The 72,089-nt window shown below is 46.6% G+C and overlaps 1 protein-coding gene across 1 annotated transcript; it reads left to right on the forward strand.

Annotated features, from left to right (window-relative positions):
• The first annotated feature begins 18,282 nt into the window (after nucleotides 1–18,282).
• Nucleotides 18,283–51,726, forward strand: DYRK2 (dual specificity tyrosine phosphorylation regulated kinase 2). Its single transcript, XM_085653463.1, has 3 exons — nucleotides 18,283–18,724; nucleotides 20,018–20,181; nucleotides 42,757–51,726. Exon 3 carries the CDS (start codon nucleotides 42,778–42,780, stop codon nucleotides 44,356–44,358), a length of 1,581 nt encoding a protein of 526 aa, XP_085509589.1. The 5' UTR covers nucleotides 18,283–18,724; nucleotides 20,018–20,181; nucleotides 42,757–42,777; the 3' UTR covers nucleotides 44,359–51,726.
• Nucleotides 51,727–72,089: the final 20,363 nt, after the last annotated feature.

Genomic DNA, 72,089 nt, shown 5'->3' on the forward strand with positions numbered 1-72,089 from the left:
AGGACTCTGGACACTTTACTAGAAATGTTTTACACCTGTTTGGCATATTTGATTTACTTGTAAGTCCCTTGTAAAGTGGTATACCATATACCCAGGGCCTGTAAATTAAATGCTACTAGTGGGCCTGCAAAAAGAACAATTGATGGACAGAATGCAGAACAATGTCATACATGCACTCCAGTACAGAGATCCTGGCCTAAATCCATTGTTTGTTTGCTCCCCATGCCATTCCAGTTTGAACCCAGCCATATGGAAATCAGTCTTGACCCTGTGCCCAATGGGAACAGTCCAGACCAAACTGCCAGGCCAGGTCCTCCTTGGACTGGAAACAAGCATCCTAGGACCTGTTTCGGGGTTTTTACCCCTCATCATGCAGAATAGCTTGACTCCAGTGGCATGGAGAGCACAGGACCCACGTCTGGGCATAACCGTCCCACTCAGGGTAACAAATGCAAACAGAACAATTAATGGACAGAATGCAAAACAATGTCATACATTCACCCCAGTACAGAGATCTGGGCCTAAATCCGTCATTTTTTGCTTGCTCTCTTTGAACCCAGCCATATGCAAACATCAGTCTTGACCCTGTACCCAATGAGAACAGTCCAGCCCAAACTGCCAGGCCAGGTCCTCCCTGGACTGGAAACAAGCATCCTAGGACTGGTTTCTGGGTTTCACCCCTCATCAGCCAGGATAGCTTGAGTCCAGTGGCATGGATAGCAGGGAACCCACGTCTGGGCATACCTGTCCTACTCAGGGTGACAAATGCAAAAAGAACAATTGATGGACAGAATGCAGAATAATGTCATACATTCATCCCAGTACAGAGATCTGGGCCTAAATCGATAGTTTTTTTTACTCACCATGCCATTCCAGTTTGAACCCGGCCATATTCAATTCAGTCTTGACCCTGTGCCCAATGGGAACAGCCCAGCTCAAACTGCCAGGCCAGGGCCTACCTGGACTGTAAACAAGCATCCTAGGACCGGTTTCGGGGTTTCACCCCATATCAGCCAGGATAGCTTGACTTCAGTGCCTGGAGCACAGATTGTGCCACCCACAGAAGAAGCCTTTCAAAACTGTCTCTGGGTTGCCACTGCTGTGCCTGAGTTGGCAGTTTCACTGCCACTTCGAATTGGCATTTAAAACTACTTGACAAGCCTTAAACTCTCCTTTTATCGCATATAAGTCACCCCTAAGGGCAGGGGGCTATGCAAGTAAAAGTTGGGACATGTACCTGCTTGTTTTAAATGTCATAGTAGTGACAAACACCCAAATTCGTTTTTCACAACTGTCATGCCTGCTCCTCTCATAGATTAACCATGGAGATTTCTTAAAATACCTTTAAGTTGTCATTCCTCAATGCAGAGGAGTAGCTGCTTTATGTTTTATATCTTTACTGGTAAAGTTGGATTCAAGAATACGTTTTGGAGTGCCACTTTTAGAAAGTGGACATTTCTCTGTACTCACTGCTCTGTGCCTTACAGCCTGTCTCCAATACACGTCTGGGGTAGGGTGACAGCTACACTTTTTACGTTCCTTCTAGACATTCACAAACACAGGATACTGCATACTGATGCGTCTTCCTGGGCAAGAGGGAAGGGAGGAGCTGACGCCTACACTTTAATAGGTAGCATCCTGTTCTCACACAAAGCATTGATCAACCTCCCACAGGTAGGCTGACAGAAAGGACTGAGCTGAAAGTGGACCTGTGCACTTTGAAGGCTTCGCTTTGAAGTCACATCCATTTCAAAGGCACTTTTGGTTATAAGTACTGGGTCTATGACCCCCTAAAATTAGACACTACTGGACTCGTAACTAAGCTCTGCCAGAGTAAATGATGTGCTGTCTAAAGGACTCAACAGAACTGCTTTCTGAAAGGACTGCTTTTCTGTTTGTTGCCCTGCTGCCTGCTGCTACGTGACTCTGTTCAAGGAGATCTGGACTCTAACTTCTGCAAATGTGATCTCCAGGGGCTTGCTGGCTTGCCTCCTGTTCCCAAAGAATCAGAGCTATCAAAGACTTCATCGTCCTACTACTGCCAGGAGACTCTGCAACCTCTGAGTCCGGCAGCTGAACTTTGACAAAGAGAGGAGCTGACCTGATTGCTATCCTTGTGTTGTGAAACGAAAAGCCCCTTGCCTGGTTACAGATTGGGCGCTTTTGCTAGGTTCAGGATCAGCATCTAACCTTAAGCTTGCGCTGCAACCTTCTGACACAGTGTGGGCTGATCACTGCTTTTATCGCCTGTTTCCATGGCAGCTGGTTTAAGTTACCTCCACCTGCCACATACGTACTCCTTAACCTGTAGTCTAATCATGAACCTGTTCTAGCATAAAAATCGCTTGGAGTATTATTTTTTTTATTTGGACAGATTTAGATCATAGACCTATGTTGAAAACCTAAAATTCGAAAGCTAGAGCAAAGTCCGTGGAGATGATTGGCCACTATATTTGGTTTATCACACCAGTCAATGTTACTAGCCTAATTAACTCTAAACCTTCATATAAATTAAATATGGCTGAGAAGAACATTATAGAAAAACTGAATGAAAGGACAGAGACAGAGAAAAAAGGAGAAAGGGTCATTGGGAGAAATAGGAAGAAACAATGAAAGAATCAGGAATACATCCGTAACTTCGGGCCTAATTTAAAAATTGTCGAGTAGCCCATTTCTCCGCGTAGGAGATGGAGTAAATTACTCTGTCGCACTGACGAAGGTGCCGCCCGCCACACAGAGAAATGACAACCAAACAGGCGGTCAATGATATGTGAACATGACGGCATTACTCCAAACAGTTTTCTTGTGTATTTTCAAAGAGAAAATCCTGAAGCAGGAATTTCTTTTAGGAAGAACAAAAGAAAATGCTCCCTTCGCCATGGGAGCTCTTTCCCAAGGCAAAGGGAGCATGGCTCCTACTGCCAGGGATTTTCTGGCAATGACGGGCAGTGAAAACTGAAGTCTAATTCCGCCCATCTAAATCAGGTGGGCGGAATTACAGGTCTGCCTCCAAAAGCCCTTACTCTGCAGGGCCATCAGAGGGGTTTAATCACAGGAGAGATGGAGTAGTCTCTGCTGTTTTTAAACCTTGGTGGTAAGGATACTCTGTCCCCAAGAATTTAATCCGGCTCTTAGTCAGAATTTATAGAAACTGGGAAGATTGGGTGTGGTAAGACAGAAAGGTCAGCTTCAAAGGCAAGAATTAGTGGGTTGGAGTGATTGTGTACTAAGCTTTGAAGTGATAGGATATCAAGTTTTTTCAGAGAAAGAAACTGTTATTAAAGGAGCTCACTATGTGTGGGGACAACAAACGGAGCAGGTAGCTGTTAGTTCGCATTAGTGTTTCCTACAGTGTAATATGTAGATGACATAGATGATAAGAGAATAGTGGCTCATGCAAAGGCTAAGTGTAGTGCTTCACAAGTAGTAGGTGATATATTTGGTGCTAGGATTTCTTCTTTGATGTAGTTTTAAGCATTTAAACTGACTCCAAGTGTTAAGGTAAGAGAGCACCGGGGAGCAGGGGATGGTCCAGGGTTGAGGACCAAGTTTGCTCAGCAGGCAATGCCGTAATTTGGTGTAGCACCATTGTTGAGTATGCAGCAGGCCAAATACATTCTTTAGCATCTCAAAGGACGTGAGTTCGCCACCAGAAATCCAGTGCATGAGAATAAGAACCCGAGCTCTACGCCAGGGGGCCCAGTCAAGCACGGCTCCCCCTATGCCAATATCAGTAGTGTTCCAGAGGAGAGTCTTGTCATAGAGATGTGCATCAACCGAAAAGAGCTTGTGAGCCCGTATCCAGGTGGCATACATGGCTTTCAGTGTAGGGTTGGGGAATCCGGGGGCTGGGCCACAATGGTAGAAGACCATGTAGTCCCAAAGAGGCCTTTTGGAGTTGGCGTTCGATCATAACCAATAACAAGGGGTCTTGGACGTGAGGGTGCATGTATGCCATTTGTGCCAAGGGTAAGGCTAGACTATAATGCTCCACAGAGGGCAGGCCCAGTCCTCCTGCTGATCTATGGGTGATAAGCTTCTGGATTTCCAGGCGAGGTCCCTCTGAGCCCCAGATGAAGGCCTTAATGGTCTTGTCTATCTAACGGAGGGTCGAGAGAGGTATTAGTTGGGGAAGCATACCCAACACATACGTGATTTGGGGGAGGGTAACCATTTGCACTTCTTGAGTCCATCACCAGAGAGAGAGATTCAGGTGGGACCACTTCACGAAGTCCAATCACATTCGCTCCATAAATGTGTCCAGGTTATCCGCTACCATGCGCTCCAGGCCTTTGTTAACCCAGACATCCAAGTACCTAAGGCTGGATTTCTTCCAATGGAATGGATAACTGGTGATGACTGCACATGTGGTGATTCACGACAGCGGCAAAGCCTCGCTCTTTCCCCACTTCACCTTGTAGTCGTATATTGCGGCAAAAGCGGCAATGATCTCTAGAACCGCAGGAATGGGGAGGGTAAAGCTGATGTGGTAAATAAAATGTCATCTGCATATAAATACAGTGTTAAGGGACCTCCGGGGGATGGGGATACCTAAGAGATTGTCTGATTTACGTTGGGACGCCCCTAAAGGCTCCATCACAAGCAGAAATAGCAGGGGGGAGAGTGGGCAACCCTGACGGGTACCCCTGCAGACTGGGAAGGGATCAGAAAAAAAGGCCCCACAATTGACCTGTGGTGAGGGGGAATCGTAGAGTCACCTCACTCTGGAGATGAAGTTGTCACCAAGGCTAAATTTCCAGAGTGCAGCACACAGGTAGTCCCATTCTCATATCAAAGGCTTCTCAGCATCCAACGACACGCCAAGGCCTCATCCAGAAGATCCGTTGCCCATCAGACTGCGTGAGCTAACGTGCAAAGATGATTATGAAATGAGCAGCCTGGGACAAAGCCTACTAGCGAATGGTGAATAAGACAGAGGAGGACCCACTTGAGGCTGGCAGCTAGAATACTGGCCAGTATCTTGACATCTCCATTGAGCAGGGATATGTGGCGATAACTGCTGCAAAGAGGAGGGTCTTTTCCTGCTTTGGAAAAGACCTAAATCAGCGCCACGTCGGAAACTAAACCCAAGGAACTCGTGCGATCAGCCTCAGCGAAGGCCTCATGGAGAAGATCCACCCCCTCGGATTTGGTCCATTTGTAAAACTCTGCCGGAAAGCCGTCTTTGCCCAGAGCTTTATGATAGGATAGGAATGGCCTGCTCAATCTCCTCTTTAGTGGTCGTGCCCTGAAAGGCATTTATCTGCACCGGTGCCTGGACAATTTCCGGGGAGCAGTGCGCCCTATTGCTTACCTCCTCATGAGTCAGTGATGATAGCAGGAATGGCAATGCCCAATTCCCTCTGCCTGAGCTGCACTGCCAGTAGCTATCCCACCTTCTCTCCCTTTTCGTAGTGCTGGTATTGTAACCTGTATAGCGCATATTCAGCTTTGGAGGTAGAAAGAGTATTGAGGTCCATACATGCCTTTTCAAGGTTGTGCCTGGCAATAATAGAAGGGTGCACCATGTAAACATGCATGAGGCTGACTATATCTGCCTCCATTGCCTTCTGACGCAACTCCCTCTGCCTATTGGACAGGGTTGTGCCTATTGGACAGGGTTGCGTCCCTCATCAGCTGCCCCCCGATGGTCACCTTCACTACCGCTTATAATGTCAAAGCAGAGTCAACCGAACCATAATTGTTCTACCGGTAAATATGCACGTGGGTCCGAGAGTGTGAACTCTAGTATTCAAGTCTCGCATGAAAGGGAAGCATGGTTATGACATCAAGAAAAAATCCAGCACTGATTGTGTGCCATGAACCAGGGACAAGTATGTGTAATCCCAGTCTTTCGGATGTGAGAGATGCCATGTGTCACAAAGGTCATGATCAGCCCCAAGATCTCCTAAGAGTGCTTTGTTCGCATTATTGGATACAAAAATCAGACCAGTGCGGTCTAAGACCGCATCCCAAGCCGGAAGCCAATCCCTGCCTTTCAGGATGTTCACTGTATCTATTTCCATCAATAGATGGGTGAGCTGAAGAGGGAAGGCGCACTTCAGACCCATGGGCGCATTCACTGAACCTATGCATAATACCTTCCTTTTGATTTGTAGATTGGAAAATACAAAGCGACCATCCGGATCAATCCAGGTTTTAGGCGCAACAGGGGGCAGCGTTTTCTGAATCAAAATGGCTACACCACGTTTCTGGGGCACCAATGGATCATCTGTTGCTCGCAGAGGACAGCAACAGTGTCTTTGCCCACCCAATCACGCAGCAGCCTCTCAGCCTCTGCCTCGGTGAGATGTGTCCCCTTTAGGAGAGCTGTATGAGCTTGTTTGGAAATGAGATAGGAGAGCACTTTTTTGCGTTTGATATAATGCGTTAGACCATTGACGTTCAGCAAAAAATATGCAAGGGCATGTGCACGGACCTTACGTTTGGGAGAACCAAGAGGTGTGTCTAAAGGTCAAGAATGATACTGGGCGGGCAGGGAGGTTAGTCGGGTCCCTCTATTAGTCTACAGTTGGGGAAGGGGGTTGGGGGAGATAGGAAAAACAGAAGATAGGAAGAAGAGAAAAGAAAATAAGAACTCAAGAAACAAGTAGGCAGAAAAAAATAAGATGGAAGAAAAGAAAAATGCACAAATTAACACAATGCTATGTGAACCAAACAAACATCCATACAAACAAGCAGACTGCACTGAGAGTCCTATCAACTGTATTTGGTGGGTCTCCACCTGAGGGACCATCACGTCTGGGGGGACCCGGCGCCCAGTGTTCGAGAAGAAATGAGGTTGTTGAGAAGCAGATCCTACAAAGGGTGCAATGTATTAGCAGTGTCGAAGGTCTGTGGATGAGTGAGAGATAACGTGTAAGTGAAAGGTGGGCCTTGTTCGATACCTACATTTGAGTGGAAGGTCAATTGATGTGAAGACAGGAACCACTGTGTCTTTGCACTAGACAAGACAGTGTTCAAGTGGGGGAGGGAATGCAACCTCAAGAACCATTACCTCATAAAGTGTATACTCAGGGATGAGGAGGAGAGGTATCTGTGCATTAACCTACAAGTATCAAATGGAGAGTAGCGGTCTCCGAAGAACCTTGCGAAGAGAATATGGACTTCGTTTGGCAGACCACCACTGTGATGAGCAGCTGCCTCGTTTATTTCCCAGATGCCATTCTGGTCCGGCAACAGTCAATATCCAGGGAGAGAGCAATGCTGGAGCAGCCTCAAGTGCGGACAATCTGTATCTCCTCGATATCACTGGGGATCATACATATGACAATGAACTACATTAATAATCAACTATGCCAAACAGATGTGCCAAAGTCAATGAGGACGAAAATGCAGCCCCATCAATAACAAATAGGGAGTCTACTATACTTAGTCTGCAGGCTGGCAGAATTCTGAAGGATCAATTTTTACGTCCGGTACATTAGCCATCAAACTGCAGGCAGGCGCAGGTTAAGTGGCGAGTGGGATTTGTCGTCCCCCCTGTCCTGTGTGTGTTCCACCGCTGCTTTTAGTATCTTCTTCTTGTCATGTTGCATGCGTGGATTTTTGTTCTTTGTCATGAGGTCCTTGAGTACGTGTTGCAGGGTACATCGCCACAGCAGGAAGATCAAGAGAGCATTGGGAAGTGTCCATGTCCCTGTCACCTAATCCTATCAAAGTATCTCTTGTATTTGCCGTCCATGATGATGCCCATATGTGCCAGTTGAAAGAGGCCAAATTTGATGTCCCATTTGCAGAGGAGTGGCCAAAGAGAGAGAAAAGCCTTCCTCCGATCACTCAACTCTTTAGAGAATTCTGCTGCAATCTGTATCTTGTGACCATCAAAGTCGTAGGGTCCATGAGCACTTGCCACTGTAAGGATCTGACACACCTGCTCATGTTGAAGGAAGCAGGCAATAATAGGTCTCGGACCAGATGAGGCAGAGGATCACAGTGGTCTTAATCTATGTGCTCTTTTCATCTCAAGTGGAGCTGAGAACGTGATTCCATGAGGGGGGAGCAGAAAATCGTGAAGAAAGCCTCTAACATCCACACCCTCTGCCTTTTCAGGGATCCCAAAGAAACGTACATTATCCCCACGGCTTTAATCCTCAAGGTCCACAATTTAGTTGCACAAGGTGCAAAGTTCCACGTCTCTGTCAGGCAGGAGCTCAACCCTGGATTCAAGAGAGGATAAATGGTGGTTTAGTGCCTCCACCTTGTCTTGGAAAACAGAGATCTCAGCACAAATCGACTTTGCTTGGGTGGTGAGGTCCTTTATTTTCACATCCATTGCCTTCAGTTCATGACCCACCGAAGTTACCTCTATGAGGATCGGACCCATTAAGGTCTCGGAAGGATCTTGCGAAGAAGTTACTGACATTGTTTGGGAGACCACCTCTGCGATGAGCAGCTGCCTCGTAAATTTCCCGGTTGCCATTCTGGACCGGCAACAGTCTATATCCAGAGATAGAGCAATGCTCATGCAGCCTGTGACCTCAAGTGCGGACAATCTGTATCTCCTCCTCATCACCGGAGGTCACCAGGATTATCAATTCATTGCAGATCTCTTTGACGGTGCCAACCAAGACTCAGATCGGTGGTGGCTCAAGGGTCCAGGGTTTATCATCAGTATCCCCCTCTTGAAAGGAGCAGATCATGCGCTAATGTATACTAGCCAGCATTTGCCTAAAAGCAAGAAATCCATGCCCACCTCTAGGGAGGTATCCAATGTCATGGACGGAAGACAGGCTCTGGTTGCAAGAACCCAATTCCAGTGCTTCTACTCAGATTTCAGGGAAGGCCAATTGTTGCGGTGGCACTATACCACAATTGGTGATTTGCTGTCATGTACGTTTTGCTTTTGTAGCCGCTGTGATATATTTATTTTAATATTGCGCTGTATTTCAGTTCAGAGGTGATGTGAAGGATTGAAATACACTCTTTATTTGGCATCAGGCATACTTTGTTTCTTAGGTACATTGGGCAGAAATCAAAAGAAAAGAGACAAGGAAACAGTTGGAGACCCTACTGGGAAATCCAAAGATTTTGCATTAAATGCCTCACCCACTAAATAGTGGCATGCTTCATCATCGGCACCTATCCACACCCTGATAGGTTAATACCATCAAGAAAGACTCAACCATGAATCGGAGTTCCAATATAAAGTGTCTATCTGGACCAGGCAGGGATCCAGTTGAGGAATAAAGAAATGTTTAAAATAACCTCAAGGTATACCCTTACAGAGCTACTTTTATTAGTAGGGTACCGTGGGTTAATTAAAAGATTAGTACAGAGTTCTGATTGAGCGTTAACCTCTCAATCACCCCATATGTATTGCCAACATGTTTTGGCCCTCACAAAGAACCCAATTCGGTCTGGGGCCTTCCTCCGGGCTAAGTATATATGTCCCTGTCTGTTTCAGCATACGTTCCATGCAATTTTAATGAGGTATAAAACTCTCACCTGATGGGCTAGGATCCTTCAGTATTTCAGGGTTAGCCTGTCTTGTCCTATTTCAGGGATCAAGCATGTCTGGAAGAGGGACCATCCTATTGTCACACAAAATCACCTATATGAGCTGCTGAGACCGCCGCTGACCTGATACAGCTAGCTTCGGGTCCCCTGACCTCCTAGGACATCCACGCTTCAGAGTTAATAAGGACAGTCTGAAGCGATCATCTCAAAGTATTCATGTGTTGTCGGTTCCCAAAATGTCCCGAGTGCAAACACAACATATCATTTCATAACTGCATACCATTAGAGTTAGTTCTTATATTAAAGTATCACATTCTCATTAAATGTTCCCTGTGCCTTTAGTTCACTGACTGGCAAAATGACAAGGTTCCCAGAGGAATTGCACTGGGCTACATATAGGCTGTTATACTGTATTTTCAATGCTACTTTAAGCGGCCAGGAGATACGACGATAAACAGTAAAAACACCAGCAACTCTAGCCCAGAAATATTAATGTGAAGCAGAGAGAAAATTGATAAGATCAATTCAGTAGGAATATAATCAGGTCTTTAAGGCTTTTCTAAATTGTATCAGGACCGACGTCCTACACAACTAAAGAAGCATAGAATTCTGCCCCTAGTAATACAAAGAAGGGAAGAATTCTGAAAAGATGTTGAGCGGGAACATAAAACTTACATTTGACCCTGTTCCAGGCAGTTCGCTCCTCACAACGCACAGCACCACCTGTTGTGCCTGTGTTCGCTGCTGCCGCTACTGCCGTGAGTTCGAGGCTCTCCTCCACCCGCAGGCTACCACCTACGCCTCATCCCTGGTGGCCCAGTGGTGAGCCATAGGTTTGTGTGTACCCGCTCTGCCCTGTTTTCCTGTCTGCCGTCTGTAGTGATTTCTGCTTTGTATTTTCTACTGTAGTCTGTGTTATTCCTTTAATTCCCTTATTGTACTGTTTTGTGCCCTTCAGTCTGTATACTCCGCCATTCTGCTCTCCCGTTTTCCTGCCGCTGCGTCCCCGCCCCCAGCTCGCCCATTCGTCCCGCCTCCCAGCTGCTCCTCCCTCCTACCTCCTCTTCTTATGGCGGCTGCTGCGCAGTGAGGAGAGCGACCCTTGACCCTGTTTCAGGTAGGTCGCTCCCGACGCCGCACAGCACCACCTGTTGTGCCCGTGTTCGCTGCTGCCGTGAGTTCGAGGCCCTCCTCCACCCGCAGGCTACCACCTGCGCCTCATCCGTAGTGGCCCAGTGGTGAGCCATATGTTTCTGTGTACCCGCTCTGCCCTCTTTTCCTGTCTGCCTTCTGTAGTGATTTCTGCTTTGTTTTTCTACTGTAGTCTGTGTTATTCCTTGAATTCCCTTATTGTACTGTTTTGTGCCCTTCTGCCTGTATACTCCGCCGTTCTGCTCTCCTGTTTTCCCGCCGCTGCGTCCCCTGCGGCCCCGCCCCCCCGCTCGCCCATTCGTCCCGCTCCGGCCTCCCAGCTGCTCCTCCCTCCCACCTCCCCTTCTTATGGCGGCCGCTGCGCGGTGAGGAGAGCGACCCGTGACCCTGTTTCAGGCAGGTCGCTCCCCACGCCGCACAGCACCACCTGTTGTGCCTGTGTTCGCTGCTGCCGCTACTGCCGTGAGTTTGAGGCCCTCCTCCACCCGCAGGCTACCACCTGCACCTCATCCCTGGTGGCCCAGTGGTGAGCCATAGGTTTCTGTGTACCCGCTCTGCCCTCTTTTCCTGTCTGCCTTCTGTACCGATTTCTGCTTTGTATTTTCTACTGTAGTCTGTGTTATTCCTTTATTTCCCTTATTGTACTGTTTTGTGCCCTTCTGACTGTATACTCCGCCGTTCTGCTCTCCCGTTTTCCTGCCGCTGCGTCCCCGCCCCCCCGTTCGTCCCGCTCCCACCTCCCCTTCTTATGGCGGCCACACAGCAGGCACGCCGCTGGCACGCCAAAGGCGCGCCTAAGGCAAGCTTGTCTGCGCCCGTCCGCGCCTAGCGCCAGACCCCCTGGCCCCCGCGAACACCACGACGCCCGACACCGCTACGATGCCAGCACCCTCCACTCACTCAACGCCGGCCGATCACACACCTGCTTCCGGAACACCCCAAAGCGCACCCAAGGACCCTTCTCCTGCCAGAACTGCAGCTACCCAGACTCCAAACCACCACCACGTCCACCGGGGTAGGACGCAACAACCTACGATGCATTCTACTCAACACCCGCTCTGCCCGCAAACACTCCATCGAACTCTGAGACCTATCGACTCCTCCGCCCCAGACGTCGCCTTCCTGACGGAGACCTGGATGAACCCCTCCTCGGCACCCGACTTCGCCACAGCCATCCCTGACTGCTACAAGATCACCCGTAGGGACCGCACCAACGGATAAGGAGGAGAAATCGCCATCGTCCACAGAAACACCCTCAAAATCTCGACCAGCACTGTCGACACCCTCAGCGCCTCCGAACACCTGCACTTCCAGATCCACACCGACCCAAACACCACCCTCAGAGGAAACCTCATCTACAGACCCCCCGGTCCCCGGCCACAGTTCAGCGACTCCATCGCCGACTTTGTCAGCATGCACGCCCTTGCATCAACGGACTACATCCTCCTCGGAGACCTGAACTTCCACCTCGAGAACACCAACAACAGCAACTCCACCACCCTGCTCGACAACCTCGCCAACCTCAGACTCAAACAGCTCGTCACTACTCCCACCCACTCCGCCGGACACACACTCGACAATATCTTCTCCACCAGCAACCACGTCACCTTCAGCCACACCACCGAACTCCACTGGACCGACCATCGCTGTGTACACTTCACCTTCGAGAAGCCTACCACGCACCACCGCACACAACGGGCCCCCCGCCACAGCTGGAGCAAAGTCACCGAAGACCAGCTAGTCACCACCCTCGCCCGAAACCCACCAACGGACACTACCGACACCGACTCCGCCGCCCGCAACCTCAGGCAATGGATCGATGACTGCGCCAACACTCTCGCCCCGACCAAGAAACCCTCGAACAGACGCACCGACAGAAAAGCCATCTGGTTCACCGCCAACCTCCAGGTATCCAAGCAGGCCTGCCGTAAGGCTCGAGAAGAAGTGGCACCACGAACTGACACCGGACAGCAACACAGCCTACAAGAGTGCCATCCGCAGACACCACCAACTCATCCATACCGCCAAAAGGACCTCCTTCAAAGAGCGCATCGACAACAACGCACACAACAGCAAAGAGCTCTTCAACATCGTGAAGGAACTCTCCAACCCCAGCTCCAACTCCAACGACATCCCGCCATCACAAGACCTCTGCGACTCCCTAGCCACCTTCTTCCAACGCAAGATCGCAGACATTCATGACAGCTTCAACAACCAGGCCCCCCCGACAGACACGACACCTCAGACTCACCACCCCTCAGCCACATCGACCCCCTGCTTTCCTGGACCCACGTCAACGATGACGACACCATCAAAATCATGAACACCATCCACTCCGGCTCACCATCCGACCCCTGCCCGCACCACATCTTCAACAAAGCAAGCTCCACCATCGCACCCCATCTCCGCAAGATCATCAACAGCTCCTTCGAGACCGCCACCTTCCCGGAGAGCTGGAAGCACGCCGAGATCAACGCCCTACTCAAGAAACCCAAAGCAGACCCCAGGGACCTCAAGAACTTCCGGCCCATCTCCCTACTCCTGTTCCCGGCAAAAGTCATCGAGAAGATTGTCAACAGCCAACTGACCTCCTTCCTCGAAGAGAACAACATCCTGGACCCGTCCCAATCTGGAATCCACAGTAACCACAGCACTGAAACAGCCCTCATCGCCGTCACCGACGACATCAGGGCCATGCTGGACCACGGAGAAACTGCGGCCCTCATCCTCCTGGACCTTTCGGCTGCCTTCGACACCGTCTGCCACCACACCCTCCGCACACGCCTCCACAATGCAGGGATCCGCGACAAAGCCCTGGACTGGACCACCTTCTTCCTCACCGGCAGAACCCAGACTGTCCGCTTCCCCCCATTCCGTTCTAAAGACACCAAGATCATCTGTGGCGTACCCCAAAGATCGTCCCTCAGCCCGACACTCTTCAATGTCTACATGGCACTGCTCGCCAACATCGTCCGAGCGCACGACCTCAACATCATCTCATACGCCGATGACACCCAGCTGATCCTCTTCCTCACAGAGGCCCCCACCACCGCCAAATCCAACCCCCACGAAGGAATGAAGGCGATCGCCGAATGGATGATGAACAGCCGCCTGAAACTGAACTCGGACAAGACAGAGGTCCTCATCATCGGATCCACCCCCTCCGCCTGGGACGACTCATGGTGGCCGGTTGCACTGGGAGCTGCACTGACGCCCACTGACCACGCATGCAACCTGGGGGTCATCCTGGACTCAGTGTTGTCAATGACCCAGCAAGTAAACGCCGTCTCCTCCTCCTGCTTCAACACCCACCGCAAGATCTACAGATGGATCCCCACAAGAACCAGAAGGACGGTCACCCAGGCCCTCGTCAGCAGCAGGCTGGACTACGGCAAAGCTCTCTACGCAGGAACCTCAGCCAAACTCCAGAAACGACTACAACGCGTACAGAACGCCTCTGCACGCCTCATCTTCGACTTCCCCACCACAGCCACATCACAGTCCACCTGAAAGACCTGCACTGGCTCCCCGTCAACAAGAGGATCACCTTCAAGCTCCTCACCCACGCTCACAAAGCACTCCACAACACTGGACCAGCATACCTCAACGAACGACTCACCTCCTACACCCCAAATCGCCAGCTTCGCTCCGCTGACCTCGCCCTCTCCACCGTCCCCCGCATCCGACGAGCGACCGCCGGCGGCAGATCATTCTCCCACCTCGCCGCAAAAACCTGGAACACCCTCACCATCCACCTGCGACAGACGCAGGACCTGCTGGCCTTCAGGAGACTCCTCAAGACCTGCCTGTTCGAGCAGTAGCAGCACCCCCCCCCGCCTCCCCCTGCAGGGCCTTGAGACCCTCACGGGTGAGTAGTGCGCTCTACAAATTAACTGATTGATTGATTTTTAAATAAATTGGGCCAGATTGGTGAAGAGCCTTGAGGACTATGCACAGTTTTCTTTTAAACCTCTTAATCATAGGCAACCTGAGCAAGAATCAAGGGCACAGGAAGCAGAGGAAGAAGGGTGTGGTAAACCAAGAGCTATACTAGCCACCATATTTTGGATTTGCTGGAGCTTCTTCAGAACTCTCTTAGAGGTTTCAATAGTCAAGGCGACGGAGGACAGTAGCCTGCACCACAATACGGCAAGCCTGTGGAGGGGAGCCATGGAAATATTTTTCTGAGCACCCTTAACAGGAGAAACCAAGAAGAGGTGAGGTGGTTTTCCTGTTTCTCCAAAAATAAATTGTGCTCCAAGAAGCCCAAATTTTTCACGGGTTTGACAGGTGGTGCAGGCTCAGCCCAGGCAGGAGGCCTGCTGGGTGCTTAGCTGGGGGGCAGTGAGAAAGCCAGAGTACCTCAGTCTTTTTGGAATTGAACTTTAAAGCATTACATCTCAGCCATGAAGCGACAGAGAACATACACTGATAGAAGTTGTCCAAGAGGGCATAGTTCATGCATGTGACAACCAAAAGAATTAACCAAAAGGGACAAAGGGCAGCAGATGTGAATATTGAACAGGGCTGGATTAAGAGAAGACCACTGAGGAACACCCTGTTCTGTCGGCTTATGACCCGACACATATGGAGGTAGATACATGACTTGTCTGTAATGTTGGGCCCTAGGCCCTCATGCTGGATAAAGGACTGACACAGGACACATGGCTAGTGTAGTGGGAATGGCCACGAGCACGTGCGCTCGGCCCATTTATTCTCCGCGTCACCTGACACAGTGACGTCGGTGGTGGGTGGGTGTACAGTGTGATACATTAGGTTGGAACACTAGAACGTGTCCATGCAGGGACACTACAGCCCTCCCAATTTTTAATGACAAAAACCCCAAAGTCAAAGTTCAACCTGTGGGAGAAAGAAAACCCATACATAAGTAAGACAGTGACCAAAACTTCTGTAGAGTCTCTTACGCCTCCGCTGCTTGGGGTCCCAGACGATGTTCTTCTTGTCGCGGAGACCACCAGTTTACTGTGGCACCAGCCATGGGTGCTCGATGGATCCAGTCTGTTGACGACTCTACCTTGAAGTTGTACTCACAGTCTTTTCTTCACTTTACTTCCATGGCGACAAACGCAGATAAAGTTCTTGTGGTTCACCGCTAGCTGTTGCCATTCATCTTTCCGTCCTGTCCTCTTCTTCATCTGTGGCGTGTATTCTGTTTTGGCAGAAGACGGATTGGTTGCAAGACACCCCTCTCACCATGATGCCTCTCTCGCAGGTGTTCCCCTGCCACGGGATATCCCTGAGGCCCTCTTCATCAGATCTGTCCTGGGGTGAGTGTCCTGTATCGTGTTACTCCCATGCCGATAAGTGCGGGTGCGGATGAGACGACAAGTCTCACCTCAGATTCCGCAGTCAGACCTGGAGGGTAGCTGTTGGCTCCTGTCTTTGCGCACGATGTCTTCATCCTCCTGGGACCTTTGCTGAAGGGCGGCTGATGACCATCTCTCGTCGCGGGGATGCTCTCTCTCACTGGCATCCCTGAGGCCTTTGCCCCTGAGTCACCACGGCTGGTGTTGTCCAGTGTCCGCGTGACCCCAAAGGTGGATGTTCCGAGCGGTCCGGCCTGCTCACCTCTGCAGATCCCAGGTGTGCTGAAAGCATCGTCAAACAGATGGTGTTCTCTCCGTGCCACGGGTGTTCCAGGACTTGCTCTCCATGTTCTGGCACTTGTCGCCTTCCTTATCTTCGGGGTGTGAGTAGTCTTGCCACACTCCTCTCTCTTTTTTCCTCGATTCTTTTCTCCGTGAGGGTGTCGAGTCACTCTGACTTCTTCTCCTTCTTCTTGCAGTGGCAACCGTGCCACTCAGATCTCTTTCTTTCCCCTTTTCCTTGTAGTGGCAGACGTGCCACTCCGATGTCATCTTCCTTCTTTTCTTGTAGTGGCAAACGTGCCACTCCGATATCTTCTTCCTTCTTTTCTTGTAGTGGCGACCGTGCCACTCTGATATCTTCATCTCTTCGCTTCACGACCTACTCTGGACCATTTCTGTTCTCCTCTTGGTCTGGCCAGGCTTCTCCATGCAGCGCGCGCACTCTGCACGTGTTCCCCCTGGTCTTGTCCTCGTCCGAGGACACTCTCTCCATCTTCCTCAGCATTCCGAGTTAGGGTCGTGACCACCTCTTCGTCTTCTCCTTCTCACCAGTTACCTTGGTTGTTGAAGTTCGGGGGCCATACTCTTGGTCCTCTTTGTTCTTCTGCAGGGACACTACATTGTCTATCCTCTAGATAAGCACTACACCACTACAATGCAGATCCTCCAACAAATCGAGAGGAACTAAGACAGCTGGATTCGTGTTTTGCGCTAGCATTCTTAAATCACCCAGAACTGAAACCAGAGGGGTGACTCTGGAGTGGAGCGGGGGCTTATTCTTCAATCCGAGATCGGAGGCTGTTAAGTACAGGATGCACTGCAGTGCCATGGGGAGCCATCATAGGGGCGGGCAGTCAGTGGACTAAGTGTAAGGATGAGTGGGGTTCTACTATGCCTTACCAGAGGGGGTGGCTGTTTCCCAGTCGTGTGCCACCCTCATACTATGTAGTGTGTTTGTATTGTGAGCTGGATTGTGCCCAGAAACGGCAGAATTTTCAGTTCTCGTTGGTGTCTGAGATTAGTTTGTTATTTTATTTGTGGGCAGGGGAACTGTGGCTCGAATGTGCGCTCTGGTAGAGCAGTGTTTCTGAAAGTCACGATAGGAAGGTGTCTGGCTTGTCGCCGTGCGCGAGGGGGTGCGGGTGTGTGTGTCGCGCGAGGGGGTGCGTGTCCCGGGTGTGTTCGTCGTGGATCTTCTAGGACGGGTGTATGTTGGACCTGTAGTGTGTGTATGTGTGTTTTTCAGGAATGCTGAATGTAGGGGACGATCTGGGGTTCGGTTCCTGTTTTTTCTAGACTGAGTGATTGTTTATTCAGGCTAAGGCAACCTCTAGTTTCGTCTATGAGCACCCCTGAAGGAGCGCCTCCCACACCTCCGTCAGCTATTGTCTCGACTCCCCAGTGAACCCAGATGGTTTTCAGTTCTCTGCGTCTGCCCTGCCCTGCCAGCAGGAGTGGAGGCTGGATATATGGGTTCCCCAGACTGGGAGGTGTCATTCTGCTGTAAAAGGCCGGGTATGCGGCTGTCACCTAAAGTCCCACCTCCTGGACGCAGGACCCTACGGGCAGGAAGGCGGCCTCTCACCGAACTACCCACCCCCTCCATGCTAGCCTGAGGACATGGGTGGGCTCTCGTGAACTCTACTCCCCCTTTAACCCCCTCCTAGCCTGGTATGAGAAACACGGGCAGAGGGAGGCGGGGTCTCACTGTACCCTGCGCGTACCTCATCCCTGGCAGACATGCGGGCCCTCTCTCAGCACCACAGCCCTCACAACTCACTTCCCAGGCCCTGGGAGTGGTTTCTCTGCTCGGCAGGGGAGGGGCGGATTTCTATCCGCCTGTGCAGACGGGCGTGCCTCAGAGGCTGTCTCGCTACACCCACCTCCCACCGAGCTGTCTTTATTTACAGTCATTTTTTCAGCGCCCCATCTGAACTGCCAATGACGTATCGGGATTGTCATGGGGGGCGGCGGCGGCGGGAGGGGAGGGCGGGACATGGCGCTCTCTCCAGCCTGTGATGGGGCAGTGGGCGCGGCCACCATAGGAGGAGGAGGCCGCGAGGGGGGTAGCGGCAGCCCCTTCCCAAAGTGCGGTCACTCCCTCTCACCCCTCCCCTGCAGCAGCCATGTTCACCAGGAAACGACAGGCTGTTCCTGTCTAAGCCAGCTGGAGGACGGGGGTCGGGGGGAGAGGGATCCCCGGGTACAGCAGCAAGGATGTCCGATCTCCTTCCTTGCTCCCCCACGAGATCGAGGAGCCTGCACGCCCTGCCCCCGTCACTGCACACGCACAGCCGAGCTGGCACGGGCTGTGTGTAAGGACGGCTGGCTGTACAGCAGGAAATCGCCTTCATTTTCCACACCCCACCGTCGCCCACACAGGACATGAAAACAGGATCTCGGAGCTTTGGGGGAGTCGTTGTCACTGCTTTTCTTTTTTCCTCATTTTTTCTGCACATGGCGTGCTGTTTGCTCGGTGGGAGGTGAGTTTACTGTATTTACAGAAGGGGAGGGGGCATCTCTTTCTAATGCTGTGTAGAGAGACGGGTGTTATTTACACTATACAAAAATTCGAATAATCGAGTGCGATAGGTCTTGAGATGATAGACGTTTTTATAAATTGTCTCAAACCATCCCATGCATTGCCTGCCTTCCTTCCTTCTTGAATGCCGTTCCCGAATGTCCGCAAATACCCTGCTAAAATAGCTTATTGGGGTAGGTACCGCTTTCTATAATCTTCCAACCATTATTTCGGCAGCCTTGATGACATAACCCCTATGTGTAAAGCGCACGCTCACCCAAGGGTATCTTGGCGTTGAATAACAGATGTTTATTATTACCCAACTCAATGGTACTTATTTTATCGACCTCGGAAGGCTGTGGACCCGCTGGGATTTTAACCGGTGACCATAAGGTCAAACACAGGTACCTCCAGTTGGATGCATTAGGCCACTATGCATCCAGGCCCTGCTGTCCCCGCTGAAATGAGTACTGTTGAGCGGAGTGATAATAACATCTAATAGCACCTTTTATCTAAATATCAGGCGAACATTCAGCATACATGCTGTCAATAAAATGCCGAGAGGTTACAAAATAGACAATTTGCTCAATGGACAGGCCTTAGCATTTGATCCTTTCTGTTAAGGTAGGTTAGTTGGTTAACTGCTAGGTGCAGCGATCTGTGTGCAGCCTTCTGGTGAAAGGTTGCAATCCCGGCATGGGTGACTGACAGTCTTCTGTCCATCGGAACACCCTTAAAGAGCACATTGGACATGGAGAGAAACGTTACTGCTTAAGCCTCACCAGAGATCTGTGTTTGTGGGGCGCGTTCTTCATTTACTGTCATAGCCGCTCCTAGTCCTGACATGCAGTCGAGACGGTGGGAATCTGTCTGGGTGGGCAGAAAGTGGGCCTGTGGAATGACAGATGAGTACCCCCTCTTCTAGGAGGGCGAGGCATTGGCCGTGAATGCCCTTTTCTGCATGGGTGTAATGGATTGATAATTCCAGATCATGGGTTTAACTGTAAATGTCAATCACCACTTATATGCTATTAGCAGATTTGGCCGTCTGGCTAAGCTGTTATTAGAGATGTTGGTGCCATTCTTGTTTGCCTTCCTGTGCAATGTGTGTTGCCACAGTGATGGCCGGACGAGTCTCACTAGTGTGTATAAGATGGGTTATGCTATTGTCTAAGTGTGATAGACAGGAATGATCCTTGTTTTGAGATTGCGTAGGTTCACTACTAATGCGCCTCTTGTTTCTCCTTTGCGTCAGGACCGGCAGGTGAAGGCGCTGCAAGACAGCGGGAGATTTTTCCAGATATCGCTTCTGCGGTGCCCAGGTCTGCGAGAGCAGGCCAAGGGTGCCCACTGTCACCCATCACACTGCCTCCGCTCAATACCACCACCGCGACCGCTGCCACCACTGCCACCTACAAGGTAAGTCTAGTGCATGGGCCTATGTGGGGTGCAAAGAGGCAGGGGAAAATATAGAGGCCGCAGTTGTTCATTGTTGCCCAGAAGGAAACCTTGGAAAACCTGAGGTCCAGCACTCTGGTGCTTCCAGCATGCGAAGTGCACATTAGTCCCAGGCCAGGATATCCGGTACCCTTGGGTTGTACTCCAGAGAGGCGCACCAATCCGGAGACCAAGGTTTCCAAACTCTGGTATTTAAGATGCACAGAGGCAACATCCGGTTGGTATGGTGATGAATAGAGAGGGCTACACAGGCCTACACCAATGAGGGGCTGATGTTCAGAGCTTGTGGTGGAGGTAGCATTTGCAAGACCCAGCTGTCTAGCAATATAGGGACAAGCATGGGTGTCCATTATTCAGTAATCTAATGGCGGTTGGGTGGGGACATGCGAAGAAGTAACAGGGCAACTATAGCATGTACCTGAGACCCGCCCAGTGTGCAAAACAAACAACTCAGCCTTCCCAACATGTAAGAATTAGGACTGGAAGACCCTGAAGTTATCTGCTGTTAATTCATTGACATGGGCATTTTCCCAGCTGCCATTTTTTGGCCAGATGGAGTTCAAAAATAGAAACATAAGAATGTTTTGGGATCCACAACCCTCAAACGTTTCACGAGATATTGCCCACCACTCCCAGATGCTGCCAGTTGCATCCCCAAAAAGTCCCCAAGAATGCTTCTGAGAATCCCCCCTCCTCTGTGCCACCTGCCTCTCAGTATTAATAGACGGAAGTCCGTGTGCAAGTTTCAGACAGGCTGCCAGCTGGGCAGTCGGTCTCGGTTCTGTCAGTGAGGCAGAGGGCGTGGATGCGGCACCTGCCAGCAGGTACTGATCCACCCAGAGATTGCATGCTTAAAAGACTGTTTCCTGCAAAGTGTTCGTGGCGCAGTCTGGCCTTCCTACCTGCTCGGCAAACCGTGCTGCCATTTTCCATTGTTTGCATAAAATATGCAGCACAGCTCTGAGGTTAACGCCGCTGTCATTCGTTGTTTCAGCCCCTGGCTTTTGTGATAGTGGGTTACCTATGGTTGCTTGGGTCGGCCCTGAAGGTGGATGTGTGTTTTGCCAGCTTGCCATGGTTTTTTATAGTGTGTGCGGCGCATTGTTCTCGCAGCAAGAGTGTCACTTGTGACGGGCGCAGAGACTGCGATTGCAAATTGCCCTTTGTTGCACGACGGATGCAGGGGGCTGTTTCATGTGTATTGACGCTTGTATTGTAGTCTCGACCAGCCGCCGTGCCGGGGAGTTGGATGCACGAGCGATATAGGGCTGATCTCAGACAGACACGTGACAGACACCCTGAGTAGTGTGGGAATAGGTGCTTATCTGTAAGAGCTGAGATACGGGGGTTACCCTGCAGGAATGGTTTTTCCATGCCGGTTCACAAGTGTTGGGGCTATTTATGGACTCGACAGCCCCTTCCCCTTGCTCAGGAGCGATGGGACGGACAGCTCCATATGTCATGGTATATGTCAGCGGCAAAATACCTGAGCGACTTGTTTTCAGCAACCGAGACTTGCCACATTCTCGTCCCGACGTATGGCTTCTTCCAGCCACCCTCCTGTAGATTGGCACAAACTCGCGACAGATTGGTCTGGGAACATGCCTTGCTGCTGGAGGCATGTTGAGCCACCCGTTCATGTGTGCGCTTCCACTGTGAACAACCACATTGTTGCCTTGGTGAACAGCCGTCCTTGGACTGCACTTGGGAGTCAGCACAGCTGCGGGATTCGGGTCACATTTTAAGGGAAGTACCGTAGAAACGTGATGCTTATAACGAACCTAAAGCAGGTAATGCACAGCAGAATGTTGTTTTCATTTGTAAAAAAAAAAATGTGTTTCGTGGGCATTTTACTGTCCCCGAAAAATTGCACCCCACATTACGGACTCTCAGCCCTATTTTTGTGTGTTGACTTGTTTAGATCACAGTGCTAACACTAAACTACAAAGAGGGAAGGTGTCGAGGAAAAATACTAATTTGTTAAAGTAAGAGTTTGGCTGTTTGTCTCTGCAACAAATAAATTCCCCCGAGTTTCTAAACGTTGTCCACGCCCAGAGACCTGTCTGTCCATGACCTTTCATATCCACTTCCTGTGGACTGACGTGCTCACGGGGCCTCCGCTCCAGGCCATTTCCTTTCACTCCCAGCCTAAGCCCCCTGAGTGAATCTTGCACTTTCCTCCCCCACCTACAACGCCAAGAATCAATTCAAACGAGTGTTTTCCCAAACAGGTGCAGACTTTAGCTGTCCTCCCTATTGTCATGACCGGCTGCAAACTTCCTAGGCCTCCCCCATCAACATACATATGTTGTGGCGGGCTTTCTCAAAATATTGTCCTCTAGTCATTGCTGAGTGTCTCAATAATCTCTCATGTGCCCGAGCTGATATTCAGCCATTAATGCAAATATTAATGTCTGTCCCATGGTATTTCTTCGGTTGCCTTTTATTGCTTATCCTCTGCATAATTACGTTTTTAGATTTCAGTGGCCGGAGATCTTCTCGCACAGCAACCCATTAAGTAAATGTGTAATTGTAAGTTTTGCAGCCTTGGATTCGCTTTCATACACAGTTTAGCTGTCTGGTGTAACAACCGCCGGCTTCTGCCCACACCTACTAGGAAGCCCCAGGCCATCCGTGTCCCGCTCAGCCGGGCCTAGTGGCCTTCCACGTTTGCCATTTTCCTTTCCTAAGAATTAACTTGTACGCAGGGCCTGTGGGTTGCCCAGCACATCATTTTTTTGATTAACGCAGACCTCCTCTGTACTCTCCAAAACCAGGTAGATTGCATAAACACATAGAGTGTCGCTTCAGCACAAAAGAACCCTTCATGTACACACCTCTTGTAATAAAAGACATGCCACATTTATTTATTCTTGGCTTGCAAGTTTGCTGTTTGGAGTGCGTCTTGTGATCAGATTATAAAAACCCTGGAAGCATCGGATCCAGTGTAGAAACAGAGCCCCCCCCCCCTCCCCCCCCCCCAGCAGGACAGTCACTTTCATGTTTAGTATGCACACCTCTCACTAACAGTCTTTACTGTTATAGAAAAAGACGCAAATGTCCATGATTCTTCTCGAGTGTGAGTGCCTCTGCAGTAATTGCTACTTTGAGGGTAGTGTTCAGTGACACAAACGTGTATTTTCATGAATTGTTAAAAACAATATTTTCATGACAGAGAGCGAAACAGTCTTTCCACCTTATTTCAATTTTCCCAAAAACGTAACACCTCACCCAGCCCGTTAAGTTCGAATGTTGACACCGTCGCGGCAAAGTGTCACCTCTCTAAGTACCGCATTAAAGCAATCAACAGCAGGCCAGTGAGCTTATGTAAAGTGTCTGGCCTGGTCTCCAACTCCCCCCACCCCCGTCTAGCGATTGTAGCTGCTTTTGATCTGTTTGGGCTGGAAACATTCAAGAAAGGCGCAGCCTTCCAATCCTGGTTTTCCAGGGCATGTTTGGAAGTGTCAAAATGCAAAGTGCAGCTGGCTAAAAAAAGCCACATCTGATGGTAAGCTGCCCCAAGAGAAATGCACAGCATAGCATTGGCATCTATGTGCAGAGGCCACCCCTTTGAGGGCTAGAAGAATATTGCTCTCTGCCCTAGGAAAGGTGTGTCCAAAGTAGGGCCAACCGAAGAGGACCTGTAGTAGATTCTTAGGATAATCTGTGACTAGGCAAATAAGTTACATTTACTGTATGTAAACATATTTTATGTGGATGTCATAAAAACGAGTATGGACACGCAGCTAATATGGACATTCATGGCTTAGCTGTTTCTTGAACTTCATGAAAAGTTCAATCCACCATCGATTTTCTTGAATCCTGGTGAGTTTTTATTGTAACCACAGACACATGTCTAGCTGCAGTAGAAACAAGTATAGATCGCCATGTTAACCTCTTGAGTGCCCATGACGAGCTGGTCTCGTCATGGGCCGCGGTTGCGCTGTGCCCATGACGAGACCAGCTCGTCATAAACCCCGCCCGCTAATGCAACGGCCGGCACAGGGCGGGGAAAGGGGCGGGCACTCAAGGGGTTAAGGTTGAATGCAAAAAGGCCCAATCATGAAATCTGGTTTAAGACACTCCACCAGCTCCACATCGGATTTCAAATGCAAATTCTTGGTCCTCGGCACAATCTAAGCCTCTTCCATTAGGCATTGGCCTAGGACACTTGCAGACAAAGTTCCTGTACGTATGATTAGCAAAGACGTCTCTAATCAAGACATACCTAACTAACGTCCACAGAAATCCATATTGGCAAAATCATGAGAGCAGGTCTTTCAGAGTTCGGTGTCCCTGACCCTAGAACACTCTCAATCCATTCTTGAAAGCAGGAACCTCAGTTAGAGAACTACTGATTCAAGTCACAAGCTGGGGTTGGAGAAGCTAAGACCCAATAATGGAGTAGCACCAGACACAGCTTCAGCACACACATCCCTACAAGACTCTTAACTACCTGTGACCCGCAATGTACGTCCTACTGCTGTCCTTTCTCCCTCAACTCCACTTATTAACACTACGATCATACCTCAGTCCCACAGTCACCTTCCAGTCACAGACATCTATGGTTCGCTTCTGTTACACAATCAATCTCTTCTACTATCACTTACACCACTAACTGTCCCAGCACACAGTCCACCCTTGGCAAATCATTTTTATAAACAATGGAGCGTCTAATATGCAAAAGTCCTAATATACAAGTTTGTAAAAGGTGGTAGATAAGCTGATGGAATGCTACTATTCAGGAAACAAGTCATTGTGGACATTGTTAAACTTTTGAATATGGGTTTGGAAAGGCTTTTTTGCTTGTAGTTTATAGGTTTTACTGGGCTTCTGTAACTAGGTCTGCTCTCCCTAGTTTACCTTAGTTGGTAGGGGTTACCCACGCTCTTAAAAAGAAGCTTCTGAGGGACTGTTAGGTCTGTACCATGTATTTAAACAGGTGGGGGCCAAGAAGGAAATCCGGCCCTCAAGTGAGGTACAAAGCCTTCACTGTCGGCATGCTGGTGCTTCAATTGGTTCAACCATTCCCAGCCAAGGGTAACCCTTCCTTGGCTGCCCACTAATGCCGGAATCATTAATACCCTTGCTTTGTGCAATCTCGGGGAAAAAATAGGTGGTGGCTACCATTTGTAAGAGAGGCAGCATTCTATCCCAAAGCTACCCGCCTGCAAGTTAAACTTCGTGCTGTGCTAGGATTAGCCTACTCCAAACAACCCTGGCCAGGATTTCACGCTACCTGTCCAAAAGAAGTTTGTAATGTGGTGGTAAAAGGTGACGCGCTGGATGGAAATCCCATGAGAGGTTCCCAAGATAGCTTGATCATCGTTCTCCAGTCCACACTGCTCTGCCTGGCTGATACTCACAGACACCAGAACAGCTACTGGCTGTTCAATCACCACTCAAGATTGGTTAGATAGCTATGGCTAGAGTGGGACATTTGTTATGCCCCATTTGGATTTCTGTCTTAAATTGCATTTGTCCCTAGCAGTGCACCCTTTTCCCCATACATTTCTGCAAAAATTAATAAAAAGCCAAAGATTGTTTTAGTATCCATAATTTAGTAAGGATTAGTGCAATGATCACTTTGCCTATTTGTTTTATGCAATCCTGTGGCAGAATAAAAGGCTGCTGTCATCTTGGCCTTCTAGTTTGTTACTCATCTTAGTAATCATCACTATGTAGATGATGATCCTAGTCCAAACTCTTCTTTGGGAAGCTGCATCAAAGTATCATTTCTTCTTTCTGTACTAAATTGAGAAGTGGTCTCGCCCTTTACAGTGGCCTTCCCATTCGAATGCACTGCTGTTACTGGGTGGGCTTAGTTGCACTATTGTGTGAATAGTACGTGTACCCCGCCAATTCTCTAACCTCCGAAAGGAATATGTAATTTGTAAAATTGGTTGCCATTGTGCAAACTGAAAAGGTCTCTTCTCTTAGTCCAAGCCTGTTTCTGGTTGGCATGCAGGTGAAAGAGCATTTTCTTATCATCAGTTGTCAGTGCCACTTCATTGCCTGTGGTGCATGCTTTCCACTCAGCTCCTTTGGTGTTATGGCACTAAAATGGTGCACAGAGTTCAGGCTGGGTTTTTTAGCATCCACGTACTCTGTGGTTCTGTCTGCTCCACTACAACTTTGTGATGTGCCTTCATCTCACTGTCAACTGTGCCTGATGCTGTTAGAGAAACCAACTGTACCAAGTGAGGGAAGCAGAGCAACAGTTTTATCAGAGCGAGGCGGTCTGGTCATGTGTAGGGGCATCTGATGCGAGAGGTTAAATTTGCCTTTCATGCAGTGCCAACCTCTGCCTTATTAGTTGCTCAAGTGTGGTGATGAAAGCATTACTTGAGCAACTTTCAGTTTGTGGTCTTTGTCTTTTGCAGTCATGTGTTTACCAGCTAAGTGACAAAACTTTGAACTTTTTCAATGAAAGATAAGGGTCTATTAAGGAAGCCAATTTGGGAGATTGAAGCGCAGGGGCTGTACGGTCAAAAATGTTACCCAAAGATCAAAGGCAATCCCATATATAGATAGAGCACATAAGCAGCAGGCCAATAAACCATGAGCTCTAGATTGGCTACAGTGTTCTCGAGCTCCCTTCTTAATTATAGAAAATTAAAGAGCTTGTGCAGTGCGGGTGAATGTGAAAAATAAAAATAGAGAAGGCAGCCTGCCAACTTCAGCAAATTGCAAGTTTTTTCCAGGAGTTTGTTTCCTCCTCTGAATTTCCTATGGTGACACTTGTGCTTTCACTGGGACAGAGGGGACATGATGTCGATTTCCTTATGTAGGGGGCACAGATAAGGCCACAAGTTCATGTTCGGGGGCAGGGGGTGTCGACATGGTTTTTGACTCCCTGTAGACACAGTCTTCGAGCAAAAGCAGGAGGTCAGGGTGCAGTGGAGCATGTTCAGCCTTTCTGAGCTTGGGTTTAGGACAGTATCTTAGAGCGGGCTTGTAATCTGTAAGAGCATCGTCGGCTGTAGGCAACATGCATGACCGCAAATCCAGCATAGTGGAGATGCAACTTACAAGCTACTGTCTGGCATTTATTACGAAGTGGCTGGACCTCAGTATAGAGGGGAAAGTTAGGAAAGAGGTCACATATCCCAGATGCCTTTTTAGTGAATTTTACAATTCCTTGTAACAGATCTTCTTTTGCAAAACTAAAGTGATGAAAGGCCGGGCTTCAAAGTGGCGACTTCTTGTATTGGCTCTTGAGTCGGGGTCTGGAGCATTTTTTCCAGCTTCATAGGTTCTTAGATGTTCATGCTCTGTACATCAGTAATGCATCCCTCTGGGTCATCCATATGCAGCTCATCCCCAGTTCCCTGTGCTTTCCCTCATAGTACAGCAGCGGTAAACCCTTCTCTGCTTTGGCAAGAGATAGTCTAGAGTTAATTCGTTCAATGTATTTTGAGAGTGTGAGACAAGCCACCAGTCCTGAAGGTAGAGACCTTTGGAGAGGGTTGGAGAGTCAGAGAACGAGGCATCTACTGACCTATTCTTCACATCATGGACTGCCTCCTTCCATCCTCATTCCTTTGTAGCAATCCCTGGCTCCCCATTACACTTCTCTCCTCCCCCAAACCCTTCACTTCTCCCCCAGGTATCTCTACCTCTCACTAATTAACAATATTGGGAGGTTGAGCCTCCTCGGCCTCTCCTGCTGGAAGCTAGACCGGCTAGCTAGCGCTGCGGTTGCGCCACTACTGGAGCTCTGCTACCAGCCTAGTTTGCTGGGCTGTGGGTCAGTGAATATTTTTCCATCCCCGCTTTTCAAATAATAAGTTTTTACATTTGAAACACAGTTCATTCTTGTAAAAAGAAACTTCTGTTGATCTAAGAGTTTAGGCCTCTGCTTTTGCAGCAGGTATGATTTTGAGGGAGATAGCCTTCTTAATCGAATTTTTTGGATTAGAAACATGCAGAGAATGAATTGTGCATTGAGTTCAATTCTTGTCACCTGAAGTTCCTCACAGAGCCCTGAGCACAGAGCTCTCTCTCTCTCTCTCTCTTTCTCTCTTTCTCTTTCTTCTCTCTCTCTTTCTTCTCTCTCTCTTTCTTCTCTTTCTCTTTCTCTCTCTCTTTCTCTCTTTCTCTTTCTCTCTCTTTCTCTCTCTTTCTCTCTTTCTCTTTCTTCTCTCTCTCTTTCTTCTCTCTCTCGCTTTCTTCTCTCTCTCGCTTTCTTCTCTCTCTCGCTTTCTTCTCTCTCTCGCTTTCTTCTTCTCTCTCTCTTTCTTCTTCTCTCTCTCTTTCTTCTCTCTCTTTCTTCTTCTCTCTCTCTCTTTCTTCTCTCTTTCTTTCTTTCATCTCTTTCTTCTCTCTCCCTCTTTCTTCTCTCCCTCTCTTTCTTCTCTCCCTCTCTCTCTTTTTTTCTTTCTTCTCCCACCCTGAACAATCGTTTGTGCCAATGGGTACTCAAGTGCTTTGCATATAGATAAAGGTTTCACCTTTGTCTGAGACATTGTCTGCAGGAAACGTGGACCGGGGCGTGCAGGAAGGAGCAGAATGCGATCTGGAGGAAGGCAGGGTTTTGAAAAGAGGGTGATGACATCCGGCCCAACACCAGAGCCTCTTCCTCCGGCGAGTTCAAAACGTGGTCAGGTAGAACTGGAGGAGGAGGTAGCCAGACTGAACCCACCTTCCTCGAGAACACTAACATGAGTGCATTAATACAAGAAACTAACTGATGTGCACTCGGTTGTCAACTCATTTATGAGCGGCAACTAAGTGGGGTTTCTTAGAAAAGAGTTAGTCCCCATAAAGGTAACAATGGCATTGCAGTAATTTCACAATGGGAAACGTTAAAGAAAGGGCTGTTTTAGGAGGCAGCAGTAGAGTTGTGTGTGGCATCAGACCTGGATCGGGTGATACCCTATTCAGGCTTAAACCTGGACTTGTTTAACTCATTAGTGATCTTAGAGTGACTGTCATGCATTAGCATGATTACATTGGAAGTCTGGTTTCAGTCACATTGATGGGTCACTGGTTCTGTGAGTTACAACTCAGATACGATGCTTGTGACATCGCCAATCCGCATTCACGTTTCTTTGGGTCTAGGCTGTTTCCCTCGCTGGACAGGCTCCACATTCAGGTCACCACCAGTAAGGACCTACATTTTTCAATAGGGGCCAGACTAGCACCTCCTGGACAACAGCAGTCACTTGTCATTCAGCCAGCGCCTGCAAACTCAAAGGAAAAGGTGATCAAGTGACAATCTTACCTACTTGTAGAGTACAGTGCATGTCACCTAAACTGCGTTAAAAACGCCAATGGCTGGCACTTGGCAAGGCTGGGCAGAAGGGCTAAGCCATTTCTGTGCAAAGTCTTTTCTAAACACAGCAGCTGCCATCTGTGTAAATGAAGTGCAAAAAGACAGCCGAAATGGCACGTTGCTCTTTAAGTGAATTGATCCTCAGACTGGTTGTTTGCACTGGCTCGTGTTGGGCCTGCAGGATCTAGTATTGCTAACACCGGTAGGCGAGTGCCCGCTGTGTGGGAAAAGCAGGGACTGGTTAGATAGGAATTATTATAGACCAACAGTTCCTTTAGGGCAAAAGGAGAATTTCAAGGCCAAATTCCCCTCCGTCCCCTGTCCCATAAGGGATACGGAGACTCGTATTATAAGAACCACCAGCGTTTCTGTGAGTCTACAGTAATACTGCAGTATGCTCTTGTTGATTTGGGTAACTGAGCCTTAGTTTCCGTCCCTGCGAGGCCCCGCTGATTCGGTTATACAATGAGAGCAAGGCCTGCTTGATGTTGGAGCACTCAATCTCAGTTGCAAATTTGAAGGGAAACTCCCATAACATGGCCCGTGCTTTCTCCCACACACCTGCTCGCCCTTTTGAATCCTTGTTCAGAGTTCTAGAGAACCTGGGGAGAAGATGCTGAGGATGGGTACAGCTAAAGCTGGCATCAGGCCATCTCAGCATCCATGTTAGAAGCTCTCACTTTATCCAGTTGGATGGGGCTTAGGTCAGAGGAAACTGCATGATAGCCACAGGGACAAGTGGGTGAGAGTTATTCTTAGACACAGTGGGTGCTTCCCCGGCCACCCTTCCCTCATATCTTTTTCAGATTAGATCCCTGTAATTCAATATTCTGTATAGTCATCACTGTATATTACCGAACCGGATGAGGTTGGAATAGGGCACCATGACATGGACAGGGTAGAGTGGATGGAGTGAGCACCAGTGATGAGTGAGGTGAGAAGTTGCCTGGCGGCAGTCTTCAGTTGGGAAGGAGGGAAAGTGATAGAAGAAGCATAGTAGAGGTGCAGCAGCGAGCACCAAGGACTGCCTGGGGTGGCAGGAAAAGGATGGCAGATGAGCTCACATGTTAATGGCATAGCGCCATTGTCAGAGAATGGTCACAGAATGAGACCACAAAGGGAAGTGAGATGGTGACATGGATTAAAGAAGGAAAAAGAAGGGAGCTGGGCACAAAGTAGCCTGGTAACTTTGACCAGATGAGAAACAGTAATGGGCAGTGGGCCAAAAAGAAGGGTTTTTTCATGGCATTGGAACATCGTTAAAGTGTACCGAAACGAAGCAGGATGAAAACTGGACTGGGCGGTGGGCAAGTTGGAAAACAGTATAGCAATTGGGACTGGGTGGAAAGAGGACACTTCATCAGGAAGTTAATATCAAGGGGACAGACCAGCGCATTGGAATCCAACAGGGCTAGTTCGTGTCCTCTTGAAGGACTGAGAAGTGAGAATTGCGTACAGGGTGTGGAGTGCTGATGCAGCCACCCATGTTGGATAATTCCACGTTTCTAAACACGGAAGCTTCAACATCAGTGTTATCAGCTACTGCAAGCAAAGAGGAACTCTATGCTTATGACTTCAGCGTGACCCGTCTATATTTGCATCTCAGTTTATTTCCAGCTCATTTTCTCTACTCTATTTTATAGCATTGATCCAGGACGACCAGTTAGTCTTGTTTGGTGCATAGCTAACGTCGTGAATTGGATCTGGGGTGGTCAACTACATGTTACCCCTCCCCTTTGTAGAATACATATACATTCTTCATAAACCTGTTCTTAGGCTTGAAGGTGGAAGGGCGGCTACTACCATTTTCTTTCCCACCATGTCCTGTCGGCAACAGTAGTTGAAAGTCACGCCTCAGTTTTGATCACAAGCCGAGGGCTAGAGTCAACTATATGGTTTAATATGTAGAGCGCAGAGGATAGTGTGTAGGTGCACCCTTCTGCTCTCTAGGGCTAGAGTTGCACCGTCAGGAGTATGAAGCGGTGTGTAAATGCTACTGCAGCACAGGAGGATAAACTACATTAATGAAATTCAAGTTATTATTTGTGACATACTTACTGTTCTAGGAAAGCAGTGTTGGTTCTCAGTTTTGCCCCTTAGTAGTCATGTGAATTGAGGGACCTAGCAGGGATGCCCTCTATCCACTGCATATCATTGGGTTTCACCTACCAGACAGCACTATTGTGAATGTATGGTGGGTTTACAGCCTGTCCGTTGCTTACTATTGGTTGGCTTTATTGTCACTCTAATTAGCTTGCTTCTTATTTGATGGCTACCTTCCTCCTCTTGCTTCGCTTCTTGTGTTTGTCCCTTTCCTTGAGCGTAGTCTCTTTATGATCCTTTTCATTGGCTGACTTGTACCCTTCCACTGGTCACGTTTAGAGGGAACTACTTTTTTCTTTTTCAATATCAAGCGTTTCACTTTACTGTTCAGTTTCCTGAGTGAAAACTATTTGAAAAATAAACCATGCTATTTATAAAGATTTAAAACACAATGTAAGGTTTTGAGATATCATAAGGTATTTGTTTGCTTTTCCTCCAGTATTTTGAAATGTTTTTTTTCTTAATACTTTCTTTAAGCAATACTTTACAAACAAATATTGGCAAAGCCAACAGCTCGGCCCTCGCATTATAAAGGTGAGGTCTATTGGTTTTGCCAATGCTTATTGAATTAAGTCAGTAGACACTGATAGTGTGAGCATACATAGTATTTCGCGACAAACTGCTCTTTAGGCGTGATGTTTATTGATAGTAACAGAGGCACTGTGATGTCAATCGTGATGAGCCTCAAGTCATCATTGATGCTATCTGTGTTATTTGTGATGTAATCTGAAGTGCTAAATTAGAAGCACATTGCAGAATGGGTGATGTTTGATTTCCATGACTGGCTCATTTTGCTTTTTGTGCAAGTTAATTTCGAAACCTTAACGTGACTTCACCTGAATTTTGTTTTAAATCATTCGTATGGAAGGTGCCAATGCTCTAAGGTTTTTTCGCAATATCTGAGCGTTTTTCAACTATATTTTAATTTTATTTGCAAAAAATATTTAATGATACACCCTCGCGTTCACCTTCACACCACATTAAGTGAAGTTTTTTATTATTATGCCTAGCTGCTAACTCGATGTTGAACACTGCAAAATTATATAGAGATCACTATTCGCAATGTAAAAGGCAACTGCTCGCATAGTGGGAAGTACTTGCGCTTTCCATGAAAGGCAAGGCAAGCTTTGCCATTTTAACACTCACGTCTTTATCAGTCTTTATTAATAAGCCAATAAGCCTTTGCCCGTAGGCTAATGTTAATTCCAGAATGAGTAAAATAATGTAATGGTGCTTCTCTCTCCATGTTGTTCAGTTTTTATGGCACCTTAAAGAGAAAGTTCACAGCTGTTAACGTCTGAAAATTGGGTCATCATGTCACATTGGAAATTACACACATAGATGCACGTTTTGACATATTGCAGTTAGAGGATAACTTAAACAAAATAGTTTGTGTAACTTGTGATGGTTTAGTTGTAGATGGCTACTTTGATGAATTCAGTGATCTTTAGTTTATAGGTAGGGGTGTAAAGTACTTACTCCTGCAGACGTTTTTTGTGCGGTAGCCAGTATCCAAGTGTCTTTGTTATATATCACCCTGGATTTGAGTTCCAACGATTAGGAAAGACAAGACCACGTTCAGTGTAGGTGGTGGGCTCTACCCGGCCTCAAGCTTGGGAAGAACATCTGTGGACATGTAGTTTTCCCACAGTTTTTTAGATCTGGAGATCTGCTGGTACATTTGTTAGAGGCCATTGTGACTCCGAGCTAGGCAGTGGCTGCCGAATGGGTTAAAAGAAAGCAACTTGTATTCAAGGGCTAATTTGCATTGTCCAAGCCTCAGGGACTCACTAACACTTCAAAGTGAATAAAGAACATCTTTGTATAAAGGAACTATGTGAAATCCAGGTTTATGCTCCTCTGAAATGGAAATTGCCATTCCTGCGGGCATGAGCAGAAACACGTCCATTCTTAAAGAGATCACACGCAGAGGGATTGGTAGAATTGACCTGTATTATTTAATTGATGTCTCCTGCCAGCTCAATGGTATCCTATTCAGAATTTCAGATTTGTAAAACTGTTGACTAAGATGACCCACAGGCCTGTCTATTCATTGGCCTGGGTGTGCCGAGAATTCCCTTCAAATCCTTATTATTCTGTCAAATGTGCCTGCGCAGTGAGCACTTCTCCATGTTCGTTTGTTAGGAGAGTTTCCAAGACGCCAGTGTACACTACACTAAGCACCTCCAAGGTCTATCCATGACGTCTCACAAGGGTGTGCAGCAGTCAACTTTATTCTGTAGACAAAGACCTGAAAGTACATCCCGACAGCATCAGAATGGTTTATACCCCCCTGCAATTCAAAAAGAAATTAAAGACGGATCCCCGCACTGAGCACCACCTGCCCACAATAGGAACCTAGGTAAAGCCGGCCTCTAGCGAATGTTCTCGAATCTTCTTTTTGGCTCACACCCTATCATCAGCGCCCCATAACACTCCGGGTAGGTTTGCACTGTGCAAGTATCTCTACCTGTGTGCAGTGGCATGAGTAATGCAGGTTGAGGGTGGCTAACCCAAACATTTCACATGTTATGGGGAGTAAAGCAAGAGTAAGAAAAAGGCCACCCAGTGTGCCTTCCATCCAGTTTTCTTTCCACCCAGTTTTCTTTCCACCCAGTTTTCCTTCCACCCAGTGTGCCTTTCGCCCAGTGTGCCTTCACCCAGTGTATCTTTATCCAGTGTGCCTTCCACCTCGTGTGCCTTCCACCCAGTGTGCCTTCCGCCCAGTGTGCCTTCCGCCCAGTGTGCCTTCCGCCCAGTGTGCCTTTCGCCCAGTGTACCTTTCACCCAGTGTACCTACCACTCCGTGTGCCTCAAACCAGTGTGCCTTGGCTTTCACCCAGTGTGCCTTTCACCCAGTGTGCCTTTCACCCAGTGTGCCTTTTTCGCCCAATGTGCTTTTCACCCAATGTGCTTTTCACCCAGTGTACCTTTCACCCAGTGTGCTTTTCACCCAATGTGCCTTTCACCCAATGGGCCTCACCGAAGGTAGTCTCATGCTCAGTGGATTTCTTCAAGTCATGACTATAGGATGCTAGTGCACTTACATTTTTTATCAAGTAACACCCAACAGTTAATGCTTCCATATCCCAGGCAAAAACCCGCAACAATTCTGTATTGAGTGCTATTTTAAATGTGGCTTTGTTTGCCTGTTGCTGCCACCAAACGTGCTGTAAAGGGGAGCCACTGCGATGCTCAGCCTGCAAGGCCGAGGCACGTGAACGCTTCACCGCCCCCGTTGTGAAGTGTGCCAATTGTAGCCTGTAATCCCGGAGGCCTCGCCGGTGCTCGGAACAAACGGTGTTAACATGCAGCCGCACGGGCCGCGGCCCTGCACAATGAGCAGTAATCCTGCACTCTTAATTAGTCCGTGCTCCTGACACCCAGAGTCTTTATTTACAAGGAGACAACTGTTGCCGAGTGCAAGGAAGCAAACAAAAAACACGAGCAAAGAACCACTGCTGTTGTCAGTAGGAAGTCAAGCAAGCCCTGAAAAAACACCATGATCTCAAATATACCCCATCAACCTACAACACGTGCTGCCAGTTTTTACTTCCGAAATCAGTTGTGTGTGGAGACATTTTTATGTAGCAGATATTTTGATAGTTGACGAGTCTTCACTTTTGCCGTCTGCTTTTCAGTCTCTTATTTTTACAAGACACAGTGATTCCGATCCAACAATTTGCAAGATAGGTGTTACATTTGAGTATGAAACTGTTGTTATAAGAGAGGAGCTGGTGGTACAATGCCCTGGACCCTGCATCACAAAGAGTGGCCCTGTGCATGTGTCAGAGTTTTCGCCACCCACACCTCATCGTGTTGCCATGGAGGCGCACAGCAGGGGACCTACACAATCCTACTGTCTCCAGGCCTCTACAGCTGGCCCATGGATGGACAAACACTGACAGGTCCACAGAAGCACCTCAAGCTATCACTAAAGTGACCTCTCAACTAAACTCTGAAGCACATTGCTATCCTCATAAGGGGACTACTTAATTTGATAAGCCTGAGAGAGTAAGGAATCAGTATTACTGCACGCGTGCGGTAAGTAAAGGTGCAATACAGAATTATGTTTTTGATATTTAGGAAAATCTGTTTTTTATTGGTTGAGGTCCTCCCACTGCATAATAATGACATGTATCTGTTCAATTGAATGCCTTCCTTTTTAGGTCTTCTCTTTAGACCACTTTAGCTTTGTTTTGTCACAGGCCTTATGTCTCTAACACATAAAAATATACATACATAGTGGAGTTTGGGTCACCCCCCTGCTCTTGGTTGAATGTTTATCTCCTATCTCATTTCCCTGGTTATTTGATTGCTTTCTTCCTTATTCTTTGCGTGTCCAACCTCTGGTAGATTTCCTGTTTACTGCTGTTTGATTGGCTCACTTGTGCCCTTTTACTGCTTGTATTCAGGAAACTGCATTTTCCTTTTTTTTTTCTTCTAGCACTCTATGGAAGTGCATACGTTTATTGTTAACTCTCTCTTGCGTGCTGCTTCCCCCTCATGCTCTTTCCCACCAGGCTCTCTGTATTGCTTGCTACTTTTCCCCCACAGCAATTTAATTGCTCCCCCACTGTATTTAAAAAAACATTTTTAACCTGCCCCCCCCCCCGAGCCCTCTCCCTCTCTTTCATTGCTCCCCTGCTCCTCCCGTCCACATTTGTTCAGTGTTTTTCATTCTGGTGGGCCAGGCAGCTGCAATTTGGTGCTGGGCCGCTCCTTTCATAACATGCTCTTTCTCATCCGTTTTTTTTTTAACTAATGCTTGAAGATTGATGTCCGCCATCTTGGAATGGCTGCATCATTCCATAAGTGCATGCATCTTTAATGACACTTGAACCACGTACACATTTGCACCTAATTCCAACGTGGCATCATGGTGCAATGCCCTTTTTTCTTTCTTTTTTTTTTATGCCTTTTAACATAGGCTAAGATGTACTATATAAAAAATCTTTTTTTTTTGCGTTTTGGCTGATGCGAAATAGCATCTGCAAAAAAAGCATTAGCAAAGCCCAAAAGGTCTGTATTGCTTTTAAATGCGAAGAAATGAGATTTCTGTTTCATACCAGACAAATTGCCATGAAGTACCCCAACTGCAAAGGGAGAATATATCTCCTTGAAGGGTTTCCCTTGTCAAGAGTGGCAGCTCGAGGTTTCACAGACCTTTTTGATAAATGCACTGGTAGGTACAGTTGACACCTTCTGCAGAAACAGCATAGGACCAAGCATTGAAAATGCAATAGGTCTCGCCTTTGATTAAGTTAAAGCCATTTGCTTTGCTAATGGTATTGTATTCTAGCTTTGCATTATTTATTGTATATTTGTGATATGTGCATATATTTGCTCTCCCCTCGCCCCTTTCGTCTGCCTCATGCTATTGTAATCCTCACTATACGAAATGAATACACATATTATTCTTCTATTCATTCTCCTCCCAAATCTGAAACGCTGCTCTTTTCCTACTAACGCCATGCTTTAAACTACTACACAGCTAACAAAACAATTCTAACTACATACAACTAAAACATATCACAAATATACACCAAATAATGCAAAGCTCGAATACAATACCATTAGCAAAGCAAATGGCTTTAACTTAATCAAAGGCGAGACCTATAGCATTTTTAATGCTTGTTGTTTAAGGTGGAGGAAAAGAAAGAAATAATGAAGCAAAACAACGATAGTGACGTGCACTTACTCGTTGGTTAGTAAGAATGAGGGGTGCAGAGGGAGATTAGAGGGCTTGAACCGAAGGGCGAGGGAGAACACACTGACGCAGATGCCGACAGACGGCTCATGTGGTCAAACTGAGAAATCTTTTAGAGTATATTAGTTTCTGTTTTAGCAGCTGTGATCTTCCAACAAAGAATTCTTCGAGCAAGTGCCAGACAAGCAACCCACCCTGCTTGGAACCCGTGATCGGGGCGCCGCCATGTTTGAAGAGTACACCTCCACACAAAACACGCTCGCGGCCAAGCTGAACAAAGCCGTTGAGCCTCAAGCTGAGGTATTCACACCAAGTTATCGCACTTCCAGTCACAAAAAAGCACTTCTACGAAATAACAAACCAAAATAAAAAAGAGAAAACATGTCCTGTCGCCTCGCCCCACCCCGTACACCATTACTGTCAGCCTCCTTCCCAAACAGCCTGACTCCACTGCAGGGATTATAGGGGCCTTTTGTAATGAACGGGTGACTGCGGCTGCTCCCCGGGCCACAAAGCCCCTCTGCTTTTCATTACCCCCCCCCCACACACACACACACCCTGCCCATGTTAACTGCTGAGAGACGATCCAAGCCCCCGCCCTGTGATGTATTTCTACAAACAGGCACATGTATGTAGCTTCCAGGAAATATATATATGTAAAAGAAAATCCACATGTCTGCTGAACACAAGCACTGCAAAGGCACTATCTCCGCGAATGCTTTCTGCCTGGCTGGACCCTAGCTTTTATCCGATGTAAACAGATAAAGGCGCTAATACAAGAAACAAGCCGCGCCAGAGAAATGAAACGCGCATCAGCCCTTCTTGAAGATAAACGCGTCTCACACAGATTTCTGCAGTGGCGCAGCCATTGTGCCATGGGCCCAAGGGCAGTAATGAAAACATGCGCTCTGGCTGCGGTTTGAATTGTTAAGTACATCATTAATTAGGATGTGGTGGGCCGCTGAAGCTTCTGCGCCCCGGTGACACTGCACCTGCTGCACCAGCTGTGTTTCTGTAATTCCTTCTAAAGTGGAATCTGCATACTCCATACAACTCCTTTTATTAGCGCCTCTTTTTTTAGAGGCTCCTGTCGCAGTAAAATGTTGTCTGTGAAGCGCTCTGCAAAGCGTCGATACCCTTTACTGGATGAAGATTCTATCATGTCACGTGTACCTTTTGTAACTTACCTGGTTCTGGTTCTATTGTAAAGCGCCCTGACACCTTTGGGTAAAGATTGCACTATATGAAACTGCATTAAATAAATGAATAAAACGAGCAGATGCCTTGTTGGGCGGCGTGGGGGGGGGGGGGGCAGGGCAGTAGTGCACTTGAAGACCATTTCATTTGAGCTCTTTGCTGAATTCAAGGAGAAAAGGAAAGTGCAGTGGGCAGTACGTGCTATCAGGGCTACCCCTGTGCCAGCGACTTCCAGCCTGGTGCAGCTGCGCCAACCTTCTGGCATTCGAACCCTTCCGGGAAACTTACAGAACACCGCAGATTGAAAAACGTGAAAATAATCTGCACCCATGGATAGCATCCTTCCTCCTAAGAACTCTCAAGCTTTCTTTGCAATACTGCTCGATAAATACATACATAGGTGGCTTGCCACGTACATCGCTGTTTTTTTTTTTTGCAGTTATTTTTGATATAGCGCGAACTCGACCCGCAGATATCGGGGCGCTCTGTGTGATCACCAGTTGCGTTGCAGACACATTAATTTTTAGGCACAGAGCGATTTGTCCAGCTTCACAGGATGTTGAGCCTCGCACTGAGACACGGACCCAGTTCCTCTGCTTCTAAGTCGGCCGCTCTAGCCGTTACGCCTTTATTAAAAGTATCTGCTAGTGACGCTAGAAACTAGTGCGGAAAACTATCCACAAGTGCTTCGAGCTGACATTCGTCATTAGGAGGAGCTGGATTAATAGGAATTTGAAGAAAGGTACACCCCCTGCCCACCTACTGAAAAGAATAATAGGGCAGTTGACTACTGATTTCACTCAAAGGTGTAGAAAGAGGAAACAGACACAACCCAACCAAACCACTCACAAAGACATCACCACACACGGGGGCACGCAAACACACCTGCACGCACACGCACACACGTACGTTCTACTAGATAGTCCGATACCTAAATATATTGAAGTACATAGCCCTTACAGATGTTCATACAAGGCATAGACATAGTCAAACGCACAGTCAGAGAGGCCCTGAAGGCACTGCATACAGTTAAACACGCATACACACAGACGCAGGCAAACCGGTGCTAGCACACGCACAGCATCCCGAATTATGCAAGCGCAAACTCAGCACATGCAGGCTAACACAAAGGCACGTAAGTAGACAATCACTTGCAAAAGTGGCTCTCGGGCAGATGAGCGCCCACCCAACTCACATACACTCAAACACACAGATACAATACACAGAGGCAAGGACAGGCAAAAAGACTGTCGCGCAGAAGCACGCAAACAAACATGCTGCAAGCGTGGCTAACGTAGCCCTTTGCCTCAGGAAGCCCATCAACAATGAACAGCGCAACTCTGAGGAGTTTGCTATTGGATGGGGGGAAGGGGAGGGAGGAGCTGGTAGGATTGCCAATGAGGAGCCAGTGTTTGCCGTAAACTGAGCTAGCAGCATACCTCCCTATGTCACGCCAAACAAAGATGGCGTTGGCCTGTCTAGATGAGCCGTCCTAAAAGTGGACAAGGCAGTAACATAAAAGCCCGAATTCCAATCACGCGCCAGCCTCTAACATAAACGCTGATGAAGCCAATTGAAAACAAGGGGGTGGCTTAAAGTTAGCTTCCAAACTGTATCGATTCCAAAAGGCCCTCGCCGTGCAAGCAGCGTATGCGCGCTGCAACGCCAAGCGAGACCTAAAAATGGGACAACAGTGCAGGGGGATGGGAAGAAACATGTATGGTGGGTAGCATGGTAGCAGGATAAAATCAATCCAATAATAAGCATTGGCAACGTCATTAGGTCTTGCTTTGTAAACCAATCCTTATTTTTCATTGTATTTGGGAAGGAAACAGATTGGAAGCGATGAGGTGGGAAGCAAGGTGAGTGGACAAGACTGAGTGAGAGAGAATGATGGGGGGGGAGGACGGCAGCAAGGGAAGTTATGATGGGAGAAAGGCAGGGTGAATAATGACAGGAGAGGGAGAGACTGAGTGGGGGCATGGTGCAGGGATGAATGAGAACTGATCTGGAAGCTGGGAATAAATGTTGTGGAAGATCAGGGAAAGATGGAGGGGTGGGAATAAGGCACATGGGGAATATAACGAGGAAAGGAGCTCAGAAAGTCGTAGTGGTAGAGGGAGCAAAAGCACGGAAACACAAGAGGAACGAAGAAGGGCTATGTGCTCCCATTGAGTGCTAAAAGGGAAATGGTGTGGAAACACACCAAAGGAAAAAATAGATCAATGATGTCCGCTGTGGAAGGATACAATTTATCCAATCAAAAGTCGATGAGGCCAAAGTACTCTAGAGGTGGAACAAGCACAACAATAGGGAGGAAAGCCAATGAATGCAGAGAAGGGAACTGAAATGGACTAGCTAGCCATCGATTCATGCAAAAGGAGCATCTGCCATAGACCGCTAAAGTTGTCTGTAGCAAGACTGCAACAGAGAGGTATGGTACGAGGGGAGTAAAGGCAAAGAAGTGGAGGGGGTGGGTTGTAGAAGAATAAAAAGTGGCGTGGTGTCTCTCTTCATCCTGCATTCTCCCTTAGGACTAAAATGCATTTTTGAGAGTGAATTTGCAAGTCCGAACCGATTTGAAAACAAGCTCAATAAATGTCACTTCGGATTCGTCCGAGTGGATCTGTCAGGAAGGGGATTTGAGTGGCGGACATTTGGCAACCTAACATAGTACCAGTGTGGTGTTGTCTTTATTGTTGTAGTGCACATTTTTAGTATTTCTTTTTGAAATCTTGAGTTTCAAATAGAACAATTTAAACCTCTTCTCTGAAATCACACCTAACTTCAGAAGAGCGATGCCCATGCTCTAGCGATCTCCTTGCCTAAAGCAAGATTCCATTTGTACTCCTTGCATTATGAGTCACTGGCATAGCAGCTGGATGTGATTTACTGCATAAGTAGTGGAACTAAAATACCTCAGCACCATTTATTTAATATCATATTTACTATGACATTACCTGCTTATTATTCCCCGCCATATCACTGTGCTAGGTGCCAGTAACATTATCGCAATGCCCTGCCCTCTCTTCCTTTCACTCTCACTCCAATAGCCCTCTGATTGAGCCGCTTTGCTGAGCCAAGATCTGGATGGCGCATTCCTTTGAGAACATGACGGAACAATTTCTTCCGCCATTCCTTTCTGGCTAGTGTTACTTGCACATCCGAGCAGTAAACAGCTGAATCCGTCTTCAATTCCATAACTTTAGAACCACTTACTGATGCTTTTATTAGATAGGTGTGCTCCGTGTGTTGTTTTTTAGTCACAATTTTAGTTCGTTCAACTTTACTTCTTTTAAGTATTTTCAAAATTTGTCCGAACGAGTATCAAATGTCTGTTAAATTGTGACTTCTCCGAGTTCATTCACGTTTTATTATTAACGTAGCAGCCTCACATCACTGCACACTTCACAAGACATGGATCCGGTCTGCTGCCTTTGCCTGTGCTCTATGATCCTATGTTTGAGGTGGTTGAGGCCATGTTGTGAGCAGAATGTACACACACACACACACACACACACGTGCACATGTGCACTGAAGCGCAGGTTTCAATCTCCATGATCACTCTGCAGTGTTATAGGTCATAATGAGTTGCTATACTTTGTGATAACCCATAAATTATTAAACTATTACAGCGTAGGTATTTTCATTTGGTACAAACGCAATATGACTTGTTACCGGACCTTTGCCGTGCGCCATTGCTCGATACGATTGCCGGTTCCTACTTTTACCTCGCACCTTCTGCCTATTATAGTGCATTATCCTTCATGAACTTTACTCTGTCTGGTCCATCAGAGCAAGCATAGCAGCTGTTTATGCTGAGAGTTAACTGGGAACCAGACGTAGCTGTTTCAATAGAGAGATCAGACCACCTGCCCTGCATCACAATTAGCCAGTGAGGTGACTTCCATTGGCGGATGTTGGGCTTGAAACATAATTCTGTAGGTCTTCATGCATATCTATTGGTATGGTTAGAACCCAGTCCATGCAATTTCGGCTCCTCCACCTAGGTCTGCTAATGTGACGATTGCTTCTGTGGTGTTGGGAATTTCGCATGCCTAGATTTTCTTGGGAGAAGCGACTGTGTGTAAAAAAATCAAATTCTAGTTAGTTTGTGCATGCAAGACTTTCTTTCCATCCTTTAGAATGTCTTTCTAAAACTTTTGCAGTGGTGCTACAGTACTTTTTGACTAGATACTTTTCATTGTACGCCTTGCACGACTAAATCTTGCACTGTTTTTTATTCTAGGCTGGCGTTGGTAGGCACACAATGAACGAACACCTGCATGTTGGTGGACATGGACAGATTCAAGTTCAACAGCTGTTTGAAGATAACAGCAACAAGAGGACTGTCTTAACAACACAACCCAATGGGCTTGCAACAGCAGGCAAAACTGGATTGCCTATGGTCCAGGATCGGCAACTGGACAGTTCTCATAGACGCCTGGGTAGTTGTACTACATTGAAGTCTACAGATGGAACTGGGAAGGTGAAATTATCTTGTATATCCCCTGAGCAAGCAATGAAGCAATACATGCACAAACTAAGCACCTTTGAGCATCATGAGATTTTCAGTTACCCTGAAGTATACTTTGTGGGTCCAAATGCAAAGAAACGTCAAGGTGCGATTGGTGGTTCAAACAATTGTGGGTACGACGATGACCAGGGATCATATGTGCAAGTGCCCCATGACCATGTGGCGTACAGGTATGAGGTCCTGAAAGTAATTGGAAAAGGAAGCTTTGGGCAGGTTGTGAAGGCCTATGATCACAAAATGAACCTAAACGTGGCATTAAAAATGGTGCGCAATGAGAAACGATTTCACCGGCAAGCGGCTGAAGAGATAAAAATCCTGGAACACCTGAAAAAGCAGGATAAGGATAACAGCATGAATGCCATCCACATGCTGGAGAACTTCACATTCCGCAACCACATCTGCATGACCTTTGAGTTGCTAAGCATGAACCTTTACGAGCTGATCAAGAAAAATAAATTTCAGGGTTTCAGCCTGCCTCTAGTTCGGAAGTTTGCTCATTCGATTTTGCAGTGTTTGGATTCTTTGCACAAAAATCGAATCATTCACTGTGACCTTAAGCCTGAAAACATTTTGCTGAAGCAACAGGGTAGAAGTGGGATCAAAGTGATTGACTTTGGTTCTAGTTGCTATGAACACCAGCGTATTTACACATATATACAGTCACGATTTTACCGAGCCCCAGAAGTGATTCTCGGGGCTCGATATGGATTGCCTATTGATATGTGGAGCTTTGGCTGCATTTTAGTTGAACTTTTAACAGGGCACCCACTCTTTCCTGGAGAAGATGAAGCAGATCAGTTGGCGTGCATGATCGAACTGCTTGGTATGCCATCTCAGAAGCTGCTAGATTCTTCAAAACGAGCCAAAAATTTTGTGAGCTCCAAGGGTTATCCTCGATACTGCACTGTTACAACCTTGCCTGATGGCTCTGCCGTTCTCAATGGGGGTCGATCTCGTAGAGGAAAGATGCGCGGACCTCCCGGATCCCGAGACTGGACAACTGCACTAAAGGGTTGTGATGACCCCCTGTTTCTTGACTTCTTGAAGCAGTGCTTGGAGTTTGACCCTTTGCTACGGATGACACCAAGCCAGGCACTTCGGCACCCGTGGCTCAAGAGACGGCTACCAAAGCCCCCAACTGTGGAAAAGACTGTGGCAAAGCGAATCACAGAGAGTACTGGTGCTATTACGTCAATTTCCAAGTTACCTCCGTCTTCAGCAACTGCTGCAAAACTCAGAACTAATTTGGCACAGATGACGGACTCAAATGGCAATATTCCGCAAAGGACAGTGTTGCCAAAACTAGTAAGCTGATTGTATAAGCAGTTTTCTGGTAGTACAAAAGTTGCTACCTACTGAGCCTTTTTCAAAAACGACAGAGCTCAGATTTGTACTTTTTATTTGCTAATTTTCTGTACTTTTTACACGTTTTAATTGGAAAAAGCGTGGATTTTGTTTTATAACAGACTGAGACAATGCTTTAAGCTTTTATACTTTTTAAAACATTTGTCGCATACTAAGAGCCTTACTTTATTTTGTGCGGTAGAGAATTTACCTCCATTGGCTGGCCACTGGGGTCTGCTGCACGTCTGTTATGCATTACAGACAAATGTGTCAAATGTGTCCACTACCTTTTTGTGGAGTTCACATTTTTATTTTTAAACTCTTTGCAGTGGGATACTAAAGGAATTTAGTACCAATATTCCCTCGCCAAGCATCTTCTCATAGATCTAATTATTACAGTAGCAAAAGTTTCATTGCTGCCTCTTTTCAACACGTTGATTTGGGAATGAATGGCAAGATGGAGCCCGCACCCTGACCGAGACACATAAACAAGACATAGATACAATTTATTAAATTGCTAATTATAAATTTTTGAGGCGAATTCTCATGCTGTTTCCAAATTATATGATTTGTTAAATAGCACACAAAATATTAAGTTTAAACAAGTACTTCCCTTCTCTCATCCTTATTAACTCGAACAGTTAAAGAATTCTCAGATTTTGCAAATGAAAGAAAATTAGATTTTCAATAAATTGATATACAGAAGCGATGTTAAGTTAAAGGTCCTGATGCCAGATTAAGGGAACATTATTGAGAAAGGCTCGTGGAGTTAGATGATAATGGAAGAAAACACTAAAATGACATAACCGAAGCATCTCCTAGTTTCTGTACTTGCCATCTTCCTCAGACTCTCTAAAGTGTAGGCCACTGCTAATTCTGGCAATGTTTAGTTAAACTGGGGTTTTCGACTGCAGTGCCAATGACGTCCTGAATCACCCATTTTGTGGCTCATATACCAAGCCAACCTCTACCGTCATATGTCCGTGCCACTGTAAAATCAGAGGTATACCTCTTGAAATGTTGATCTTCAGAGAGCAACAGTTTTTGTTAGCTTCAAGATGTTTTTCTATAGCTCAAGGTCTTTGGATTATTTCACAAGTCTTACTCAGGATGTCTGCATTCCTACCCACAGGCAATGATAATTATATCCATACAGCACAACTTCGGGACATTAGCACCAAGAGTGCCTGCAGGGCCACTTCAGTCTTCTATTTTTGCCTCCTCCTTTCCACCTTTGTACTTTCCTTTACCTGATGAGAAGATCTTCAAATGATTCTTTGTAAATTGAACCCTCTTTATTAGTAAAGGAGCCGGAGGAAATCAAAGACGTTCCTTGCTTGTTATCCTTATTTGCTAGGATTTGTTGGAACACTGAACTACCAGGTGCAGGTTCAACACATACAAATCCCCCACCTCCTGATTGATGTCATAGAATTATTAGCTGTCTCTTGTTTAACTTAACATCTGCAGAGGAATTTGCAGTTATTGGATATAGGAAAAATTCTTCCAGGTATCTTTTCTCAAACAGCGGAAGAAGTGTGCCTCTGTAGAGTTCTCCATTAGCCAAGGAGTAGCCAAATTAGGCTTTGTGTGCCAGTTTCGTTATCTTCATAACCGTGCTACCCCATGTCGATTGGTCACTGCCATGTGAGCCATGGTCCACCACTCTTTGCTTATAGTTTGTAGACTTGCTAGTTGACAGTAACTGAATAAACACCAATATGAAACTTTTGAACTTTTAAATAGACTAGCGATCTAGACAAAACCGACCATTCTCCTTAACATATCAGCATAGGTTTGCATCCTTGTCATTTTATCCCTGTTACAGGCTGGTGTGTTTCCTGCAATAGTAGGTACAGGATTTATGTTTGCAGACCACCATGACCTGACTGAAACCACACAATTGTTCTCTGTCTGCCTACCTAGTGCAGAACAGTTAGCAGAATATGTTCTTTTCGGACATCCACCAGTACTCTTCAAGGCATCCATTTGGCCTTCAAATATCAGCGGTGCTGCAGAGTGGTTGAGTTCCTACTTTTCAAACCAGCCATCACTTTCACCACAACAGACTGTGATGTGTTGCTCTCTCCTCATTTCTATAACCGTGTCAGTGGCTGCCTCAGTGTTGTACCGTCTGGTCTGAGCCACGTACCCACTTAAGTGCATCTCCCTAGGGTTTCTTCCTTCAGTACTAAGTTTTCCAACTGCTGCCTATCTGAGCATTTTATTATTGCTATAAGTTGAAATTTGTTGAAAAGCGTGAGTACCAGGTGCAGCCTTGACACTGCCTAAACCTCCACTACCAGTTTGTAGCCACTGAATTGCTCCCTGGTGGCTCTGTAATATAAACATTGGAAGGAGAATTTGCAGGTGTTGGACATCAAAAATATTCCCCCTTACACCAGTGTGCCTTGTAAAGTGCAGTGCTCTCTGGGCTAGTTTTCCTCTGTAAGGGAATCCTTGTGATGTTTGGTAGTTATTGTATACGTGATCTATTTTCTCATAAGAATAAACCCTTGATTGTCAAGTGAGAAATCATTTAATGCAGATCCCTTCTTGAAGATTATATACAATCTAATCCAAATTGGTTTGCTTTAAATCCTTTCACCATTTTCCAGCGTCAAATCATTATTCAAGAGCCTATAGTGAAAAGCAATAGAGATGTCACTCCTTCAGGTCAGACTTCCTCTTGCGTTGTAAAACACCGGAACAAAATACTCTCAAACTTAAGGAAAATTAATGTAAACGTGAAGAGCTGTATCCTGTGTTCCTCCTGCAACCTTTGCTCTTGCTTTTAGTGTCCAATCTGTGTAATACTTTTTTTGCCCAGTGGATGCCCATCATCTCAGCCTATGGCCGAGGTTTTCAATTTAGTTAATTTGTAGAATGGGCAAAACTTCCATGTATTTCTTAGATCGCTGCAAAGGAGGAAGCGACGAAAATGATATTGACTCGCAGTTTGATGCTATTCATTCATTCTCTGCTATGCAGTGTTCTTAAAGTGGATTGCATTAGAGGCCGCACAGTGTTGGTACATTTACACTTATAGATGTAGAGGAGAGCAAAACCTGAGGACGAGCCAGATGGATTCTTGAAATTGATAATTGTGTGGTAATGACAAGCAAATAAGAGTAACTTGTAGTTGATGCTTTTTCAGTTCACAAGAGCAGTACACCTGTATCTAGTTTTATGTGCAGCAAAAAATGACCCCATACACCTTCTGAACACTTAAGAGGTTCTTTAGATAGCAATAGTCCTACGGCCAACTCTGTCCTGTTTGTCTATTAGTGTAATGCATCCAAGTCCGTTTCCTTATACGGTTAAAGATGCATCAGATTCAGTAATATGTCTACAAAAATGGAAGCAAGAGAAACAAATCCCTCAGCAATTATTTTCTTGTTATCGGGTCATTTACAGACCATCTTGTGATAAAGGACTGTATATTCAGAAGAAATGGCCTGACAAAATTGGCAGTAGGGTAAATAGAACAACCCATCTGAAAGGAGACGGGGGTTGTCTGTGTCAGTGTAGTTCCTTAATAGAACAATGGAGGGAACGGCAAGGCTGCATTTTGTGTATACCACGGTGATAATGTATTAATGTAAATAGGTTGCCTTGACAAAAATAGAAAAGAAAAACCTTTATGACTGTCATAAAAAAAATAGACATATCTAAAAACCAGCAGATCGATGCTGTAATTTTAATTGGGCCACAAAAAATCTTTCTTACTCGGACCATATGCTCAGTTAATAGCAATTTAAATATTGATAAAATTCTACTCAACCCCCCCCCACTTTAAAACTGTTGCCCCCTTACTTTAAAGTAATTCTTCAGTTGCCTACGGCTAACAATACCTCTGTTCAAACAGGTTGCTGTAGGTTGCTGCAAAATAGCGTAGAATAACAAGAAAATATATCCATGACCGGGAATAAGATGGGCAAAGAAGGTCCAAGACATGGCTATGTCCGAAGTCAGTCAGGCTAGCTGAGGCATAGCAATCCACAGACTGGATGTCCCTGAAGAACTCCAGGACCTGTCCATATGTCACTGAACGAGAGGCTACCTGTCCATATGTCACTGAACGAGAGGCTATTTGCAGGGCTAGTTCCAGCATTTCCAACTCTAAACGCGTGCGTAAGATATGTAAATCCTAATCCTCCATTATAGCAAGTAAAGTAAACAGCACAAGCAGTTGTCAAGCAGCCTCTGTTGGAGATCAATAGGCACAATCGCCTATATACCATACTTTCCCTTTCGCTATACCAGTCTAGTTTTGGAACCAGTATGAGAAATCTCTCTTCCAGTGATGCGATCCGGGTTGACACACCAGCAAATTGTAGTTCCCTTGATCAGCGCAAGTTACATGAACAAGGGCACCAACTAGAGAGAGGGCTTAAAAGACCTCAAGTGCGTGTGCCAAGAAGTCAATTGATTGTTCCCACTGCAGCAGTGTGCAACAAACCTTTGCTGCTTCATTTCTGAATCAAACATTACAAGCTTTCCCAGGAAGATGTTTTTCTCTTTTCTTTTTTTTTTTTATATATCAAGTGGAATGCCATAACGGATGCATGTGGATTAAAAGTGAACCAGACAGCGATTGCAACATTTTGCCAGTTTTTCACCCAAAAGTCAAGTATGCCACGTTGACTAAGGAGATATTTGATTGCACTACCCAAGGTTGAAAACAAGTAATCTCATTAAGTGACTTTGTCATCACCTTCGAAGCCACGTCCACTGTGGTTGACTGATGCAAAGAACTGTGAAGGAAAAGTAAATATTTATGAAGACGTACATGTGTTTAACATATATCGCTCCCTCACTTCCCCACTGGTGAAACCTATTTTTATTTGCAATCGAAATCCAGATCTTTTTAAAAAAGTGTTTCCACTTTGTGAACGTTTTAAGATGTTTTAAAATTGTGCATTTGTCATTGTTAGTAAAAGTGGTATTGCATTAAATATTTAAAGGAATATGTTTTCTTGGTACCGGGTGTAGTAAAGTGGGAAATTTATCAGGATGTTGCAATGGAGGGGTCAAACACAGAATGAAGGTTTTACAAATGTTCAAGAAGTGAAAGGGTTTGGGAAGGTGACAGCAAGAAGAGTAACTGTATATATTTTTGCAATGCATTGATCTGATGTCCATGAAGTACCAGTAAGTTAAAATAAATACTCAAAGCATGGTTCCCTCTGAAGTGACAAATGTTTCTGGCAAAGTTCTCCAGGTGTCTCACCTCCCCAGGTCTTCTCTAAACACATGTAAACAGTGGCAGATAAATGAGGTAAAGCCAACTAATATTTTTGAATCCTCACGAAGAAAAAAACCTACAAACTGTCTGATTATTTGCCAAGTTCATCGCCTCCCTTAACACTGTTATTTATGTTCTTTTCTGAAGGAAAATGTTTGGTTCCAATGAGCCCCTATATTGCTTTTTTCTAAATCGCTTGTCATTTGTGGACTTGCATCATGTTAGAAGGCGATAAGACTTCAAGACTATGCTTGCTTTGTTTCGTCCCTCCGATCCTTGCAGGCTTCCAGCGACTGGTCGCTGAACTGGTTGGAACTTTCCAGAAAAAAGCCTCCCTTTCTCGTTAATTATTTACATACCGTCGAGAAAGAGGTGAATCTCTGTTTGAAACAAAGTTTAATATATTTGGCATATTGTCTTGCTTTTTCCAATACAGAGATACAGTTTATTTCAGAAGCTGCAGGTACAAATGCTACTGGTAAATTTCCATCCTGTTTTACAATGTAAAATTCAGTCTAAAAAAGGAAGTAAAAGTGCAACACACTGGAAGCTTTTTGTTTACCTGAACAAGTAGCTATGTCGTTGATACGAGGGCTCCTTCTTGGCCACGCCCCTGCAATGAGGAAAAAACAAACATGGTGGCTTCCACCTACTAAGGGCTCTCTAATGGATGGTTGGCTTGGAGTTGGCATGGGAACCGTGCTCTGCTTCAGAGATTACCATTGTCTAGGGAAGTCTCTGCTACTTACAGCTACTTACACATTATAGCGATAACTCAGCAGTTGTTTCTCTTCAGTTGCCTTTTTATTGGTCTTGATTTCTCGCACAGCTAGCGGGTTCACGAGCAATTGCATGTACTACTATAGAGGCAAAAGAGTGACACAAGGAGCGTAGATTAACAATAGAGGATACATACAGCTGTGCCCTTCATGTTAACAATGTGCCTTTAATGCTGTAAATGCTATGTTATAGGGCCGGAAGTTGGCTTCTTTCACCCTTTGAATTCTAAATTGCAAGATTTCTTTTATCAACCTGAGATCGGTCTTGGAATATTCACATGTACCTAAGGACCTTTCATAGGACCACCTGACAAAGAACACTGCCTTGCAAACAATTGCAGTAGGGCTTTGAAAGCATTGCCAATGTATTTGCTAATGAAAGGGTTAAAGAAGCCTTTTTGTATTAACTTGTGTCTTAACATCAGACGGATTTATAACAGAGATATTTTTTGTTATGCTAAAATACTAGAGAAGAATCAACTGTTTGTGTAAGGTTTACCTCAGAAGTTTCATTTTATAGTGTGATGATTCCCAGGGCATTTGGTACGAACCAAAGTGCATTCCTTTTTTATGTGCCTGGCCCCAATGAAGGCAGCCAGAGATTTTTACATTTTCATGTTCAAGGCGCATACGCCACTTTTGCTTACAGGGCTGTTTGGAGGGATTATGTGTTTGTGAAGAGCACATTAGAAGGGAATTGGATTGGGCTATGCTTTATATTCATACAAGAGCACGTATTCCCACTTTGGGAACCATTCTTAGAACTTTTATTGGACATTCGTATTTTTGCCTCTTTTTTTGCGCAATGGTGAAATATCAGTAAATTTTCTGAACATTGCCCAATCTAATTCTGTGGTAGAGTTTGATTTTGTGGTCGCTTACTACTGCAGACTTGTACATCTCTACTACGCAACAAGTTATGAAAAGTAATTGTGATTAGCTCCGTTTTAGCTGCTGCAATGTTGTCAAGGCAGCATCTTGGGGTTTTATTCAGCATCGTCTTAGGACACGTGACTGTACGTTGCTGCAACTGTCTGTACTGCAAATATGTGAAGAACTTGGAATGAATGTGGACTCTCCCTTCTCTTTCTCTCTATATATATATTCATGTACATTTTCTGTCAGATGCTGCTGTTGCCACTTAAACATTGACTACATGGTGCAGTAGGTTTTAATTCCTAGTGGCCAGTTTTATGATACTGTATGTATTGTACAGCTGATTACAGAAGTCAAATTTCAAGTGAATATTTGTTCAGATTTTATTGTTGTGGCCAGAGACCATTTCAGAATAAAACTCTATGTCCTACCTTTCTTCTTTCTATGCATTTCTATGTTACGTAATATGAAAAGACAAATATCAAAGGTGGTTTGTGACTCATTTATACTTTCAGACTGCTTAATATGTTCACTTGTTTTCAGAATTTTATATTTATACTAAAAAGCAACAAACCCATTTTTAGGGCTTCATTGCTACACCAAACAATATTTAAAGTGAATTAAAGGCATATTTGTGAAAATGTACCATGGTTGTAGCCGATTGCGTTCAAGATGTCTTGATTAGATAGACTTAGATTAGTATTAAATACTTCATGCTAGTATATAATTCTGCAGACAGTGCACTGTGCTTGCTGGGACACTGGTAGATAATCTAGCGGTATGATGTTATAGATATTCTGAAGCTCTCAATATTGAGTTTTTACCACATGTATCTAGTCGATAATAGTTTACCATCTTTTTAAAATGTGTTTATTACTGTGAATCCTTAGTGGAGTCTCGCTTCTTCCACATAAACCCCATCATGACTTTTTGCGTCCCCATAATGTAAACCTTCTCAGGTGTCTGATTCTCTATACTTGTGTCTCTTGTCCTTAGGATTCTGCTTCTGCTCTTCCTTCCACTGTCGCGTTTCATAAAAACCACAGTGGGCCTATTGCCTCCAGCCTGGTGTGACTATTAGGTGGAGAGCCAAGATGTGGGAAATACCATCCTCGTTGTCATTGCCACAACCAAGGGTGTGTGGGAAAGTTGTTTCTGTCCTTGATTCTGCAGGGAGGGGGAAGCTGGATCAGTCCTTGCCCCTGCTGGAAGCTGCAGTTGTCTACCTCTCCCGCACTTTATTGTTCACACATCTTTTTACCAGTTCCCCTTGTCAGGGTAAGACCGTTAATGGTATTTTATCTATGTTGGTGTTTATAAGCCATAGAGCTCAGTTTAGGCAAAGTCACAGAATCAACAAAAGCCCATCTCCTTGTGGCCATTTTAGACTATTCTGTGCTCTTTTTGATGGCCTCTTGATCCAACATCTGTTGGTCGTGAAGAAGACATTATTCTCTCTTTTGTTTGGAAATCTTAACTAGTTTCCCTTTTCTTCTTTTCCAATATTGTTAATGAGGTAGTGGGATACACTTGCAGGCAACTTGAAAAAACGATTGGAAAAAAACATTCGTATGCAGTGAAGTTTATTCCTTTAAGAGCTGAAATTGCTTTGCCCACCATAATCATCAAACTTAAAGGACCTTTCTAAAGGTGTTGTTTTACTAAGTTGACCTATTCTGGCTCTAATCACGGCTAAAGCACAGAAAGGTGAATTCACCCCAATCAGGCTAAGGTCACTGCAAGGTCATTCAAATAACAAACGAGTGCTAAATAAATGCTCATAGTATAATCTGCAGAGTCAACTACAATGACGTAGGTATGACCGGATTGCATCCAGTTGACGTTATCACATATCAACAATGTAAAGTTTCAGAACTAGAAACAAATAATTTTAGGTCATGAAAGTCTTCACAGCTCTTGCTGAAGCATGAAAGCCTTTAGCGGTAGCTTCTCAAGACGGAGGAACTGAATGTTTGGACTTCTGGGATTCTGCCAGGGACTGCACTTGAGTTGCATCAATCAGATGGTAACATCATGATATTAATCGTGTCTCCCAGACAGAAGGCTGGCATCAGCATGGCGGCAGCATATTGAGTTAATGGGTGGATTTGTATAGCCGGATGCCTGGCACGGGCCCTAGTATATGTATGTTGAGTTATGGGCACCAGGTGCCGATCAGTCTACCTATGAAGCTTCAAACAGCTCCACAGCTGGTATAAAAATGTCCAGTTGATCTCCTATTAGTGTTGGTAGTGGTAGGCCAGTCATCGCAGGTCCCATGAGTGTTGGATGGGTGATATTATGAGCTTCAGCATGAGCTTTCCAGTTTTCCCCTGAAATGGGCTTTAGGCGTGCGTCTGATGCCGAATGATCTGCACACTGCTTTCCTCACAAAATGTCCCAAATATATATTGCCGATTTTTCTTGCCAGCAACATGTAATATATGTGCCACAAAATAATATTACTGTATTCTTTGGTACTGTGTTAATAACAATGAAATGCCTTTCCAATTGCCTATAAGTGATCTTCACACAGCAGTAGCGGAAAAAAAGCCCCATGCCGATGTCCATGGCGTTGGCAGATGTTGCTCTCTAAATGCTATCTTTATACATAGAGAGCACCGGTAGTTTACATTGTAAATAACCAATACCTTTTATATATGTCTGGGTAGTGCCAGCATCAAAGTCTGCTTCAGAGCGCATGCTGGCATCATCCAATGCTAAACCCTGCTATGTGACGCCAAAAAAAGAACAAGCACAACCATGTGGATAAACTAAAATCCAATAACTGATGTCCTTAAAAGGCCCTAGAGCCTAGAAGATCAGAATCCGAGTCAAGTTAAATCAGTTGGAATCAGAATAGGACAAACTGAAAGGAACTCTATTCCAGAAATCATCACCTGTTGTGAAGAATTTGCTTCAGACAAGCCACACCAGCCAATATCGCGGGGGTCTTCAGTTCCTACGAACTATCGGTTGGTTTTGTTGGGACACGGTATGAGAATTTGTTTTGGATATAATCCGGAGACTTATTGAGAGGCATCATTTCTTCCTCCTGCATCCCGGGCCTTGTCCATAATTCCCCAAATTTCAATTGTAATTTCATGTTGCAGAGGAATCCCACGGATGTGTTTTCTTTCCATGTTTGTAGCCTCCAACGTTTGCACTGCCATGGTGTGTGACAGCAGGCGGTGGCTTCTCAAGCTGAGATTGTGCAGTCTGTAGCCCAAAACCCTGCACCAGCGTTAACCACTTCGAAAAACAAAATGGATGGCAACTGCTAAAATGGTCCGAAGACGCAAAGTTAGGAGGCAGTTTTTTTCTGGTTTTATAGAACACGTTGAGACGAACTGAAGCTGCAGTTCCAAAACTCGGGCCATGAACTTGTGAGTGAATGCCTTGACTTTCTGAGAAAATCATTAGCAGCTTTATTGGCCAAGAACAGCACAATAGTTCAGTGGTTGATAAAGAGCCATACCATCTGATCAGCAGCGTAACGCAAACTTATGGGGCCCTCTGCAGAAGGGGGTGAGGGAGCTATGAGTTCCCTATATCTTACAGATATCCATTGGCCCTCGGCTCAATATGGGTCCCCTAAAGAACCAGGTGCTCTGTGAAATTTGGGGGCCCTCCTTCACCACAGTGGTTGCAAGGGCCTCATTGCGCCCCTGAACCGCATCCTAACAACCATAAGAAGGGGTGCCTCATTGGCCTTGGAAAACATCACCATAGGTTTTCGTGAAAGCAACCATTGACTGGTTATTGGAATACAAAGGCTTTTCTTTAAGAATGTGAGCACCGTAGGCCTTCCAACGAAAGTATGTGCATTTGTGAGTCTCGGACTTAAAACTGTAAAATGGATTCTATTTAAAATAGCAAAAATATTTAATATCTTTTGCTTTTTCAGTGGATGTCAGGATCGTATGTGACGTTATGGGCAAGTGTGAGTGTTTCTGGAATAGGAGAAGAGTGGGTAGTTCTGAGCATAACCGAGAAGGAATTATTTCTACAACCCTGCTGATGGTTGAACTCTCCAAACCTCATATACACTTAGGGCTGATGAAGTGCACAGTTGATGTGAAGGAAATTTAAATACACAGACATTCAGGCCGTCATACTGATGATAACGAATTATTTATCTGACACACCCCTTAATATCTTTTGCTTTTTCAGTGGATGTCAGGATCCTATGTGACGTTATGGGCAAGTGTGAGTGTTTCTGGAATAGGAGAAGAGGGGGTAGTTCTGAGCATAACAGAGAAGGAATTATTTCTACAACCCTTCTGATGGTTGAACTCTCCAAACCTCATATACACTTAGGGCTGATGAAGTGCACAGTTGATGTGAAGGAAATTTAAATACACAGACATTCAGGCCGTCATACTGATGATAACGAATTATTTATCTGACACACCCCTTAATATCTTTTGCTTTTTCAGTGGATGTCAGGATCCTATGTGACGTTATGGGCAAGTGTGAGTGTTTCTGGAATAGGAGAAGAGGGGGTAGTTCTGAGCATAACAGAGAAGGAATTATTTCTACAACCCTTCTGATGGTTGAACTCTCCAAACCTCATATACACTTAGGGCTGATGAAGTGCACAGTTGATGTGAAGGAAATTTAAATACACAGACATTCAGGCCGTCATACTGATGATAACGAATTATTTATCTGACACACCCCTTAATATCTTTTGCTTTTTCAGTGGATGTCAGGATCCTATGTGACGTTATGGGCAAGTGTGAGTGTTTCTGGAATAGGAGAAGAGTGGGTAGTTCTGAGCATAACAGAGAAGGAATTATTTCTACAACCCTTCTGATGGTTGAACTCTCCAAACCTCATATACACTTAGGGCTGATGAAGTGCACAGTTGATGTGAAGGAAATTTAAATACACAGACATTCAGGCCGTCATACGGATGATAACGAATTATTTATCTGACACACCCTTCAGATTTGAAGAAATACAATGCACTGCACAAATTGAATTGTTTAAAGCTACTTAAAGAAAATGAGTTACTACCCAAGTCCTTGATACTCTCGCAATTGGCTTTGGTAGGTGTGTCCTACTGTGAAATGGAACTGTGACCGGTAGGTGCCTGGTTTGACAATTCATCTCAATTTCTACAAACAGCATTCATCCAGAACAGTTTTTTTCACATTTTAAATTATATGCTCATTTTACTACTCTTAAGATGAAAACGTAGGAAAAAATCTGCTGTAAAGAAAATGTACTCTCTCCAAGGTTTAATGTCAGGAGAATCTGAATTTCATTAAACTGTTTATTTTGAAGTGCTGCATGTAGTAGTAATGAAAGATTAATGCAAGCCTCCGGTCTTCACATGAACTCTCAGACACAAATGGGGAAGGGACTCTTTTATACACCAGGTCACGTCTGAGAAGGAAACTCAAAGTACACCTGGAGCAGTGACAGGTGTATGGTTGAATGGCCTGTACAATGCAGACAAATATGCAACATTTGCAATCAACGCTGGACTGTAAAATAGAGTCTCTCAGTCCTCCCACCAACACCTCGTTACGTTATATTGGGTTTGCAAACCTTTTCGATTTGTAATTCCAACATTCTCAAACACAATCAGCTGAAAAAATGAAAACACAGTGGCAAAACAGGGAAACAGTAAATTTGCAAAGTAAATGTATAGTGTATTGGAGATCAGGAAACTGGAAAGAAACATCTGGGACTATTAGCTTATTTCCTGGTTTAAGGAGTACTTATAATTGGGGATCTCTTCTGAACTGGTGGTTCCAGCGGCTCTAGATTAGTGATTTCTCTGTAGGGTGGTTTGGGGGGCCAAGCTTGAGGATGAAGGTGGCCAGATCACATTCTTACCCAAAAGGGCAACATTGTGTAAGCCTAAAGGACTAACGCCACACTCTATGAATCCACATGCCCCTGTTGATCAAAGGATCATGTTGGCCAACCAGGGGCTGGATTTCTGCACTTAAAGGCTGGGTCAAAGGAAAATCTAAAAACAAATACAGGTAATTCAGGATGAATTATGCTCTCTTAGAAGGGCCACCATTCAGCTCCCCTGCACTTGATGGGGTCCATTTCTTGAGACTCCCCTCTTCTGATCTCTGTTGAGGACAGAGGACTTCACTGTGCTGTGTCCACATCTCTGTAATCTTTGTGTTGGCTGGAGAAACATAAGTCACAAGAAAGTCGGTCAGCAGCAGCTAAGTCACCATTCATGTCCTGTTGTGGAAAGACACCTCCACAGGGAGCTGCAGCAGAACTGGGTAGCAGAGCTTCAACAGAGCCTTCTGGCTTGTTCCCAGCCAACAGCAGGGAGGCAGATTTGCTTCACATTGTGGAAGCAGCACAGCAAGTGCTTTCAGGTGCTGTGTCTACATCTCTGTACTCTTTGATGGATGGGTTGATAGATGCTTGGGCAGCAGCGCAGCTCACTGCTCATCAGAACTGGTGCACCTTTTACAGGTCATACATCCAACCAACCATGTTGCGCAGTTTTACTTCTCTGAGGTGCTTCTAGGAAGGGTACCAGTTCCACTCTTCAGAATTTACTTTGGTGCCCAATACCTACATGCAACTGACCAAGTAAAACCTCCGGGCACATGTTCTGGCGGGAAACCACTTGTCTGTTTTCCCCAGACTCGTTCTATAAAGAAAGGAAGCAGAAGAGTGAAAAGTAAGGGTGGGCTTTCTTTATTCTCTGAGGGTATCGGCCACCCTTTGTTATGCAAACACCATTCATGCCAATTTGAAGAAGTACCTAACCAGCTAAAGGTAACCCTATCAACAGGTGCCTGAACAGCAACTGCATTCTGTCTTCTGTGTTTTGGAAGGCTGATGTTCATTGCGAATGTGGCTATTAATTGGAAAAACCTAGGGCAACTCAAATTGATCACAGACATGACATTTGTCATGTTTGTGATCAATTTGGTGTTGCCCTAGGTTTTTGCAATTGATATTGATCCCTGCCTAGAAGAACTCGCACCTAATAGCAGGTGGTTGTTGTTTATTTACATGGCGAATGTGGCAGACCTTGTTTACCAAATATCTAATACATTTCTACCAAACAAAAATGAACATGAAGGGACCCCATTTGCCACAGGATACTGGAGTCTATTAAAAGAGGAGGCCAGGAGGTTTCACCTCTTGGTGCAGCTTCTGCACCCCAAAACATGACAGTGGTGTCTCCTACAAGGGCCTGTGGGTGACTAAAGATTGGGGACGCCGATAGTGGGTGTTCCCAATGTCAAGGCACCCCAGGGTTATTCCTGCAGAACACTAGATCTTCAGTTTGATTGGTCCATGAGAGTCCCACAAACTGTTGCCAATAAAAAAATTAAAAGGCATGGGTACCTCCGGTCAAAGAACAGAATTTGTTGGAAGGTACAGCTGCTTAGATGGTCTCTAGCTTTCATCTTTGCAGCAAGTCTGGATGCGTGGGACCCATCAAGAGTGCCCGTTGTTCTGCAGTACCTGTGTAGACTCTTCTAGCCTCCATATGCAGCATTGCTGCCGTGCTGCTCCCCTTTATTAGGATCTGTTTAGAATTTTTCTGGCCGCAGGGTCTGTGTATTTACTCAGGAAGAATACCATCCTCATGTTTGAGCAATCGCCTCCCAAGGCAGCTTTCATGTCTTATTATTGAAAGACACTGCCAGAAGGAACTGGTCACATTCGCCACTGTCCGTGTTCCCTTTGGTATTTTATTCTAGAATCATATATCCATATCCCCTATGCCACGCTTTATGGAGTTAGATCTGCGTCATCTTTATTGAGAGGTTTATTGGCACTGCCATTGCACAAACCCAAGTATCTGTCCCTTTAATTGGCCCTATTTTACCTTTATCCTTTTGGTGATATGACATCTAGAACAGGACAGAGTACTCTAAAGAGGCTTTATTTCTAATATGGTAACAGCTTCCTTTTGTGATAGGTAACCTCTCGCTGTAGAGTTTGCCATTGCCCTTCCTCTCCGTGCTGCCTCGTACATATTTTGCAAACTATTAGTAAAGAAGATAAGGTAAGCCTAAGGTTTCTCTTCAGTGATGTGGCTTCCAATAATCTCCCCTGGAGATCCATTCCACACGGTGGAACTCGGTTGCACTGAAATCTTATCAACACTTCTCAAGGTGCCTTACCTACCTTACCATTCCCTTCTGGCGCCCGCTCCTAAACTGATCTAGTTGTCAATTGTAAAGAGACAAACGTTTCATTTTAGTCCCTTGGCAAAAGCAAAGGGATTTGGGCGCAGGAAGCATGATGACGGAGGCTAAATCAGAAAATGTAGATATTCGATTTCATCATGGATGTCTACGGAACATTGATGTACACACCCTGTAGGGGAGAAAAATGCAAACAATGATAAGCACTTATCCTGGCGCGCTACAAACATAATTCTTCTAAGGCACTTACATAATAAGATATTATTCTATTCAGCGATATTCTTTTACGTCAATCTTTGAAGGATGTTTGGCTGAGTCCGCCTTACAACAACCCTTATTCAAAAAAGCGACCTACAGACGACTAGGCCGGTACAAAACAAACAGAGCTATGTTACGAAAAGGTGAGCAAGGAATGGTAATTGTTCAAAAGGAAGTCGATGGTTCCAACTCCAGGATCCAAGAGAAGCATGCACAACTATAAAAATACAATTTTGCGAACCACCACTGCAATGACGTGTTGTAACCGCCTGCTCATTCTTGCGCTGTCTCTGCTACGAGCATTTCAGAAAGGAGAGACAACCCATGTACAAGACCAAAAAACGTGCGATTTAAGCAGATATATTGACAGTGATCTTTGAAAGCGGACTTTTTCTGTCCCTTAAATTCAACGCAAATTGAAAAAAATGTAAGCCTGAAAAACTTGCACTTGAAGATTTCCAAATACTGTGCCTTATACTAACAAGTTCTGTTCTTTGCGTGTAAAATGCCCACAGCCGCAATTAAGATCACTGCGTTAACTTGAGAGTTGAATGGCTTTGAATTTGCTTGCAGCACCCTGGCACAGTCAAACGTTATTGCCTCTATCATGTAACCAGCACCAAAAGGGTAGCATAATAGATATTGCGCCCCTTTGACCAACTCATTACATGAATTAACCCATGGGGTTAATTTTAGAAGAAGTGGCGTTATTACACCTTTGCTTCTGATTAGGTCTGGGGAAGTGGATACAAAATCTTAAATGAGGGCACAAGGTAAAAGATCATCGGAATCTTTGAGAAGCACACTAAAAGGTGGGCAAACGAGTTGCAAAGAGGAGATCTAGAGAAATCCAATCCCTGGCAACACTTGCACGTGATTCTCCAGCCACCCCTTTTCAGCCCTTGTTTCATGGGCCAGATTTACCAAGAACGTTTACAGTCCCAAACAATCCTACTTGGTGTCTGCAACCATATGAGTGTTTTTTGTCAGATGTTCTTATCCCTTTTTAGTGTTTCTGACTCCTAAAACGGGGTTGAGAGTGGATACAGATTCAATAGGTGGAAAGGGCTATTGCAGGTTTATCTTCCAAATAACAAAAAAGTATATAATGTATCAATGATTTTGTGACTGGTATCCGTGCACAAAAACATTGAAAAGTTACCATTGCCTCAAAGGAGGTGATAACCCATTCGCTAAAGGAAAACTGACTGCATTTAGAAAAACAGAATGTTTCTTTTTGTTTTTTAAGCAATCACAGACAAGGTGGTCTGCTGAAACCAGCATTCCGCCATCCTTGTAATGGCCTCCAACCGTAGTGAGTGGCAGTTTGCAACCAGCTCATTATTATTAATGAAGTAGATTGGATCGCGAGTCACTATGATTTGGAATTTTATGAACCAACATACATAGGTTGATTTGTAAAAATGTGTTACTGGTCGAAAAATGCTGGTTGCAAATTCCGACCAGTGTTTTGTGACCAGATATTAGTACATCAGGTCCCTCATTCTCAAAGCTTTGCGCGTGTCTGAAAAAAAGTCCCTTTGCACGACCCCAATAAGTTATTGAAATGGGAAAAAGATACAGCGCAGCAGTATTACACGCAGGACATACCTGAAGTAGGGTCCTGGATTCACAATATGGATAGATGCATGTTGATAGGGACCCCAGTATACCTCGTCCAGGGCTGTCTCCGGAAAATGGAAAGATATTGGGACACTGGTAGTCATATCTGTTGTGTTTAAATTATGCTTTGTGTTATTGACCTCCCTTTTCGAAACCTTTGGGTCCTGCTGCTTTGGGTGCATGCACGTATGTGTGATACTGGTGAGCAGCGAGTGTGATAGATTCTTGGGGTGAGATGATAGATTCTTGGGGTGAAATGACCGTCTGCATGCTCATATCTGGTAGAGGCAGTCATACAGTACTGCCACACTTCTCAGAGCAGATATTGCCCCTTTAAATTGAAGGGTGGTTCTGAAATTGTCAGTATTTTACCTCAAAAAAGAAATGGGATTGCACTCTGATTGTAATGACTTCGATGCATGTTCACGCAGCAACATATGCAGTTTCATGATTCATGTAGTTGTTCAGTTCGCAGTGTGTGATATATATGTGACTATAATCACTTGTGTAACTCACAGGTACTGATGTGATAAGAGATCACACCACACAGGTGTAGCATTGGCAAACCCTAAAGTAAATGACAGCTGATGACCACTAAGCAGCTCTTGCGTAGCCCTCAGCTGCGATATTGTGTAGAATCCTTCCCCTGACTGCATGGAGATACATTCTACCCGAGATTTAGAAGCATAAGTGGATTTCTAAGATAAGTGTGCTCTGAGAACTCTCAAGAGCAGCCACATGGAGCTGTCTCCATTCCTTCTGTACCATGGTTGTGAGGAAGATCCATTACAGAGTGGATGCCTAGTATGCTTCACCCTGCACTAGAATGACCACTTTAAGATGCATCTGCTTGTTGTTCAACCTTAAAGAGTTAGAATTTCAAGTAGAAAGGGCAAGGAACAATTACCCAACTAGCAGCACACGTTCTCAGGCCTTTGCACGATAGACAACTCTTTATTATCTTGGATTTATCTTGGATTTTGAAATAGTACCACTTTCTGTCCTATTTTTGAATGGCAAGAACTTCAAAAACATTGGGCTGATTTTCAAAAGCATTTATGAATGCGGGAAGTAGTATTACAGGAGTACAATTTTACGTACTCTTAAATGCCTTTGCAAATTGGCCCCGAAACCTCGAACTGCTTATTAGTAAAATTGCAAAAAGGGTCCAATGCTTTCTGTTTGCTACCTGACTGTTCCATTTTATTCCCATGTTAGACGTTTTAGGACCAATTCATGAAGCCATTTAAGAGGACATACCAATAGTACTACATTATGTACTCCAGAATACCTTTGTGAATAGGCCCCATGATGTCAAAAGCAACCTATATTTTATGGCAAGTATATTACTTTAAGTGTTTCTGGTCTTTTACTAACTTGTGACACATGGCATCTGAACTAAAATAAATACCATACTGTGAAGTGGGAAGATAAACATCAAGCATCCCCAATGGCTAGTACAAGAATATTATGTTCTGAAGGATTACAGTTGCCATGGAGATATATATTCATTTCTAAGAAAAGGGGGGGGAAACGTTTTTAGAAGCTGTGCGCCTTGCAAAGTTAACCAGTGAGGTAGCAACTGCTCGCCTGGCTGCCCAGCGCGCGCCAATAGCAGCCGGACCGCACCGCCATGACGCCTCTGTGCTCCTGGGGGCCAATTAACTGACAGAGGCCCGCCCGTGCCTGGTTTCTGCCGCTATTGATTATCTGAAGTGTATAAAGTGAGGGTGTCAATCCTGTCAGTCACCTAGCACTCGGATTCTGATTGCATTAGGAGAGGTCAGGCCCGAGAGCAATCAACTCCATGTTATTCCACGTTGAACGGGCCCCCTCCCCCACCACCTGCCAAAAAGAAGGCGTTTTCAAGCAAATCAGGTCGCTGGTCAGCTGAAAGTGTCATGCACGTGGGCAAAAGAGACAGAGAAAATATAACATAGAGTATATTTTGGAAATGTACGCATGTTTAGAAAAAAACTTATTTCTCTTAAGATTGGGGCATTAATATTTAATGTGGAAAAACGCAAGCAGTGATTAATGGGAAATCATTAAAATATGCACGTGCCCGATGGCTGCCCCCTGTGTGTTACGCATGTCAGCTACCTCTTGTCTCGGACAAGCTGCATCCGATCCTTCTCACGAGATTATAAGAAAAAAACGCCACTAGAAGGTTTACAGTAATCCCGCCTGTCCTTGTTTAAAACCTCCGTCGTGGTTAAACCCAACTCGTTTCTCTTTGAAGTGCTAACGCGCGCAAACACATGCGTGCACACTTGATGGTATGTCCACTTCTATCCTTTTACCAACCAAAGTCATCTTCCGAAAAAAGAGAATGGATTTTTTTCAGGCCTGTTAGAAAAACACACTGGGTAAAGGGGCATGGCCAGAGCAATCACACTGAGCATCTGTCTGTGAATACCTGCCCACATCTGTTTTCACCCCCATATAATGGTATATACAAAACCTGGAGGCCACTGAGGATTGGTTCCGCCAGTATGAAGTGATTGTCGGACATTTTAATCAAGAGCAGGCTGCACTGGCGTAACGAAAATTGAGGGGTCTGTGGTGTTTGGCCTCAGGCCCACATGACGGCAATAAGGGGCACGGACACCTGGCTGTATAGTACAGTAAACTGGCCAAGAGCACGTGCACCCGGGACCTTTTATTGGCGGGGACACGTCACTCGTGACACCCGTGATGGATGGGTGTGGGGGTGCATGTGTGTCCAGCCCTCAAGGGAGTGGCTGGGAGTAAAGCTTCCTGCGGAACACTAGAACGTGTCCCGCAGGACACTACAGCCCTCCCCAACTTTATTGAGGAACAATCAAAACGTTAGTCCAACCTGTGGGGACAAAACAGTTAACTAGATACCACAGGGTCCGTCAGTCTTCTGAGTCAGGTGGCAGGAAGACATCAGACACGGGCTGGTGACTTGCTGGCAAGAGGACTACCTCGACAGGCACCCATAGTTTAACCTGAGGGGTTCAGGACGCAACCGCCGGCTTGGAGACGTCCGCTGCATACAGTCAGTTCACTGATGACGACATGCCTTGCGGTCTTGCATGGCTTCCACTTTGCTGACGTCAGTGATGGTCTGTGGTGATTTCTAACAGTTCCATATAGTGGGTAGCATCATGAACGTAGATGGAGTCCCAGGTGAGAATTCATGGAGGCGCTGTCTGATCAATTGTCTATGAGGAACCTTTTGGCTGCAACCGATGACCTGTCGGTGGGGCAAAGTCTCTGTTCACTCTCCCTCCTGGGAAGGCTCGTTGTCGGGGTTGCTGCAGGAGGGCTGCGCCGGGGCCGCTTGTGTGCCGACTGGAGGCAGCTACAGGACCACAGAGGAGCCGTTACTTAGTCGCACGCACAACCCTCTAGGGTGGATGAGTCTTGGCCGAGACTTGCTCTCGCTGCCGCAGTTCAGGTGTAGGCCAGGTTCACAGGTAGACTCTGGTTTCTTTTGTCGCTGGTGTGGTAACGGTGCAGGACTCCAGTCCATCGGTACTCTGGGAGTGGTGTTGTTTGACAAATGTGCTGATGGCTGGCGTGATGGCGGTTGCCAGCCATGTGGTGGTGACTTGCTGGGAGAGTTGGATGTCAGGAGGGACTTGGCAGCCATGTGCCTCCGCCTTGCTGAGGTTGAGTTTCTGTGGTGGCTTGACACGTAGAGTGTGTGGATCCTCTCTTTCCTGGCGACTCGATCTTGAGGCGGTGTGAGGACGGACATTCGGTGTTGATCTTCACCCGTGGCATCTGCGGACAGGAGCAGGGATGCCGCTTGACATAGACTGCCAACGCTCGGGGATGGACGGTCGCCTGGGGAAGCGTTAGGATGAGACTCGATTTGCGCTTGCTGCTGCTTATGTTCGGATCACCCATGAGGCTGTATCCAGGGATGTCAGTCCGCCTTGGTGGCTGTCTGGTGTCAGGGTGTGCTCTTGGCTTGCTGGGTGAGTCCTCGGTCTTCTCCCTTTGTTGGTCTGTTCAGCACACCTGTGTTCATCCTGTTTTCGGGGTGACAGAGCTGTCACTCTCTTCTTTCTTCGCGGGCTTTGCGCTTGGACCTCGAGGAGGCGCTGTCGTGGTTCCGGCTTCTGCCTTTGCTTCGGCGTGCTTGTTCTGACTGGTCACTTTGTGACGTGCTCCTTGCTTGCTGGGCGACATGACGTCCGGTCACGTGTCGCTGGTTGTGGGTGCGCATGCTGCTGTGGCGGCCTGCCACGTGGAGTGTGCGACTCCTCTCTTGCCTTTCGTGGGTCACTGCTGACTCCATCTGGAGGCAGTGCGAGGAAGGACACTCTGTGTTGTCTTCGGCTCACTGCGGGGCTTTGCTGGTGCAGTAGAGATGCAGGCCTTCTCGATGCTGCGTTCAGCAGTGCTTCTTCGTGGAGATGTCTCTATCTCCCGGGCGCCTGCCCGTGCTGGCAGGTCAACTGGCGCGGCCTTCTGCACGCTTCCGGCGCCCTCTTCTGGCACTTGGTGTGCCTGTGGTGCAGTTTGCGATTGTGTCTGTGTACCAGGAGGATCGAGAGATGCAATCTCTTCTCTGGCGGTGACGTTGGGCAGCCACGTGTGGTGCGTGTTCTGCACTAGTCTCTCTTGAGCTGTTGGGGGAGACAGCGACCTTGAGACGTTGCTGTTCTGCCTAGTCGTCCACTCTTGCTAGTGGGGGCTTGTGTCGCAGTTTCCTTGCTTGAGGTAGAGTCAAGCAGCCACTGGTGGTGCGCGCTTGGCACCAGGTTTCCTTGTGTCTCCAAGTGTGGTCTCTACCTAGAGACTTTGCTGTCTTTAAGGGTGTCCTTGCTGCTCTCACGTGCAGGGTGCGGAGGGCCACTCTCTGAGCATTCCTCTCTGAGGGCACGTCTTGCGGTGCCTGGTGCAGTCTGTCCCAGCCGCTGGGTTTGAGCAGGCAGTCTTTTTCCTAATGGCGGTGTGCACTCTTGGACCTGGTGACTTTTATTTCCCGTTAGCAGGGCCTTGCGGTGCTTCAGGAACCACTGCGTTGCCTGCCTGCGATGAGAGATGAGCTCTGGCGTATTCTTTGTTTATCAGGGTATGGTTGCACAAGGCTGTTAAAAATGTGGCCATTGATTTGTAGACTTGTGCTGTGCTTTGGTACCCACGGTCTTTGGTTGGCACTGCAGCCACACTCCTCAATGCTGTGCCTTTGACTGTTGGCCGCTGCGGGCAGTCAGAATGGGTTGTGAGGGCACTGCTGGCAATTTGCTCAGGCCAAGCAGTGTGTCTGTTTCTCAGCATGTTGCTTCTGGGAGGCCACCAGGTGGTGCTGTGGCAGTTCCTTTTCACCGGTCCCCGCTGATTCCTGAGATTCCGGCCGGGAGGCTTCGAGTTGCAGAGAGAGAGAAAGCTACCCTGACTGTCGCAGGCATTTCGAGGTTAGCAGGGGCACTGCTGGCTCTTCTCCTTCGTGATTTCCTGCGCCTGATGGATTGTGTTGAAGCCCCATGTTCTCTTCCCTGGGGGGCCTCCAGTTGAGTGGAACTCTTTGGGCCGGGGTTGATGTGTGGAGAGTGTTCTTACTTGAGGCGTTTGCCTTTGACACCCCAGAGGGCGTGATGCGGGCCTCACAGTGCGTTGAGTATGCTGGCAATGTTGGGGGATTCTAATGCCGGTGCGCTGTACACCGGGGGCAGTGCAGGCATGCTGCCACTAGGGGTGCTGCTCTCTGACAACAATACACCTCCTGTGCGCCATCCATGTGGGTGCAGGACAGCTTCTGCTTGTCTTTGGGCGGGGGTTTCATCAGACGGCTAACGCAGGGGGTGCGGCGCCGCTTGGCAGGTTGCTGTCTCATATCCTTGATGCACCATGAGGTGCATGGCAGGCAGGCTGGGCAGCTCGACTTGATGCGACCGTGGGGGTGCGGTATCTACAGTTGACCACCAGGTGGCACTGTCTCGTAGGCCTCCCCAGCGCTCTTGATGCCATGGGTCTCGCGCCATGGGCACTGCATTTGCTGGGCACTCTCCCTCAGCGTTCCGGCGGCTGCTCAGATGCTGCGGGTTGCCGGCCCCTATAAGCCTCACGGGAGCAGCTGTAGAGAGGGACGAAGTCTTAGTGGGCACGACTTCTCGCTCGCCGCCCGCCACAGGGTGAGTGTCATTAATACATCTATGGTTCCTCCGGCTGTGCGGTAGGTGGGAGCGGGGCGGGGGCGTGAGCGTCTCCTTATTGCCGCGCGTTGCAGTTCACCGAACCTGTCACTTGCGGAGGCAGCCGCCCGGGCGTAGCAGCTGGCACAGTGCAGGCATTGCAAGGGGGGGGTCGGCACCCTCCCTGAACTCGGCAGTTGCTGGGTCACTGGGCTCCGTAGACGTACCGGTGGGCTTGGTAGCGGATGCATTGCTGACCTCGCGGGGCACTCGCCCTCATCAGGGACACATGTCCTCACCTCCACCTCTGACGCCAGGGAGGGTGAGGCACGGCAGGTCTCCGGTCATCGCTCCTTTGACATGGAGATCGGTGTCACGTCCCAGCTTCACTGCAGTCACGGGTGGCCGTAGACAGCTCGGTGGGGGCGCCGCCTGCTGGGCTCCTTTCCTCCCCCACGAGGAACAACGAAGTGCAGGGCGGCAGGCACGCGGGCTGGCTACCCACTCTCGTCGCCAATGTGTTGTTGGGCCTCAGGCCCACATGACGGCAATAAGGGACACGGACACCTGGCTGTATAGTACAGTAAACTGGCCACAAGCACGTGCACCCGGGCCCTTTTATTGGCGGGGCCACATCACTCGTGACACCCATGATGGATGGGTGTGAGGGTGCATGTGTGTCCAGCCCTCAAGGGAGTGGCTGGGAGTAAAGCTTCCTGAAGAACACTAGAACGTGTCCCGCAGAACACTACAGGGGCCTCCCTGGACGGTACGTAGAGGGGCTCCCTCCGGGCTCAAACAGGAGCACTCCGACCAGAGTGCAGTGCCGAGGGCCCCCCCTGGAGCTTGCCCCCCTCACCTCCCGCACCGCAGGGGCTGCGAGGGGCCTGTGTTACGCCCCTTCCAGGCTGTTTCACTGATCTTGAGGTCAGAAGGCAAACTTTGGAAGCTGGAAGGGTGTTCAGTGAGAAGAACAATCACACTGTGAATATGTCTCAGTGGTCACGGCTGTGACTCAGGTGGTAGGCAGGGCCAGGTCTAGGATTTGCAGGGCCCTGGTTCATAAGGGACTGTGCGAGGCCCCTCTAATCTAGATAAGTGGCCCCTCTCAAGGAGACCATTCAGAGACACTGCGGGACGCCCATTGTCCAGCATTTTACCACCCCAACAGTTTTAACTTTCAGCCCCCAAGCAATTCTCACACCTTCAGTCCAATAGGTGTGAGAATTGCTTGAGGACTAAAAGTTAAAACTGTGGGGGCGCTAAAATGCTGGACAATGGGCGTCCCCCAGTGTCTTTGAATGGTTTCCTTGCAATTGGGACAAGAGGAAGCGTCTCCCTCCCCTAGGCCTACGACACCATCCCTGAGAGGCCTGGGGAGGGTGGCCCCTCCCATGGGCGCTAATTGCAAGGCGACACCGTTCTTTAAAATGGATCGCCAGGGATACAACAGGACACACCACCAGTGCAGGCCCCATGCTGGTGGGCTGAGTGCGAGGCCCTGGGCAGCTGCCCACACTGCCCATGCCTAGCGCCGGCCCAGGTGGTAGGCCCCTCCTTGTACTGACGTGCTGCTGTGCAGGTGGGAGTGGGGTAGGCTGTGAGCCACTAGGAGTTTCACAGCAAATGAAGAATAAAAAGGGAAATCCTACCATAGACATGCAGTTCATTATATAAGACCACAAAAGACACACAAAAGATGGATGGAATGCGGAACAAATCAAACATTCACCCCCACTCAAGAGATCTGGGTTAAATCCATTGTGATCCCGGGACCCACTTCTGGGTATACCCTTCACTCATTTGTGTGTCTTTTGCTTTCTTGTCCTAAGTGCGCCGGGTATGCCCAGGCATGGGTCCCAGGCTCACTGGATTCCAGCTAGCCTGGCCGAAGAGGGGTGATACCCCGAAACTGGTTCCAGAATGCTTGTTTCTGGTCCAGGGAGGACCTAGCTTGACAGTGTGGGCTGGACTGTTCCCATAAGGAGCTGGGTCAAGACTGAGTTGCATATGGCTGCGTCTAAACGGGGGTGGCATGGCGAGCAAAAGACTGATGGATTTACCCCAGATCTCTTGACTGGGGGGTGAATGTTTGATTTGTTCCGTGTTCTGTCCATCATTTGTGTCTTTTGCATTATATAAGGCATGCACCTGCAAGATGGTTTCTGGATGCAGCCACGAAAGCTCTCCTCCGACTCCACCCACTGCGGCCTCAGGCACTCTGAAGGCAAGAGGCATATAAAGCAAGCAATGGCAACAAGTAATTGGTCTAGGTTTAATGTGTTAATGCATGCAGTGTAAGCACATTAAAGCCAACTAAACACCGGCCATTTGTTTATGTTTTTATTTGTTCTGGAACAGCCAAGAGCTGGTGAATGAAAAAGAATTGGTGAAAAAAATTATTTTATTACAGTTCAATAATCTCTCAGTTTCATCTATTATTTATTCTGAAACAATTTACCCAGATACCACATACTTTTCAACTGATTGTTATGTGTTTGCTCTTTTAGTATACCTATAAATGTTAAATACCGGTTTCACTGCTTTTTGCAATAGTTTTACCGGCCTGGACTTAAAAACACAGGCCAGGCTGGTTAAAAAAAGCCCGGTGGCAACGGTAATTGGAGGTTCCCTTGCCTTGTATACAGTCCAGGGCCGGACTGGCCGTAGTGGGCATCAGGCGTTTCCCCAATGGGCCGGAGGGGTGGGGCCAGTTTTGTTACTGGGGGCTGGTTTTGCAACAGTTCTGCAATATCGGCCCCTGTAACAAAATTAAAGCTCAGTTGTGCTCGCAAATAGAGCTTCTCTGTGCCACAACACCCCCCACCCCCTCCCGGGGGTCGGTCGAGTGGAGTTGCCAGGGCTGGTTTCTCTTCCCAGTCCAGCCGTGATACAGTCCTCTTTGTTTTTATGTCAAATGAATGTCAGATGTTAAGGCAACCTTCCTTATAGTCCAGTAGTCTGTATGAAAGAAAGGACTACAACAGAGGCTCCCTTGCCACCCTTCTTTTATCATCTGACTACAACTAAGGCTCCCTTGCCTCCCTTCTTTTAACATTGGAGTACAACCAAGGCTCCCTTGTAGTGGTGGCTGGTGACCTTTAAAAGTGGTGAGGCATAATCCTTAGTTCAAATTCCAATGAGCTTCTTCTTGAAGGGTTCTCTCACACTTTCATGGCTAAGTGCCTCATTTACAAAGATTTGCCGTAGAGCAGCAGCGCAAGTATTTTTGCTGTGCAGCCCTATGCCTAATTGAAAGGGTAGGAATGCACCGTATTTACAAGATATGGTGCATTCTTGTCTTTTCAGCCAGCGCCGGTGCACAATTGGTGCCTAGCGCCATCATAGGCTCCCTTGTTCTGCATTGTTGGCAGGATTGTTTTTGTGCAGGAAGGTACACCTACCTGCACAAAAACAATCCATGGAATCGTTGCCCTCATTCTATGTGTGCTGCAGAATGCAGCACACATGAAAAGAGGAAAAAACTAGGAGGAATGCAAACATTTCTCCTCGTTACACCTGCTTTGGGGAGATGCGGAAGATTATTTCTTCACTTTTTTTGGTCAGTCTACATACATTCCACATTCCACATGGATGATGGCCTGAGATTGGTGGTAATAAAGTTGTTTGTGTCATGAGTTCTTTCTCTCTTGGTCTGGTGTGAATCACCATTTCTCTGATGCTTCTCCCTCTTCTGTGCGAGAAGATCGGTTTTGGGAGATTCATACCTTCACTATTAAAGATTCGCCAGTGTTTGTTCACAATTTTCGTGATTTGGTTGGAGTTAGTATTGAATGTTGTGATGCAGATTAGGCGATTTTCTTCTTCTTTGTATGGCTGTGGTCCCAGAAGGCTTTCTCGACAGTTGTTCCAAGCTCTTTTGTATACTTTTTCAATCACCTTTCTTGGGTATTGGCGTTTTTCAAGTTTCTTTTTTAAATCGCCTGATTGTTGTTTGAAATCCTCAATCTCTGTGCAATTCCTTCTTAGGCGCAAGAATTGTCCATATGGGAGGTTGTCGCGGAGATGTCTTGGGTGGAAACTTTTGTATAGTAACAGACAGTTTTTTTAAGTGGACTTGAAATGGGTTATGGTCACAAGTTTTGAGGGTTGAGAGTGCAGCCTTCAGCATGTAAGTAAAACAACGGCAAGTCTTAAAAACAGCCGCTCACCGATGTAAGATAGAACTGCTAATCTTCTAAGAAACGGGAAACTTTTAACCCGACATTTCATCCTGCAGTGCCCTTCCGTGCCATCTCAAGGGGCAATAGCTTCATTGAGTCTATGTATGTATAAAGTACTATGACAATAAGTATGGATGATTTACGATATTTCAATCGATAAAAGCCCCAGATAAACACGGGCTTTAGTATGAACAAGTGTGTTTGTGGAGAGAGGATGTGTGCTACGTGTGATTGTTTGTTTTTGTAAATAATCCTCCCCTGACCTATCGTGAGAAGTGTTTTAAATTCTGTGAGCAATTTGAATTCACCTTTGGGTAGCACAGCACCCACCCGTGAGCATGAGTATGATGCTTAGTGATGAGTATGAAGAAAAATATATCACAGTGGTATATACCACAAACCAATCCTTTCCACATGATGGTGATGTGTAAACAATGCGCAATACATGATGGTCAATATTT

Source organism: Triturus cristatus, chromosome 4_1 (assembly GCF_964204655.1).
Source record: "Triturus cristatus chromosome 4_1, aTriCri1.1, whole genome shotgun sequence".
NCBI lineage: Eukaryota > Metazoa > Chordata > Amphibia > Caudata > Salamandridae > Triturus > Triturus cristatus.

What these genes read in the sequence shown, in the direction of transcription:
- DYRK2 (XM_085653463.1), top strand. Translation starts at nt 42,778, where the DNA reads ATGAACGAACACCTGCATGTTGGTGGACATGGACAGATTCAAGTTCAA.